General features: G+C 39.1%; 2 protein-coding genes across 4 annotated transcripts; both read right to left on the minus strand.

The window, feature by feature from the left end:
* Positions 1 to 3,806: 3,806 nt before the first annotated feature.
* On the minus strand, positions 3,807 to 8,225 carry LOC149751089 (uncharacterized). The gene is made up of 2 exons (XM_089927990.1): positions 7,097 to 8,225; positions 3,807 to 4,182 (listed from the first exon to the last, which is right to left on the minus strand). The coding sequence occupies exons 1-2, from the start codon at positions 8,180 to 8,182 to the stop codon at positions 4,168 to 4,170; spliced, it is 1,101 nt and encodes a 366-aa protein (XP_089784116.1). The 5' UTR covers positions 8,183 to 8,225; the 3' UTR covers positions 3,807 to 4,167.
* Positions 8,226 to 22,032: 13,807 nt separating this feature from the next.
* LOC103697552 (putative CCDC90 family protein C3H1.08c, mitochondrial) lies at positions 22,033 to 47,429 on the minus strand. 3 transcript variants are annotated; one of them, XM_039118809.3, is made up of 7 exons: positions 46,692 to 47,429; positions 46,463 to 46,594; positions 46,316 to 46,375; positions 23,161 to 23,237; positions 22,998 to 23,054; positions 22,457 to 22,523; positions 22,033 to 22,367 (listed from the first exon to the last, which is right to left on the minus strand). In XM_039118809.3, the coding sequence occupies exons 1-7, from the start codon at positions 46,905 to 46,907 to the stop codon at positions 22,248 to 22,250; spliced, it is 729 nt and encodes a 242-aa protein (XP_038974737.2). In that variant the 5' UTR covers positions 46,908 to 47,429; the 3' UTR covers positions 22,033 to 22,247. The 3 variants fall into 3 exon arrangements, with proteins under 3 accessions (XP_038974737.2, XP_038974738.1, XP_088569223.1); XM_039118810.3 differs by having other exon boundaries at positions 46,463 to 46,589; positions 46,692 to 47,428; XM_088713097.2 differs by having other exon boundaries at positions 46,463 to 46,612; positions 46,692 to 46,831.
* Positions 47,430 to 72,089: the final 24,660 nt, after the last annotated feature.

Genomic DNA, 72,089 nt, shown 5'->3' on the forward strand with positions numbered 1-72,089 from the left:
TAATTTTATGTAGTGACTTATTTATTGCTAACTAGTCAACTAATCTTATGCGTATTGGATTCTTCATAGTATTTGTATGTAGTTTAACAATTATTTTTTATGCAACATAATTATTTATCATGGTAACATTGTTATAATAAAATTAAGAATGTCACTGTTCATATGTTTTGTGGCTCATCTTTCGGTCATTCTTTACTTGAAGAAAAGGGAAAAATAAATGAAATAAAACTTAAAGTCAATTGGGCCTAATAAGTTAACTCAAATTTCTTTAATTTCATTCAAAAAAGGGTTAAATTTGAATAATGTCAAGTTTCAATCTAGCCTAATCCATGCCACCGAAATCATAGGATGGAATTACTAAGCTAACCTCATTAGGTCAATATTCTTTAGAGCCAAACACTCATGCAGCACCTCAACATATATACCACATTCTAAGGTTAGTCCTAAATCTCTCCCTCGAACATATATATATATATATATATATATATATATATATATATATATATATATATATATATATATATATATATATATATATATATATATATATATATATATATAAACACAGTGGTCCAATCTCATAGTGAGGCATGCTCCTATATGCCCCCGTCCAGCAATTCTATCCAACCATAAGCATATGCGACACCCCCGACTACCATAGTATAAACTCTTCCTAAGTAGAGTTCAGGTATGTTTTGTCAACCCTAAAGGATGAATTTTGATGATTACAAAACACTTGAGATAATGTTGTGTACTAATAATATTGGTTTAATTGTGAAGTTTTATAAGTGAAGAGAGCTCTAAGATATATCAAAAATTGCATGAATCCAAATTTTGGTATTTGTGCCCCAATGCTCTTATTATCATTAAAGAACTTTGAAGTCATTAAGAATTAATGATCCAACATGATGATATATTTTTCAAGTATATAAGTTTTGATCTTATACTCTGAAAATTAATTAAATTGCTCTCATGTTGATAAAATACTTAATATATTGGGCAAAAGATCTTAAATGAACAAGCTTTCATACTTATTATTGAAGAGAGGTTAGATTTCCATTCGTGCTTTCTTTGAATATCATTCGTGGTACTTCTTGAATTAACTTAAGAAAGATTCCATCTACACTTGAGTTGAAAACTATCCTTGGAATCACATTCGATGTGTTCTGCTCTGAAATTATCTTAATTGACTCTGATCTATGCTCATTAATCTTATTCTAATATTATTGCCTTGAGTTATATGATTCACATCCTTGCAATAATTTGACATGCAAATCAGAGTACAATCAGAAAAAGAAATATTTGAGTATTCTTATCTTTGTGCTTAATGTTTCACTATCTTTTTGATGTTGTCAAAAAGGGGGAGAAATATCTAACTATATGCTCATAATGCTTTATGTGTTGATTATGTTAAGTTGATTAAATCTAAAGCATTATCATGAAGTATATGTTAAAGATATATATTTTCTACTTTAAACAACTTAGCTATGCACTACTTCTAGAACACAATATATTTTATATTGCATATACTCCAAATTTTGTCATCATCAAAAAGGGAGAGACTGATGACCCAAAGATTGATTTAAAGATTGATTTTGATGATCACAAAAACCTTGAAGTATAAATACTAATGTTTGTGTTGCAAGGAGAAAAATATTCATTTTGCAAGGAACATAGCAAGCTGGAAGAACACAAGAAGGCCTCCAAAGCTCTCAAGAAAAGTTGGAAGAAAGTTACACTTCATTGGCCCAAGTTTCAAGTTCAAAGGACTCAAGTTGGAAGAGCAAATTCAAAGGAAAATCCAAAAGAATAGTCCTCGAGTCGACTCCTGGATAGTACGAGTCGACTCCAGGGAGTAACAAGGCAGAAACACAGAGAAGCTATTTTGGACCCTGAGAGCCTAGTCGACTCCTGAGGAACTCGAGTCGACTCCAATAGTTGGCAGGTCGACTCCTAAGGAAGCAAGAGTCGACTCCCAGAGAAATACAAGGCAAAAAGTCAGAGAGCCAATTTCAGACACTGAGTGCCGAGTCGACTCCCGCAAAGCCCGAGTCGACTCCGAGACAGCGCTACACCAAAAGACAGAAGACAGTGTTTTTGTCTCTGAGACTCGAGTCGACTCCAAGACAGTTCGAGTCGACTCCAAGGCAGCGCTACTCCAAAAAGACAGAAGACTGTTTTTCGGATACTGAGAGCCGAGTCGACTCCGGAACAGTTCGAGTCGACTCCAAGACTGAACGAGCCAAAAGACAGAAGATCGGGAGTTCGGCCTCTGAGCGCCGAGTCGACTCCCAGAATTCACGAGTCGACTCGAGTGAGCCAAGTTGAAGAATACATCTATGGATTCCTTGGGATGAGCCGACTCCAAAAGTGCAAGGTCAGCTCCAGATTTTGGCGAGTCGACTCCGGGTTAAGTCGAGTCGACTCCCAGTCGAGAAGACCACTTTAATTCAAATCTGGAACAGTTGCCGAGCCGACTCCAGAAAAGCATGAGTCGACTCCTGCTACAGCCGAGTCGACTCCAGATCGCGCGAGTCGACTCCGATCCCAACGGGAACTTTGTCAGGAGTTGCAGACTGTGCACAACGGCTCTATTTTTCTCTCTAACGGCTAGATTTCTGGTTCCACGACATGTAAAGCTATAAAATCAAGAGGAGAGCTAGGGGAGACGGCATGGAAGTGGGAGAGAACATTTAGGAAAGAGATTTAGAAGAGATTACAAGGAAAATCTTCCTAAAGCACAAAAGGGCCATTCAAAGCAAAATAGAGAGAAGAAGAGCATCCAAGTGAATCCCAAAGCTTCCTCTTCAACTGTGTGCTGCCTCGGTGATCCTCTACTTCGTGCAAAATCAGAAGAGGGTCAAGTGAAGAAGAAGCTGAGTTCCTCCATCTACGAATTAGTTTGAGGGCTTCTTCTCTTTACCTTACTTATTTATATTTGCTATATCTGCTTAAGTGAGAAGCTTGTATTTGTCTTTAAACCTTTGTTTTAATATCTTGTAACTTGATTCAATCAAGGGATTGAATCAAGGGGTTAAGGTTTGTTGGTGAGCCAAAGGGAAAACCAACGGTGTTAGGTTGTGGTTGGTGAGCCTTTGGAAAAACCAACTGGGTTGATTGTGAACCCGGAAAACAATCGTTGTAAGGTTGTGGTTGGTGAGCCTGTGGGGAAAACCAACTGGGTTTGATTGTGAACCCGGAAAAACAATCGGTTGGTTCTAGTCGGTGAGCCTGTGAAAACCGACCGAGTTCGTTGTTATCTCGCAAAACAACAAGTTGGGTTGTGAGCTTGTAAAACAACCGGCTGTAATCTGTAGGATTATAGTGAAATTCCCAAGAGGTCTTGGGGAGTGGATGTAGGTGCTGGGGTGCACCGAACCACTATATGTTTGTTGTGTTTGTAATGATTCTTGTCATTGTCTAACTTACTCACTTACTTACTTAGATAAATTGCTTGCTTAACTTTTATCCGCACATCCTTTAGTTGCAAGCATATTCAATCTAGTCACATTCTATACATCAAACTGTTGCTAAGTTTAAATTTCACTGTGCATCTATATAACTTAGCATAATTAATTGAAAAGTTTTAGAAGTAGTCTAAAAGTTTAAAAAGACCCAATTCACCCCCCCTCTTGGGTTGTATCTACTGGGCAACACATGAGATTAAATTTTCTTCTAGGAATTGACATGACCCGCTGGTGCTTTTTCTATCAAGTTTACAACCAGCAAAGTCTGAATCTGTGTATCCTATTAAATTCAGGCTAGATTCTTTAGAATACCATAAACCTATACTTTTTATTCCTATTAGGTATTTAAAGATTCTCTTTACTGCAATTAGATGAGATTCCTTAGGATTAGACTGATATCTAGCACACATGCATACACTAAACATGATATCAGGTCTACTTGCAGTGAGATACAATAAAGATCCTATCATACCTCTATACATCTTTTGATCTACAGATTTACCTGATTCATCTTGGTCTAGTTTGCATGATGAGTTCATGGGTGTGCTGATTGACTTGTTTCCCTCCATATCAAACTTCTTAAGCATCTCCTTGATGTATTTAGCTTGATTGATGAAGATCCCTTCTTCAGATTGTTTGATTTGAAGCCCGAGGAAATAGTTCAGCTCTCCCATCATGCTCATTTCAAACTCACTCTGCATCAAGTCAGCAAATTCTTCGCAGAGGTGATTGTTAGTAGCACCGAAAATAATATCATCAACATAAATCTGCACTACTAACATATCTTTGTTTTTCTTCTTTAAAAACAGTGTTGTATCTACATTTTCCCTAGTGAACTCATTGTCTAATAGAAATTTGCTAAGTCTTTCATACCATACTCTAGGTGCTTGTTTCAAACCATAAAGTGCTTTGTTCAATTTATACACATAATTAGGGTATTGATGATTTTTAAAACCAGGAGGTTGTTCTACATACACCTCCTCATTAATATACCCATTTAAAAATGCACTTTTTACATCCATTTGAAATAATTTGAAATCCTTAGAGCATGCAAAGGCTAGTAATAATCTAATTGCCTCAAGTCTAGCTACAGGAGCAAAGGTTTCATCAAAATCTATACCTTCTTCTTGATTATAGCCCTTTGCTACTAGTCTAGCCTTATTCCTAATTACAATTCCATTTTCATCAAGTTTATTTTTATATATCCATTTGGTACCTATAATTGAATATTCAGAGGGTCGTTCAACTAGGTTCCATACCTTGTTTCTAGTAAATTGGTTTAGTTCTTCTTGCATTGCATTTATCCAATTTACATCTTTTTCAGCTTCTTCTATGTGTTTGGGTTCAAAATGTGAGACAAAAGCTAGATGGTTATTTAAGTTCCTAAGAGATGCTCTAGTCCTAACAGGTTGAGATGGATCATCTAAAATTAATTCCTTAGGATGCCCATGAGCATACCTCCAAGCCTTAGTCAGCCCATGATCCACAATAGCCTCTTGGCTTGATGATGCATTTTCAATTAATTTTTGTTCATCATCTTGTAATGTCATCTCATCAATCTTTTCTTCAAGAATTTCAGCATCATCATCAAGATCAACTCTCTTGCTAGAAGAGATATCACTAGAATCATCAAAAATAACATGTATAGATTCTTCTATAACTAGGGTTCTTTTATTAAAAACTCTATAGGCTTTACTAGTTGTAGAATACCCTAAAAATATACCTTCATCAGATTTAGAGTCAAATTTACCTAGATTGTCTTTTCCATTATTATGAACAAAATACCTACATCCAAAGACATGAAAATAGTTTACTTTTGGTTTTCTGTTTTTCCAAAGTTCATAAGGTGTTTTCTTTATAATGGATCTCAATAGAACTCTATTTAATATATGACATGAGGTATTAATGGCTTCCCCCCAAAAGTACTTAGGGAGGTTACTTTCACATAGCATGGTTCTAGCCATTTCCTCTAAGGTTCTATTTTTCCTTTCTACAACTCCATTTTGTTGTGGTGTCCTAGGTGCAGAAAAATTATGAGTTATTCCCTTTTTACTACAAAACTCATCAAATAAATGATTTTCAAATTCGGTTCCATGGTCACTTCTAATGGCTATGACTGAAGTATCTCTAGCATTTGTTACTTCCTTATGAAATTTCTTAAAAACTGAAAATGCTTGATCTTTATGAGCTAAGAACATGACCCAAGTATATCTAAAAAAGTCATCTACAATAACTAGACCATATTTATTTCCTCCTAGACTTGTGGTTCTAGTTGGTCCAAATAGATCCATGTGTAGTAGTTCTAGAGGTCTAGAGGTAGAGACACAATTTATGGAATTAAAGGAGTTCCTTGATTGTTTGCCATATTGACAGGCTTCACATATTTTATTCTTTTCAAACTTTAGTTTTGGCAAACCTATCACAGAATCTCTTTAACTAGTTTTGATATTGTGTCCATACTTGCATGACCTAACTTACGGTGCCATAACCAACTAGCATCATTATCCTTAGTTTCATTAACAACTAAACATGGGTTATGTTTGGCAAGATCCTCAAGATCTACTACATATACATTCACACATCTTATTCCTTTAAAAACTAAACTATTGTCATTTGAGTTGGTTATGATGCATAAGGATGGTTTGAACATAACATCAAAACCTCTATCACACAATTGACTAATGCTAAGTAGATTATGTTTAAGACCATCAACATATCGAACATTATCAATAAAGGTTGAAGGGGTAATTTGTACTTTACCTATACCAATGATGTGACCTTGGTTATTGTCTCCAAATGTCACAGCACCTCCCTTCTTAGCTTCAAGGGTGAAGAATTGATTCTTGTCACCCGTCATGTGTCTTGAGCAACCACTATCCAAGTACCAACAATTTTTGTCGACCTTGGCTGCAAGACACTCCTACACAAGCAAATCATACAATTTTAGGTACCCAAGTTTTCTTTGGTCCTTCATGGTTAGTAATATTGGTTCCTTTTGGAATCCAAACCCTTTTAATTTTTCTTTTAGTTTTTCCTTTTCTATAATCACACACATTTGCTTTATGTCCTAATGTTCCACAGCAAAAACATGTTATTTTCTTAGTTTTACTTTCTCCTGCTTTAACAAAGAAATTACTAAGGAGTTTTTGCTTATTTTTAGATTTATACCCTAAACCAGCCCTATTGAATACAGCTCGTTGACTATTAAGTATCATCTCTAATTTTTCTGAGCTATATGTAAATTTTTCTACAAAAGGCTTGTACTTTTCAAGTTCTAGTGTCAATTTTTGTTTTTCTGTTTTTAGTTCATTTAGGTCTTTTGTGAGACTCTCTTTTAAGATATGTTTATTGTTTTTAAGTTCTAATATTTCTTTGTTCAGCCTTTCGTTATCTTTAGTTAAGGTATTAGTCTTTTGAATTAAGATTTGGTTGCTTGTCTTAAGTTCTGAATTTTCTTTAATAAAAACATCTTTATCCTTAACTAATGTATCATACTTACGGAGGTGAGTTTGGTTAGTTAGTTTTAATTCTTTATTTTTAAGGTTTATTGTCTTGTACTCATCCATTAACTCATTGAAGGCATCATATAATTCATCAAAAGTAAAATCTAAATGTGTTCTGGATGTTACCTCATTGTCGTTAGCCATAAAACAAAGGTTGGCCTTTTCTTCTTGTTCCTCATCTGATGATGATGATAATGTGTCAGAGTCCGATAGGGTGGAGACAAGGACTTTCTTTTTCTTGTACTTGCTCCCCTTCTTCAGCAAAGGACACTCAGCTCTGAAGTGCCCCGGCTTCTTACACTCATAACATCCGATCCCCTCATTTTTCCTTTTCTTACCTTTATCCTTGTGATAGGAACTTGAGGAGCCTCTCCTTTGATGTGAGGACTTCTTCCGGTTGATGAATCTTCTGAATTTTCTTACAAGGAGTGCCTCATCATCATCTCCCTCATTGTCTTCTTCTTCACTACTACTGCTGCAAGACACATCTTTGTTAGTGGAAACCGATTTTAGTGCTATTACCTTTTTCTTGTGAGAAGATTCTTCTTCATGGTGTTGTTTCATTGTTAGCTCATGCGTCATGAGGGATCCAAGTAGCTCCTCGAGTGGCAGCTTGTTTAAATCCTTAGCCTCTTGGATTGCCGTCACCTTGGCTTCCCATGACCTTGGTAAACACCAAAGAATCTCCCTGACAAGCTCACTGTTAGTATAATTTTTGCCAAGGCTTTTTAAGCCATTGACAATATCAGTAAATCTAGTGAACATGCAAGTGATTGTTTCATTAGAGTCCATTTTAAATAATTCATACTTATGAACTAATATATTTATTTTGGATTCTTTCACTTGATTTGTGCCCTCGTGGGTCACTTCAAGTCTATCCCAAATCTCTTTTGCAGAATTGCAAGTAGAGACTCTATTGAATTCATTTCTATCTAAAGCACAATAAAGCACATTCATTGCTTTGGCATTTAGTTGTGCCTTCCTAATGTCATTGTCATCCCAATCTTTTTCAAGTTTGGGTACAGTGACACCCTCTACATAAATGGATGGGATGTATGGTCCATTTAGTATAATGGTCCACATCTCATAGTCTTGGGCTTGGATAAATATTCTCATCCTAGCCTTCCAATATGAGTAGTCGGATCCATTAAAGAATGGGGGTCTTTGGGTGGACTGGCCCTCAATGTGGGAAGATCCAAATGGGGTTGTCATTTTGATCTTTTACTCTTTGGGTAAAAGAGTTCCGGCTCTGATACCACTTGTTGCCCAGATAGACAACCCAAGAGGGAGGATGAATTGGGTTTTAAAATAATTATTACAATTAAATGGTTTGTGAAATACTAATTAATACTTTTTGTAAGTTGATTAATTAGATGCTATGTGCAGTGAATGAAATGAAAGTAAGAGACACAAAGGCAATCACAAACACAATGATTTTATAGTGGTTCGGAGCTAACCCTTGCTCCTACGTCCACTCCCTAAGCCTCACTTGGGAATTCACTATAACCCCTCGGATTACAGCCGGTTGTTTTACAAGCTCACAACCCAACTTGTTGTTTTACGAGGTCACAACGAACTCGGTCGGTTTTCCCAGGCTCACCGACTAGAACCGCCCGATTATTTTTTCGGGATCACAATCAAACCCTTCACACGTTGGTTTCAACCTAGGCTCACCAACAAACCTTTACACCCTTGATTCAATCCCCTGATTGAATCAAGTAAAGATCAAATGGATAGAAGGAAGAAAGAGAAAAAATACAGCTTCTAAGAAAGCAGATATTCAGCAATATAAACAATAGAGAAGTTAAGAGCCCTCAAACTAGTTTATGACGATGTAGAGGAGGGCTTCTCGAACTCTGAGTCTCCTCTGAAATGTCTTGAAGACTTGAAGGCTGAAGGAGACTTCTTTAATGCTGGGAAGAGTTAGTTGAATGGAGTTAATGGCCCTCTTCCTTCTTTTCCGTTGAAATCACTTTGCAGATGAAGATTTCTTGTTATCTTAGAGTGGAATGTTACTTCTCTACCTTGCTACAGTCCTCTGTGGCTATTTATGCCATTCCCCACGGAAACTAGCCGTTAGACACAATTTTCTAGCCGTTCTGCACATTCTGCACATCCTGACAATATTTTCGTTGGGATCGGAGTCGACTCGCGCGATCTGGAGTCGACTCGGCTGCAGCAGGAGTCGACTCATGCTTTTCTGGAGTCGGCTCGGCAACTGTTCCGGATTTTGAATTAAAGTGCTCTTCTCGACTGGGAGTCGACTCGACTTAACCCGGAGTCGACTCCCCAAAGTCTGGAGCTGACCTAGCACTTTTGGAGTCGGCTCATTCCAAGAAATCCACAGATGTATTCTTCAACTTTGCTCACTCGAGTCGACTCGGAAATTCTGGGAGTCGACTCGGCGCTCAGAGTCCGAACTCCCGAGCTTCTGTCTTTTGGCTCGTGCTGTCTTGGAGTCGACTCGGACTGTTTTGGAGTCGACTCGGCTATCAGTATCCGAAAAGCAGTCTTCTGTCTTTTTGGGGTAGCGCTGCCTTGGAGTCGACTCGAACTGTCTTGGAGTCGACTCGCCTCTCAGAGACAAAAATATTGTCTTCTGTCTTTTTGGGGTCGCGCTGTCTCGGAGTCGACTCGGCCTTTGCGGGAGTCGACTCGGCTCTCTGTGTCCGAAAGTTGCTCTCTGACTTTTGCCTTGTATTACACTGAGAGTCGACTCTCGCTTCCTTTGGAGTCGACCTGCCAACCATCGGAGTCGACTCGAGTTCCTCAGGAGTCGACTCGGCTCTCAGGGTCCAAAATAACTTCTCTGTCTTTCTGTCTGTAACTCCCTGGAGTCGACTCATACTACTCTGGAGTCGACTCGGCAAGCATCGAAGTCGACTCGCGCTCTTCAGGAGTCGACTCGCTGACAGGTTTTGAGTTGGATCTTTCTGTTCGTCTGTCTGTTCTCAGTCGGAGTCGACTCGTAATGTACAGGAGCCGACTCGAGCTTGTGCCAGTGCTTCTGATACGCTTGGAGTCGACTCGTAATATCCCGGAGTCGACTCGAGTCTCAGACTTTGGTTCAAATTGACTTCTTAACTTATCCAAAATGTCTTGAACCAAATCTAGAGACACTTAACCATAAATATACAAGAATTTCACTGAAACACTAGATTGAATTCATTAGTAAACATAAGATTACTCAAATGCTTTGAGCTCATCAAAATCAAATAGGGTTATAATCAATCACTCCACATGAAGTATAATTACTAATGTTTGTGTTGTAAGGAGAAAGATATTTATTTTGCAAGGAACATAGCAAGTTGGAAGAATACAAGAAGGCCTCCGAAGCTCTCAAGAAAAATTGGAAGAAAGCCACACCTCATTGGCCCAAGGTTCAAGTTCAAAGGCTTCAATTTATAAGAGCAAATTTCAAGAAAAAATCAAAGGAACGGCGCTCGAGTCGACTCCTACAGTTCCGAGTCGATTCCAAGGAGTAACAGACTGAAAGACAGAGAGTTATTTTCTGGACCCTGTTACCGAGTCGACTCCAGAAGAATTCGAGTCGACTCCAACGTTTGGCGAGTCGACTCCTAACCAAGCAAGAGTCGACTCTCAGAGGAAAGCAGACTGAAAGGCAGAAAATCAAACAAAGTGACTCTGAGAGCCGAGTCGACTCCAAGATAATCCGAGTCGACTCCGAGGCAGTTCAACTCCAAAGACAGAGGATCAGTTTTCGGGCTCTGAGAGCCGAGTCGACTCCAAGAGAATCCGAGTGGACTCAAGGAAGAAAATCAGAAAATATGTCCTCTGGATTCCTGAGAATGAGCCGACCCCCAAGTGCCCGAGTCGTCTCCAGCTATTGGCGAGTCGACTTCAGTTTGGTCCGAGTCGACCCTAGGACAAGGCACGCACATTAATTCAAATTTGGAACAGTGGCCGAGTCGTCTCCAGTCAAGCACGAGTCGACTCCAGTAACAGCCGAGTCATCTCCAGATCGCGCGAGTCGACTCCGATCCCAACGGATACATTGTCAGAATGTGCAGACGGGTCATAACGGCTCTATTTTTGTCTCTAACGGCTAGATTTTTGTTCCCATGCCATCCAAAGCTATAAAAACAAGGAAAGAGCTAGGGAAGAAGTCATGGAAGTGGGAGAGAATACTTAGAAAAGAGATTTCAAGAGAAATCTCCCAAAAAGCACAAAAAGGCCATTCAAAGCAAAAGAGAGAGAAGAAGAGCATCCGAGTGAATCCCAAAGCTTCCTCTCCAACTGTGTGCTACCTCAGTGATCCTCTACCTCGTGCCAAATCAGAAGGGGGTCAAGAAAAGAAGAAGCCGAGTTCCTTCATCTTCACAACTCGTTTGAGAGCTTCTTTTACTCTACTTGTTTATATTTGCTATATTTGCTTAGTTAAGAAGCTTGTATTTGCTTTAAATTCTTAGTCTAATATCTTGTAACTTGATTCAATCAAGAGATTGAATCAAGGGGTTAAGGTTTGTTGGTGAGCCAAAGGAAAAACCAACGGTGTTAAGGTTTGTTGGTGAGCCAAAGGAAAAACCAACGGTGTTAAGGTTTGTTGGTGAGCCAAAGGAAAAAACCAACGGTGTAAGGTTGTGGTTGGTGAACCGAAAAAAACCAACTGGGTTGGATTGTGAGCCCGTGGAAACAATCGGTTGGTTCTAGTCGGTGAGCCTGTGAAAACCAACCGAGTTCATTGTGATCTCGCAAAACAACAAGTTGGGTTGTGAGCTTGTAAAACAACCGGCTGTAATCTGAGAGATTATAGTGAAATTCCCAAGAGGTCTTGGGGAGTGGATGTAGGTGCTGGGGTGCACCGAACCACTATACATCTTTGTGTTTGTGATGCCTTATCTCTTGTGTTTCATGCCTTACATTCATACTTGATTGTGTAATATCTCTAGCTTTGTTTCCTATTGATTTATAAGTGATTATTTAGAACTTGCTTAGCTTCCACTCCATCCTTACCATTCTCATAGATTATAATTGCTCTAGCTTAATCTTCCACTACTTTACGTGTAATCGCCTAAAACTTAAGTAAATAACATCTTATTATTCCGCTGCATTCAATTCAAAGTAAAAATTAGGAAACATAATTTTTAGAAAACCCAATTTACCCCCCCTCTTGGGTTGTCATCTTGGGCAACAGGATTCTTGGTTTGATTCCTCCTCTGATTTCTCTTCTTCTTTGATTTGTTTTTTTTTTAATCTATATATAATATTATTTGATCGTGCTTTTAATAATAATTAAGCTTTGAAAAAGCCTCTTTATTTTGAGGAAATTGAAACGAATAAAATTTTTGTCAATGTTTTTGAGTGAGAAAACTTGTTCGTAGAAATCTTTATCATGTTTGTCCTCGAGCTCGGGCTCGACTCGTAATTGAAACGCGCTTTACGAGCTCAAGGCCGAGCTTTTGCTATGCCAAGCATGTCCGAGCTCGATCCCAATACCGAGCTCGGCTCGTTAACAGGCCTAGACAAAGGGTGTTATGGAAAATATGAATAAATCTTAGCAACTTACTCGAAAATATAATAATAGAAAAGAATATGGATAACAAATTTCAGAGCCACTTTTTCATGCATAAAAGAATATGAAAAAAATATTTTGCTATCTAAATATTGTCTGAAAAATATTTATCTAAACAAATACAGATTCTCAGGTAAGCTTTTTACGCTTCAAACAATAGGCCCCGTTGGCAAAAAGAATACTGTACAAAATGATTACAACAAAAAGATGTTAGATTTCTGGTAGTGACACATGTGACGAGAGATTGCAAGAATAAGCAAAAAGATATGATTGGGCGAGACCAACAAATGGTGAAAAAGAGAAGGATTATGATATGGAACTACAATCTTTTAGTACAGAATCACGAGCACTGCTAGAAGATCTATCGATATCCCATAGTAACGATAAAAGACAATCCTTAAGGAAAATATGGGGTCAGAGCACTGCTAGAAGATCTATCGATATCCCACAATAGCGTTAAAAGAAAATCCTTAAGGAAAATATGGGGTCACGTGTGCAATTATCTAATTAAAAGGAAATGCAAAAATAATTATCAAAAAAATGACAACTGAAAACATAGACATAATGACACCTGTGATAATTCACAATAACTGTGACCCTAAAAAATTTGGTAATTTTATTTGAATCTTGAACTATTAGTTAAATAACTAGTTATGATCCAGGAGCTGAGTATTGGACAGTGGTAAAGCATACCCGCAAGTATCTAAAAAGAACTAAACACTGTTTTTTGGTGTTTGGAGATGAGGATCCACTAGCTATCAGAGATTATACTGATTCAGATTTTCAATTCGACATTGATGATATGATATAAAATCTACATCATGATATGTGTTTACACTGGGTAAAGGGGTAATAAGTTGGAGAAGCATCAAGCAAGATACCACTGCAAACTCTGCCACTGAGGCAGAATATATAGCTGCAAGTGAAGCTGCAAAGAAAATTGTGTGGATTCGCAAATTCATTCAGGAACTTGAGGTCGTCCCATCGATTGAGTCTCCTTTCGCCATTTATTGTAACAACAATGGTGCAATTGTACTAGCGGTGGAACCAAGGGCTAACAGGAAAATGAAGCACATAGAGAGGATATTCCTTCTCAAATGCGGCATCGTGAACCGGGCGATGTGATGATATTAAAGATAACATCAAAGATCCATTCACAAAGACATTGACATGGAAGATGTTTGAGAACAATCTTGAGTCAATGGGAATCAAATATGTGTATAAGTGGTTTTGAGTACAAGTGGAAGATTGTTAGAATTATGCCCTCAGAAACCAATTTGTAAAATAATTTTAATAATTATTGAATTATTCATTTCTCCTTTCTACATATATGTTTATTTATTTATTGGGTATTTGATTGTGACATGAGATGTTCACATGGTATATATGTTAAGTAACATTGTAGAAGGAACACACCTATGATTAATGAATCATAGGCGTGGAGTAGTGGTTTTTCGGTTCCTTGTTAACTCATGTTGTTCTAGGCTGAGTTACATATTTTAGGCCTACACTCGTTATGCCACTATATAAATAGGATGATAGGCTCCGTCATTGAGGTAGAGATCTTAAGCAAATGAGTAGGTGCAGTGCAAGAGTACATGCACTAAATGGGATCCAAATATGAATACTTTTTATAAGTGATCACTGATGTTGAGAAGAGTATTCGGCACAATTAGTTTATATGTCTTTTGACCTGAAAAGTCTATGCAAATATATTTGGTGTGCTCTTGTGCTTTGACTAAGTTAATTATTGATTGTCTTCTCAAGATCAAATATACGGATAATGTTGGGTCTTGAGTGCACTAGATAGATTTGTATAGATGCTCAATAACGAATCCATCAGCCTCAATTTGAGGTAGTATATTCAGTATGTCTGTATGAGGTTGGACCAAAAGAAAAACTGGCCAATAAGATTTAAAAAAATTGTTTTTATTGTATTTTATTATTATTATTATAAATAAAATATTTATTTGTGAAATTGTAAGCAAAAGGGATTCACTAATTTAATCTCTTTTCTTTGAAGGTCAATTGAAAAGTGTTGATGGACATTCTTGCAATTTGTAGAAGTCCAAAAATCAGAATTAAAAGAATATAAGGATTGATCGGGAGCAAAATGGATCGTCCTGCTCAGGATAGGAGACCACCTCGTTCCAGCCAAGCAGACCTCAGCGCCAACCAGACCAAACCTCGGTCCCGCCGAGAGCCAGTCCTACCTCGGACCTCGCCGAAAGCCAAGCCAGCCTCGGCCAGATCTCTCCGTTGCTACGACCTGCAACAACCTCTTTTGGTGCTTATAATGACGTCCCGGGCTCGAGCTCGGAGCACCCTACTGTGTCGCCTACAAGCCAGAGAGCGCCCTTGACTATAGAGATAAACGACGACGCGCCCCAGCTCAAACTCAGGGCGCCCCATACGACGACGTGCCTTGGTCAAGTTTAGGGTGCCTTATACGACGACACGCCCCGACCCGAGCTCGGGGCGCCCTGCTGAGCAGACTTCAAAGTCAAGTAGGCTAGGCCAATCTCAGAACCCGCCAAGCCGACCTCAACGAATATTTGTCGTGGCCCCCATGTCGGTCCGACCTCAGCCCCCTGCTAAGCAGGCGAGGCCGACCTCGGCCCCCGTCGAAGGCCGAGCTGACCCCGATCCCTGCCAAAGGCCGAGCTAATCTCGCCCAATACGTATTGCGGCCATGCCCTGTGGCAACCTCACCGCACCATGCTTCACTTGGTGGCTTCGCTTGATGGCCACACTAAGATACATCGACAAAGGACTATGCTTTGCTGCCCCAGCCAAGCCTCCTGACAAGGGCCATACCCTGCAGCACACGCTAGCGCCATACCGCGCACTAGGACAGCTCAAACTGTGTGCCTCAAGCATGCCATGGTCGTGTGCCACCTGACCAGCGCCATCTCCTCTTATGATGAGGACAGGCTATACCTCCGCCACCTAGGCATCTCTGCGGAAACTATAAATAGCTCCATCAGGTAACGCCTGACGACCTTTTGGCCAACAAAAACTCCATGCTAACTTAAGTATCGGAGGGCTCTTACCAAAATCGCCTATGAGGTTTTGTGCATGTACATCGACGCACGGAAGGTGGCGTCCTTTCAACGTCTCGACCGGCAGTTCCCCCGGCTCCTTCGGCGTGGTCACCCTCGGGCCAAATTTGAACCACAATAAGGGATTTTATGATTATTTTTCAGTTATCTACGACCGAGAATAGAGATTCTTAAGGAGCCCACGCATATCATTGCCCAAGGTTTTATGTGGTGGCTATAAATAGCCAGAGTTGGCCATCGGAACCATAAGTTACACACAAAAGTTGTGAGAGCCACAAAAATTTAGGAAGAGACAGTGAGCATGGATCTCTTGGGAGGCAACACGCTTGGGTTGCTAGTGGTGAGATCTGTATTTTTTTCATCCTGTTCGTTGTTTTGCGAGATTTTTTTCTTGATTTTCTTCCGCTGTTGGGAAAGGATCCTGGTTTTCAGAAAAATCATCCTTCACAAGGTTGGCAGTGAGATCTGTAGTTCCAGCATTTTGCTTGGCCACACCATGTATGCGCCTGCATTTTACGAATAAAGTGGCAACTGTTAATTCTTAACTGGGAAGGCATTGCCTATACATAAAATGATACTCAACGAAGGCCAACCTAATTAAAAAGCCTGTGGCTAGAACCCACATGAGTAAACCGGATCAAACAAGTCAGATGTGGATCTAAAACTAGATTTTTTTCTTAACTAGGTTCCTGTAGCAAAAGTATTGTGCGTTGAGTCATATTGAAACTGATCAAAAATATTAACCTTTTGATTCGAAAATGATGAAAATTTTGATTTGATTTTTTCTAGCATAGGAGTGTTTTATTAACAAAGGAGAAGATTGTTTCTTAGACTAATCTGGATGTGGCCGTGTCACTCTCCTATGGACCCTCTTATTATAGGTTGTACTAAGGAAATTTTGGGCATCTCTAGTTTAAAGTTAACAGATTATTGGTTCTTTAACTCGGACTTGGACTGCTTTGGCATAGGTCTCTCTTCGTCTAGTTCTAGGTTGTTATTCCTTCAACATACAATACTCTATATGATTGAATGAATTTTTAATTATCCAATCATAAAGAGTTTAGAAGTAAAATCATGGAGGAGGTTAAGCGGAGAAAGAATCTTATAAATCATATAGAGTGTCCCATGCTTAAGCATTCATGTGCTTCCGTTGGTAATAGATTGGGTCGATTATAATTTCTGTATAGATCAATTAATCAAAAGCAATTAATATTATCGACAAAAAACTGTGATATTAATATTTAGGTTTCAGATGAGGTGTTCTTTTACAAAAGACCAAGAGCATCTGATTCAGATTATGGACAAGAAGAATCAAGTCTTGAGACATCAAAGTTTTCCTTATATTAAGATTCAATGATACAATCAGAACAAGAGGGAAACTACTTTAGAGCTCGGGGATGAGATGAGGATAAGCATCCACGAATGTTGGAGTACCAGCCATGTAAATTTTAAGGACTAAATTTTTATGATGGGGGAGAATGTGAGGCCTAACCTGGTCCATCCATCAACTGACTTTGCTTTGAGGTTCAGCCCTTGGGCTCGACCTAGTGCGAGAGCAAGGCTTGAAGGGTTGTTCCGAATCCAAGCCTCTATTCTACGTAGACAAGGGGGTAGACTTTGTCTCCTCCTCAGACTCTGATAAGGAGGAGAATTTTATGACTATTAAATCCTTGCCCTTCCCTGTGATGCATTGCACCCCTACCTCTAGTGAGCACCTCATTTTTTTTCTTTTATCTTTTCGGTTGCCTATGCCACTGCTGCATGCTACCCAGACCTCCGTCTTGATAGAATGGTGGAGCTTGGGCCACTGGCGAGCGAGACAGAATCGAAATCGATGAATCATCACTCCATCCATAATTTCCCCATCTGACCTATTTTTCTCATTTTTTCTGCAGTCAACCACTATCGTTGCCTGCTGCCAACCACCTAGCCGTGCTTGTCGTCCCGCCATAGAACCACACCATGCCTTCCTCTTCATCTTCTCCTTAAGAAGACCACTAGCTTTCCATAGATAAAAATAAGGAAGATGGAAACCATGTCCCTTGTTTTTTTGATTTTTCCTCATGCTCTATCTCTTTCTCTCTCTTTAATCTCTTTTCTCTCTTCATACAACTTGAGCAGGCCTCGGTAGTAGATTCTTATCTTCCTCTATTGTGACTGGTGGACTCTTGCAGCTGGTCACTCTCGATTTTCTGTCTCCTTCTCTTGTGATCTTGGTCGACTTCAGTAAAAGGATCTTGAATCGTTCTTATGGCTATGCAGCATGTCAGCCCCACTCTGGGTCTCGCCAGGCACCAACGGACCTTAGCATCATCAACCTATATTATTTTATCAAAACCCTGACTTATCCTCATTTCGTGATTTGACTAGTTGGACTACCTAATTAGACCAATCTAGGCCATCGAACACCCCCACCTAATCAGCCCAATTACCTTCCTCCTATTTTTCTAAAATTTTCCATACCTTTTCTAATTATTAGACTTGATTCTATATATAGGTGCAATCATTTGGATAAGAAGTCTGGCCAAAAGGTACTTATTATAGTCATTAAATCAAAGTTCTTGAGAGGAAATTTCCAAGAATTAATTAGGTTTGGTGATATACTTGCAGGGATAAGTAATGATCCATCTTTTCTAGATTTTCATTCAAATATTATTATTTTTGACATCAAATAAATTGTAAATTAATTTGTATGTGATTTATGAATTTATAAAACATTAGTTTAATGGAAAATGAAATTTTGAAGTAATATTTTTCATAATATTATTATATTATTTATTGATCTTATATGATATATGCCTACTTTGATTGGATTTAATTATTATAATATATATCAGATTTGGACTCATGAACTAACTATGTTTTGGACCTTATCAATTAGGGATTATGTATTAGCTCTAACTATATCTGAGCTTATTATTCTAGCCTAGATGCAAGATATAAGTATGGTATTCTGGCCTACTCCACAAGGTATAAATACGATATTCTAGCATAGTCCATGGGATATAAATGTGGTTTTCTAGCCTAGCCATAAGGTATAAGTATGATTATAGCTAAAGACTGTTGACTTTCCGAGGACTCGTGCTCTCCTGAATATATCCTCTTTCTAGAAGCTCAATGATTTACCTGGACAATTCTGCATACTCTGTAGGGCCTATTCGATAGTGAGCTCGATTTGGAAGACTAGCTTATGGAATCAAGTCAATATTATGTTGGATATCTTGAAGTAGGGGTAATCCGAATGGCAGCTCCTCAAGAAAGATATCAACAAACTTCTGAACAATAGGTTGAGCCATCTTCGGAATGCCACTATTTTTCACAGCTTCCTTTTCCAACAAAATCTCGATCATGCCAAACACTGAAGCAGCCACAGTAAATTATGATTGAGAAAGAAAACTGCTACTCTCCTTGGGTTCACCCAATGCTACATAATCTTTCTTACGAATAATCAATCCTAAATACTAAAAATGATCACCTTTTGGAATTTCATGATCCTCAAATTTCACACCATCTTTATTTTATTTTATTTCCAATTTTGCTAAAATTATATTTTCTGTATCCTATTTTGTTCTTACTTAACCTAAAGCTCTAAGAATCTAATGCACTATCCCATAATTCTAACTTACAATTTGCTTCCACCTTAGTTTCATCTCCTAAAACTATATCATCCATAAATAGCACACACCAAGAAATATTATTCTAATTATTCCTAGTAAGCTCATTCATAACTAGCACAAAAAAGTCAAGACTTAGAGTAGATCCTTAATGTAAGCCTATTGTGATTGGAAACTCAATAGTATTATTACTAGTAGTTCTCACATTAGTAAATTCTCCATTATACTTTTCTTTAATCATATTAATATAACTAGGCTAGCTTTCTTTTCTAATACCTACCATAAGTCTTCTCTAGAGACCATTAATGCTTTATATAAATCAATAAAAATCACATAAAAACTTTTCTTTGTATCTCTTCATTAACCTATGAAAGAGAAAAATAGCTTCTATAGTCAACCTTCATGCTATAAAACCAAATTAGTCCTCTAATTTTTTATATCATGCCTCAGTCTGTGGCTTCTCAATCATCCTCTAAGTTTCATAGCATGGATCAAGATTTTAATACCATGATAGTTACATTAATTTTGAATATCATCTTTACTCACATAAAAAAGTGCTATATTGCTCTTCCCCATTCATTAGCTATTTAATTAATCTTTAAAATTTTACTAAATAAATTAGTCGACCAAGTTACTCCTACAGCATCTAAACACTACTAAATTTCAATAGGAATTCTATTAGGTCGTCCACTTTTTCTATTTTTATTTTTTCATAGCTTACTTTACCTTAGATACTCTAATTCGATGTGTATACTTAATATTTCTATCATTAATAGAACTAGCAAGGCATTCTAAACCGTTTACATGACTTTCATTAAATAGCTTATCAAAAATGCTCCTTCATCTTTCTTTGATCTCATTTTCTTTAACTATTTTTTTTTATTTATTTTCAAAACTTGAGTTAAGTTTCTAGTTTTCCTTTCTCTAAGTTTTTACAATCTTATAGATCTCTTTTTCCATTCCTAGTTTCTAACTTGCAATATAACTTTTCATATGCATTTAATCTAACCTCTCATACTGCATACTTAAATTTCTTCTTAGCCACCTTATAGATTTCATACGTTTTTCTTTTTCTATATTTTGATAATCTTCTATAGCACCCTGTTTTAGCCTTAACCATCAAATGAACTTACTCATTCTACTCCCAAGTTTTCATACCAAATGGCCTCCTCTTTCCTTTGAGTCTTCTAACACCTTTGTAGCCACTTCTTAGTGCTATTAGCCTTCTTTTACAACATGGTATTGATTTTTCCATCTGTATCTCATTTTTCGTTAACATTCTATCCTTAAAAGCTATTTATTTGTCTTTTCGCAAATTCCACCGTCTAGTCCTTAGATTCCTAATTTTTTTTAGTATTTTTTTTATTTTCTAATATACACATCCAATTTAGCTACCAATCTATGTTCGCTAGTTAAATCACTGGGTATAACTTTACACTATGTATACAAAACTTGAACAGTCTTTAGTAAGTAAAAAAGTAATTTGACTAATATTATTCCAACTTTTAAAAGTTATTAAGTGTCAAAGAAAGTATTAACTAATACTAGGTCACAACTCTAAAATATTTTCTTCCTCTTTTTTATCTCCAAAACTATAATATTCATGCACCTTTGCAAAACCTATATTGTATTTTCCCATATGCTTATTCAAATCTCCTCCATTAAATATCTTTTCTCTATTAGGACTCTCTTGAATTAGTCTATCTATGTCCTCTCATAAATATTGCTTTTTAACATCACCCAACCTACTTGAGGAGTATAAGCACTAAAGATGTTAATATACTCCTTTCTTAACATTGATTTTGTCAAGATGATTATATCTCCTACTCTCTTAATAGCTACAACTTCATCTTTTGGACTCTTATCTACAATAATTTCTACTCCATTTTTACTCTTTATCTTTCCTCATATATAAAAGTTTATAACACATCTTACCAACTTTCTTTGCTTTTCTTCTATCCACTTAGTCTCCCGCAAACAAGCTATGTTAATTCTCTTCTTAGTATTTATTAATTCCATCAATTTCCATATGAACGACCCTATATTCCAAGTTGCTAAGCATATCAAAACTTTGTGGACTAACTATTTTACTCATTTTAGTCCATTAAAGTGCAAGAACCCTTATCTACTTCCCACTATATCTAAGTTGTGGTGTAGCACATTGCTTCTGAAAAATGCCTTAGTTAACCTTAGCTCACTTTCCACCATACATGGGATCCAATACAGTGCATTGCTAGTAGAAAGTGCCCTAAAGGTTTTCTTACATAGGTTTATGTTTATAAGATGTGACAATAGTTTGTCAATCTAGCGCAACCCTCCTTTATCCAGGGACCAACTATGTATAAAACATTGGCAAAGTCCCAATGCACCCTGTTAAAAAAAACAAAAAACCATATACAATTTTATTATATTAAAGATATTTTTGAATTAATATAAAATACTATTTTGCATGTATTTTGATGGTGAAGTGATAAAAAGTGCCAGCTTAATAATTGTTAAAGTCCTTGACATGTGGATCAAGTGACCTAAGATTGAATCCAGTCTTTATGGAAATTTAAGGATTAGGGCCATTTGAGTAGAGCTACTCTCCATGTAAAGCGGCAAATAACCTGGATAGTGCGCATGTAGCAGCAGGCTATCAGAGCCCAAATAAGGCTGTTCTTGTTTCATTTTTTATTTTATGCTCAGAATAATGGTAGTATCACCAGCAAACAGAATTACCTGGATTGGACACAGGACTCACACCACAGGAATTCCAATCCAGAACCTATATGTGGGAGATTATCCACATATATGTTGGAGATTATCCACATTAGGGGCAACATATTCCCTTAAAATAGAAGTGCACAAACATTTGCAAATTAAATCCAAAGTAATTATGATAAGTGGTAACCACATTGAACGAATATTGCAAACTAAATTCAATGAACTGCTTCTTCAAGGCACATCTTGTAAGAACATTGAGAAGTTTCTAGAAAATGTTACAGCCTTTTGGCAACCATATTGTCAGAAACAAAAAAACATTTCGTGTCGTTTCATTGGCTATGGTTAAAAAAAAAAAAAAGGTTTTACATCAGAATGCGGACAATGGCCAGACCAACTGCAGATATTGACACAAGGGTACCTATGCAGTATTTTATAACATCATATTTTGCTGCCTCCAACCGGGCCCTCAATGCATGGATTTCCTGCAAGAAATACCAGAATACTCAAGTTAAAACAACCGACCATAAAAGACATAAACCTTCCATGTTCCTTCCTATCTAGCAAACCTCACCCGAATAAGCTTGCTCGTGAGATGAGTAGTTTCAGCATTTTGCTTGGCCAATTCATCACGCATGCGCCTGCATTTATTAGTTCAGTTAAGAATAAAGGAGTCATGCTTATACTACAATTTGAGGTAAACAAACTGTTAATTCTAAATGGGAAGGCATTGACTATATATATAAAATCATATACGACCAGGGCCAACCTAAATAAAAGAAGAATTCTAGCTAGACCCCACCTGAGTCAACCAGATCCAACAAGTCAGATCTGGCTCTAAAACTAGAATGTTGCTTATGGTTGGATCCAGATGCTCTACCCGGACTAGACATTTGCTATCCTGAATGGAAAACTTGAGACATTTGCCATTTCCTTGTTTATTTTTTTTCTTTTAGAAAGCCTCTTCTCGATTGACAGAACAGTTTTCATTGAAGGGCCCAAGATATAGCAATACATTAATCACCAAATAAAATGTATCATCAAAACTATACAGGAAATCAAGACTCAAATAACAGCAATTAAGCTAGATATAAGAAGCTTTTAGATTCCCTTACCCTCTTTCAAGGTTTAGATCCAAGCGTTGCCCTGCAGTAACTTTCTCGATCTCATACCTGTCCCAGAATAATGAATTTTAGACTTAACCAGCACTCAAAAAAAAAATGCAGTTAATCATACATCCATGATATGAAACTGGCCGTAATATGAAGAAAACTAGACCTAAGCTCACTCCGCATTTTCTCGATATCGCCCTTAAGTTTTTCTGTCTCGCGTTGCAACAAAGAAAAATGGTGCTCCTGCAACCAGATGACAATAGCTTTAGAAAATGATTAAAGAAATAAACAGTGCATGCAATAATGCAGAAACAGATAACTTGTTAACATACAATATGCTATATCTTGAAATTTCTAATATGTTCAAGTAGATACAATGTATAACAAACAGTCTGACAAGCTATGCAGATCGTACAAGTTTGATTACAATTTGTGCAATCAAAGAAATGATTGAAACCCAAAAGCAATTTTGTCCAATCAAAGATGTCGCCGTTAATGGAAATTACTTATTAGCCCCAGGATATTGTATGTCACCAGAAAGAACTACAAGCAGCAGAATGCATTTTCCAATCAACAAAAAGTAGAGCATAATCCTTGATCTGAGATTAGTCAACCAGCCAAAACATTGATATAAAGAATCAGAGCAAGAGAAAGCTTGACTAAAAGCTAAAGCCGTGCTGCAGCTCAATCATTTGATAAGAATTTGCAACTCTAAGCCAGTTCGCTTGTCAAACTATTCAAGATACAAGTTGATTTGAATCACATACAACTCAGAAACTCTAGAGATCAGAAAGTTCAGGAAACTTGATACCTAATAAAAAATTAAAGACCAAATAGAAAGTATCTTCTAAGTCCCACATGGAGTCCCTAAATTTTTCTACTGCCACACGGGCCACTAAATCCCTGTGCGGTTTGGGAACAATTTTCCAGCATCAGTGGAGTAAGTGGTATAACTCTGGGGAAAAAGAGGGATAAACAAGAACAAATCTACGAAGTATTTTGCATGAACAGCTTTATCCAGGTTAAAAGAAATGAGTAAATTGTACTTACCAAATGCCGAACTAGAGAGGTGCTTCTCTTCAGAGCACTTCCATGGGAGTTTCATGAAAAGCCCCTTTTAGAAGAGCAGCAGTGTCAATCATGTTCTGAATATGATCACGACTAACAAAAGGTGAGGCCACTTACCTCTAGAACTCTAAACTGGGTTTAAGTAACAAATTAGGTATGGTGCAATGAAGAGATGATCTTGAAATAATTTGGAACTTCAGATCTGCTGTGGTTCATACCTGAATAAATGACTGTTTACTGTTTCAGATCTGCAGCAATATGAATTTTGTAACAGAACCTAGTCCTTCAGTTCAGCAGATATTGTAAGCAAAGTTGAATTGAGCCCTGAACCTAAATACAGAACTAGTAGAGGAGAGATCTATAGAAGTATTGTTCAGATATGATGTTCAGCAAAATACAGCAGTAACGTCCTGTATTCCGTTACAACAGTACAGCAAACTAAATAAGAGAAGGGAAAAGATGGAAACATACAACAAGAAAAAGAAATGAATTAAGAGAAAAAAGAAGAGTAAAGAGCAAAGAGAAAAGAATCCAGAATGATAGAAATATAAGAAAGAGGAAGAAAGGAAGGAGGCCCACAGCCTTTCTTTCTTAAAGTAAAGATCTCTTTGTACAATTTCAGGACCAGCCTAAAAGTATAGAGCCTATTAACAGGATAAACTGGACAATGTTCCTATTTCCACCAGACTCTCTAAGTGGATGATACAATAGACCAAGCTAATCCCATGACTAAACCACTCAATAAATAGGAGCTCTAGAACTCCTCATTTTAAAAGAATTGGCAGCCATAAAACTCTGAATTGAAGGACTGGCTGGACACATAATTAAGCCCCATTTTGAGGTTAAGGACTGCAAACAAACAACTAATATGAGACCTAACAGGCACCCAGTAATGACTTTGTACGAGCATCCCTTACATCCCATTTACGAACTTTACAAAAAATACAAAAAAAATACAGAAGCCCTCATTTAAAGAATTGGCAGCCGTAAAACTCTGAATTGAAGGACTGGCTGGACACATAATTAAGCCCCATTTTGAGGTTAAGGACTGCAAATAAGCAACTAATATGAGACCTAACAGGCACCCAGTAATGACTTTGTACGAGCATCCTTTACATCCCATTTATGAACTTTACAAAAAATACAAAAAAAACACAGAAGCCCTCATAGTTTGGCACCAGTAGATCCTTAATAGACTCCTAACAATCTGATAAAAAGATAGAGAGCAGACTAATTTTGGAGTGATATTTAGATCACTAAGTCCAATAAAAGGCAAATAGTTGTTCTTTTTTCCTCTCTGTTTTCCAAAACGGAAAAAAGAACACCTATATGGTGATTGTCATCTTAAGAGCCACATGATCATATATAATTACTGAAACATGATATATGGAACCTAAATGCTATAACTTCAACTTAACCAAGATCATTCTAGATTGAATATGATAACACTAAAGAACCGAAAGCATAGAAAGAAGGCATATAGGAGTAGAATTTCAAAAGCCATATCACCCTAAGAAGGAAAGTCTAGTGTTGAATAATTAGAGCTAGTTGTTTCTTTGATAAAACAGGTTTGTGATTGTATGCTGGGAAAAATTTTTAAAGCACTTACTGTCAAGGGATATTTCATGATAAAAACTGAAAAACCAAAATCATACTAGCCTAAATCCTTTCTTAGGCACAATTCTATGTTCATAATCTAGTTCACACACCTTTATCAGGTAATATAGGTTTCATCCCAAGGCTTTCTTGCAAATATAGAGGACCATGACCCAATTCTAGAGCACAAAAACAACAATGTCGTGCAATCCTTTATTATGATCATTTTATCACCCTTTTCTTTTTAATACACATCATGGTTCCTTTATTTGCATTGCATGATTCAGTTCAAAAGATCAAAATACCACTATCAAATGCAGTATTCAACGCAAATAATAATGTCAGAAACGACCCGCAATTTGGTCTACAATACCAATATAGAACCATTTTATTGACTTTGTACGAGCATCCCTTACATCCCATTTACGAACTTTACAAAAAATACAAAAAAAATACAGAAGCCCTCATTTAAAGAATTGGCAGCCGTAAAACTCTGAATTGAAGGACTGGCTGGACACATAATTAAGCCCCATTTTGAGGTTAAGGACTGCAAATAAGCAACTAATATGAGACCTAACAGGCACCCAGTAATGACTTTGTACGAGCACCTTTACATCCCATTTATGAACTTTACAAAAAATACAAAAAAAACACAGAAGCCCTCATAGTTTGGCACCAGTAGATCCTTAATAGACTCCTAACAATCTGATAAAAAGATAGAGAGCAGACTAATTTTGGAGTGATATTTAGATCACTAAGTCCAATAAAAGGCAAATAGTTGTTCTTTTTTCCTTTCTGTTTTCCAAAACGGAAAAAAGAACACCTATATGGTGATTGTCATCTTAAGAGCCACATGATCATATATAATTACTGAAACATGATATATGGAACCTAAATGCTATAACTTCAACTTAACCAAGATCATTCTAGATTGAATATGATAACACTAAAGAACCGAAAGCATAGAAAGAAGGCATATAGGAGTAGAATTTCAAAAGCCATATCACCCTAAGAAGGAAAGTCTAGTGTTGAATAATTAGAGCTAGTTGTTTCTTTGATAAAACAGGTTTGTGATTGTATGCTGGGAAAAATTTTTAAAGCACTTACTGTCAAGGGATATTTCATGATAAAAACTGAAAAACCAAAATCATACTAGCCTAAATCCTTTCTTAGGCACAATTCTATGTTCATAATCTAGTTCACACACCTTTATCAGGTAATATAGGTTTCATCCCAAGGCTTTCTTGCAAATATAGAGGACCATGACCCAATTCTAGAGCACAAAAACAACAATGTCGTGCAGTCCTTTATTATGATCATTTTATCACCCTTTTCTTTTTAATACACATCATGGTTCCTTTATTTGCATTGCATGATTCAGTTCAAAAGATCAAAATACCACTATCAAATGCAGTATTCAACGCAAATAATAATGTCAGAAACGACCCGCAATTTGGTCTACAATACCAATATAGAACCATTTTATTGGATTAGAGAAAAAAGATATGTAAGAGCAATATCAATCATCATGTTGAACTCCTCCATATGTACATGTGGTGTAGTGTTTCCCATAAAATGCAAATATGTTGTCAAAAATTATATCTCATTTTCAATATTCACCTTTACTGGTTTTAAACAGGTCTTTTTGTTTGGCAATGTTAAACCATTTACAGATAGGGTGTTCTTTTGTTCATCCTTATCAGCTGCAAAATTAATTACTGTTTCTGCCTAACGTTTAAAAAAAATTGATTGGCATGTTATGCACTTTAGGAGCAGGAAAGGTAGTCAAATATTCTTATCCCCTTAGGTTGTGTTTGGTGCTGCATAAGTGCAGGGATAACCCAAACAACATTTTGGGCCAACAGGATAGGATTATTCCATCCTTATGATGCCTCAGAGGATATCCCTCCCACTTGCATCATAAGCCAATTCCACAGGACTACCATTCCACCGTATCGCCCAAATACCATATTATCCCTCCCCTGTTTCTATCCACTCTCTTAAATATACAAAAGCGGGAGGTCAATTTTGTCCATGTCATTAAATCCATATCACGACCAAATCTGAAGCGTATTAAAAGCAATCTACTCCATCCCTTTATCGCTTCTGTTGACCCCCTAATGGATTTTGATGAATACAAAACACTAGAGTATAATTCCATTTATCTTAACAATTTAATTGAGGAATTCATGTGATTAATTGAGAATATTGTTAAGAAATGTCTAGGCAAGTTCCCATAATTTTTATGAATTTATTGAAGAATATTTTGAGTTAAAGAAAACAGATCAGGGACAGCCGAGACGTCTCCGGATAGTTTCAGAGACGTCTCTGGCACAAACAGGAAGAACTGGGACACTTGGAGACGTCCCCGGCACCTGCCGAGTCGTCCCCGCGCTAGCGGAGTCGACTCTCTCAGTAGCGGAGTCGACTCTCTCAGTGGCGGCAGAAAGGCAATTTTCAAGAGATATGCGCGAGACGTCCCCACTGTACGCGGAGTCGTCCCCGCAAGTAAAAAGGAGACTTCCCGAGTCGTCCCCAAGATAGCGGAGACGGCTCTCTCAGGGTTTTCCAGAAAATGGTTTTTTCGGTGATAAGGAAGCGGAGTCGACCCTGAGACAGCGGAGTCGTCCCCATGCATAAAGTGCAAACAAGCCGAGACGTCCCCTGAAGGAGCGGAGTCGACTCTCTCAGGGAATTCCAGAGGACATGTTTTTCAGAGATAAAGAAGCGGAGTCGTCCCCAAAGCAGCGGAGTCGTCCCTATTCAAAAAGTACAAACAAGCCGAGACGTCCCCTTAAAGTGCCGAGTCGACCCCAGACAACGTAAAAAGTAAAATCTTGTAGCCGAGACGTCTCTCATTGAAGCGGAGACGTCCCCGGAGCGCCTGGGACGCGACTGACAGCTTTTCAGGTTTGGTTTGAATTTCAAATCCTTTTTACTTTGTCTCTAACGGCTATATTTGCTTTTTTGGGCTATAAAAGGGACCTCTTAAGTGCTTCTCAACAACTCTTCACCAACCCAAAGTTAGATCATTCAAGAGAAAAGTAAGAAAGAAAAGTTCAAGGGAGTGAGTGCATTCAAGTGAAGAAATCAAGTGTTTTCAAGCTTCCCAAGTGATTTCAAGCTCAACCTCTCTCGTACGCTCGGGATTCAAAGCTCACACTCAACCCTACGCGGTCCACATCGGAAGAATCAACATTTCTCACGCTTCCAACGGCAAAAGGATTCTTCCGGGTTCTATTGTTCATAATTGTCATATTTGCTTTTTAGAGCTTTACTTTTCCTTTGTAAACTCTTTCATTGTGGTGCTTGTTCCAGTCAAGGGACTTGGAACAAGGGAAAGGCGTCCCAAGCCTAAGTGAAATTGGGGGTTTTAGGGTTTGTTGTGAGCCCGGTGTAAAACAACGAGTTGGGTAGTGAACTCGCAAAACTACCGTACTGTAATCTTGGATTATAGTGGAAATTCCCAAAGGTGATTTGGGGAGTGGATGTAGGAGCAGTGGAAGCTCCGAACCACTATAAAACCTTGTGTTTGCGATTGACCTTTCTTATTCCTCCTTCTTTACTTTAGTGCATATATTCGTGTGTTTTATTTTTAATTAGTCAAAAGCTTTTAAAACACCCAATTCACCCTCCTCTTGGGTGACCATCTCTGGGCAACAAGTGGTATCAGAGCAGGTGCTCTGTGTATTTCTTGAAAGACCTAACCGTCTTAGCCAAAGATCTAGATGGCAACACCCTTTAACAATGTTCCTGCCGAGGGGCAAGCAACCAATAGACCTCCACTCTTCAATGGGACAAATTATACCTATTGGAAGACTAGAATGAGAATCTTCATTCAAGCACAAGACTATGCCTTGTGGAGGGTTATAGTCAAGGGACCACAAGAACCATCACACATGGTTAATGGCATTCGAGTTCCCAAACCTGAGGAGGATTGGGATGAGAATGATGATAGGATGGCTCAACTTAATTCTAGAGCCATGAACTCATTATTTTGTTCTCTAGATGTAAATGAGTTCAATAGAGTCTCCACATGTATTTCCGCTAAGGAAATATGGGATAGGCTTGAAGTTACCCACGAGGGTACAAATCAAGTCAAAGAGTCTAAAGTGAACATTCTAGTTCACAAGTATGAGTTGTTTAAGATGGAACCCAATGAAACCATCACATGCATGTTTACTCGCTTTACCGATATAATTAATGGTCTAAAGAGTTTGGGTAAATCTTATACTAACCCAGAACTTGTGAGTAAAATTCTCAGGTCTTTGCCGAAAGCATGGGAAGCAAAGGTCACGGCGATCGTAGAAGCCAAAGACCTCAACACTTTGGGATTAGAACAACTACTGGGCTCATTGATGACGCATGAGCTCACAATGAAGCAACATGAAGAAGAGTTGCCGAAGAAAAGGACAATCGCACTCAAGGCTACCTCAAGTGTGTGTGAAGAAGAGAGTAGTGAGAGTGAAGAAGAAAGCCAAGATGAGGACTTGGGTTTGATAGTAAGGAAGTTTAAGAAATTCATGAGAAGAAAGAAACCTTTCCCAAGAAAGAAATTTGGAGGGAGAAATGATTGGAAAAAAGAAAAGGAAAAAGAAAGAGATCCAATCATATGCTATGATTGCAAGAGACCGGGACACGTTCGTTCCAAATGCCCTCAACAAAAGAAGAATTTTGGAAAGGAGAAGAAGAAGGCATTGAAGGCAACATGGGATGATAGTGACACATCATCCTCCGAGGAAGAGAAGGAAGAGACCGCCAATTTGTGCTTCATGGCGTTCGAAGACGACGAGGTATGTCAAAACCCAACTATAAATTTTACTTTAGAAGAATTATATGAAGCTTTTCAAGAACTTATGGGTGATTGTAGTATGTTAGGAGCAAAGAATAAAGAGTTAAAAGCCTCCAATCAAAAACTAAAGGAAGATTTTGAAAACATATTAATTGAAAAGGAGAACGTTAAAAATATTAACACTACTAACCTAGAAATCAAAAATTCAAAACTTAGCATTGAAAATGAAAAGGCAAAAACACTAATTAAGGAATTAAATCTAAAAGTAAAATCCCTACTCGATAATAATACCTCACTTGCACAAAATGTTGAATCCCTTAAAAAAGATAAGGAAGAACTAGTTAAAGAAAATTTGAATCTTAAGAATGAGGTACATAAGTACAAACCAATTGTTGAAAAATTCACACAAAGCTCTGAAAAATTAAATCTTATTCTTTCAAATCAAAGAGCTGTTTTCAATAAAGCCGGATTAGGATATAAAACTAACACACAACAAAAATACCTAAAAAATTTCTTTGTAAAAGCAAAAAATGTAAAAACTGAAAAACCTACATGCTTTCATTGTGGGAAGAATGGACATAAAGCCTACTCTTGTATTCAAAGAAAGATCCAAACTAACAAGAGTACATTTGTGAAAGCTAAAAACATAACTAAAGTATGGGTGCCTAAGGGAACCAACCACACTAACCACGAAGGACCCAAGAAAACTTGGGTACCTAAGAGCTTCACATGATCATTTTGCAGGTATGCCTTGCAGCCGGAAACAAAAAGAGAATGTGGTATCTTGATAGTGGTTGCTCAAGGCATATGACCGGTGACAAGAGTCTCTTCGTCACCTTGGAATCAAAAGAAGGAGGAGTAGTCACATTCGGAGACAATGCCAAAGGTCAAATCATTGGTGTTGGTAAAATCTCCATATCACCCTCCTCATTTATTGATAATGTATTGTTAGTCAATGGACTAAAACATAATTTATTAAGTATAAGTCAATTTTGTGACAAGGAATTTAAAGTATCATTTGAATCATCACTATGCATAATTAGTAGTCCAATTGATAATGAGATCATACTCACAGGACATAGGCATGGAAATGTTTACATGGTAGATCTTGATGATCTCACCATGAAGGATGGCCAATGTCTTGTAGCCATGAATCCCAAAGTCAATGAGACTAGTTGGTTATGGCATCGTAGGTTAGGGCATGCTAGCATGGATTTAATCTCAAAATTAATTACAAAGGATCTAGTCAAAGGACTACCAAAAATAGACTTTGAAAAGAATAAAATTTGTGCTGCATGTCAATTAGGGAAACAAACAAGAAGTTCTTTCAAGTCTAAGAACATAGTCTCAACATCAAAACCCTTAGAACTAATTCACATGGATTTGTTTGGACCCACTAGAACTGCTAGTCTAGGGGGTAAGAAATTTGGTCTTGTAATTGTTGATGATTTTTCACGTTTTACATGGGTTTCATTTCTTGCACACAAAGATGAGTCCTTTCCCGCTTTTATCAAGTTTCATAATAGGGTTTCAAATGAACTCAATCTTAAACTAAAAGCAATTAGGAGTGATCATGGTACCGAGTTTGAAAATCAGTATTTTGAAAAATTTTGTGAAGAAAATGGTATCAATCACAACTTCTCGGCACCTAGGACACCCCAACAAAATGGGGTGGTAGAAAGGAAGAATCGCACACTAGCAGATATGGCTCGTACCATGTTGTGCGAATCGGATCTACCAAAGTATTTTTGGGCTGAAGCAATAAATACTTCATGTTATATCTTAAATCGTGCTTTAGTTAGATCCATCTTAAAGAAAACACCTTATGAGTTGATAAAAAGTAAGAAACCTAATATAAGTTATTTTCATGTTTTCGGTTGTCGATGCTTTATTTTGAACAATGGAAAGGACAATCTAAGTAAATTTAGTGCTAAATCAGATGAGGGGATCTTCTTAGGTTATTCCTCATCTAGTAGAGCATACAGGGTCTTCAACAAGAGAACTCTCGTTGTTGAAGAATCCATTCATGTTGTCTTTGATGAAACTAATGGAGATTCTTCTAGAAAAGAAGAAGATGGTGATGTAGGTATACTTGAAGACCAAATGAAGGAACTCTCCACTCAAGACAAACAACATGAGGATGAGATCAAAGAAGATACAAATCAGCGAGATGAAGAAGATCAACCTCCATCAAGAAATCAAGATCTTCCCAAAGAATGGAGGTATGCACATGGTCATCCAAAGGATCTAATCCTTGGTGATCCTTCACAAGGTATAAGAACTAGATCCTCTTTAAGAAACACTAGTAATTATCTTGCTTTCGTTTCACAAATAGAGCCTAAATCACTAGAAGAAGCTGAAAAAGATGATAATTGGATGAATGCTATGCAAGAGGAATTAAACCAATTCGAAAGAAATGAAGTTTGGACTCTAATGAAAAGACCCCCTAATGTTTCAATCATAGGCACCAAGTGGGTATATAGAAATAAACTAGATGAAGATGGAATAGTAATAAGAAACAAAGCTAGGCTAGTGGCCAAAGGATATAATCAGGAGGAAGGAATAGATTTTGATGAAACTTTTGCTCATGTTGCTAGGTTAGAGGCTATTAGACTACTTTTAGCATATGCATGCTTCATGAATTTTAAACTCTATCAAATGGATGTAAAAAGTGCATTTTTAAATGGTTATATAATGGAGGAAGTTTATGTAGGACAACCTCCAGGTTTTGAAAATCACTTACATCCAGATTATGTGTATAAATTGCATAAAGCATTGTATGGCCTTAAGCAAGCCCCTAGGGCATGGTATGAAAGATTAAGTAATTTCCTAATTGAAAACAAATTTAAGAGAGGAAATGTAGACAAAACCCTCTTTATTAAAAGAAAAGGAAATGACTTATTGCTTGTACAAATTTATGTGGATGATATAATTTTTGGTGCTACTAATGACAGTCTTTGTCAAGAGTTTGCCAAGCTTATGCAGGGAGAATTTGAAATGAGCATGATGGGTGAGCTCAACTTCTTCCTTGGGCTACAAATAAAACAATCAGAGGAGGGCATCTTCATCAGTCAGTCCAAATACATCAAGAAAATGTTGGAAAAATTCAAGATGAAGGATGCAAAGGAAATCAGCACACCAATGGGCTCAAGTTGCAAGCTTGACAAAGATGAAAAAGGTAAAAGTATAGACTGCAAATTGTACAGAGGTATGATAGGCTCTCTACTTTACCTTACTGCTAGTAGACCAGATATATTATTCAGTGTTTGTATGTGTGCTAGATACCAAGCATGTCCTAAGGAATCACACTTGCAAGCTGTTAAGAGAATTTTTAGATATCTAGTAGGGACATCTAATGTAGGCTTATGGTATTCTAAACAATCTGACATAAATTTAATTGCTTATTCCGATGCTGATTTTGCTGGGTGCAAACTCGACAGAAAAAGCACAAGTGGCACATGTCAATTCTTGGGTGCCAATTTGGTTTCTTGGTTTAGCAAGAAACAAAATTCAGTTGCCTTGTCCACAGCTGAGGCTGAGTACATTGCAGCTGGAAGCTGTTGTGCCCAAGTTCTTTGGATTAAGCAACAACTTGAAGATTTCGGTATCAAAATGGATAATATACCAATTAAATGTGATAATACAAGTGCAATTAATTTAACAAAAAATCATGTCCAACACTCTAAGTCAAAGCATATAGAGATTAGGCATCACTTTATTAGGGATCATGTGCTGAAAAAATGATGTGATGATTGAATATGTATGTACTGAAAATCAATTGGCTGATATCTTTACAAAGCCCCTTTGTAAAGAAAGATTCAACTTCTTAAGGAATGCTTTGAGCTTGTATGATCCTAGCAAATGAATTGAACTTGTATTGCATTGTTTTGTTGCGCAAACTAGTAATCAACCTCAAGGTAAACATAAGTGAAAACATGAATTCATGTAAGCTAAATGACGAACTGTTTGACTTTCCGGAGGATGGTTACCCTCCCTTGGACTCTTCATGGAGATATTTTCAGAGCCTATTTCATAGGTATTCGAAATTTGGTCAAACATTCCTCATTTCAATATTAATAATTCAAAAATTATTATCAAATTATTATAGGATGTATCATTAAGGGGGAGGATCACAAACAAATTCACTCTAAGTTTATCAAAAGAGATCATGTTGATTAGGGTGATTAAACAAAAATTGGGAGAAGATAGAATTTAGTCTGAAATTTTTCAGTGCCGGAGACGTCTCTGGCAAATCGCAGAGACGTCCCCCCAGGGGAGACGTCTCGCCTTAGTCGTGGAGACGTCTCGGAGACCAAATGAGGGCTTTTAAAATAGGTCGAAATAGCTCGAGCCGACCCGAGCTTTCTCCTTCATCCCCGACCAAAACGAAAAACCCTAGCCTCCGTTTGCTCTCCATCACAAACCCTAGCATCCATGGCACCAAAGAAGGCTAGGACGACCCGTGGAAGGTGACCTAGGGCAGCGGCCGACAGTGAGGAACGGCGGGAAGAACCCTCCGCGCCGTCTCCTCCGGTTGCTCCGCCAACCACGACTATTTCCTGTGCAAATCGCACAGTCACGACCAGAAGGTACATAGATTTCTCATTTTTAGATCATGAGGGGTTCTCTATTGGAGAGAGACTCCGAGCCCAAGGGTGGGAGCACTTTTGTACCCTCAATACCTCGACCTACCCCGGCCTAGTTAGAGAACTTTTTAGCAATATGGCCTTAGGGGACATAGGGTACACTGCATATGTCCGAGGGACATTAGTAGAAGTCAATGAAGATGTCCTATCCACTGTCTTACAAATCCCTAAGGACGGTGAGGCTCCAACCTCACATCCCCAAAGGGAATCAGCCCTAAATCTACTTTTAGGAAGAGAGGACTGCGGCCCTCTTGATGTTGTCAATTCCCAGGACCTAAATGCAGAGATGAGACTTCTTTTAAGTATTGTCAACCGGGTCCTATTTCCCAAAACCGGTCGCTTCGATTTTGTTTCGGAGCGAGATTTAGTTATAATGCACCATATCCTACTAGGGATACCCCTAAACCTCCCTAGACTTATGCTAAACTACATTGCCCTATGTCATAGGTATTCTAGGTTTAGTTTACCCTACGGCATGATCTTTACCTTAGTTTTCAAACACTTCAAAGTTCCCATTCCAACAAATGAACCTGTAAAGCCCTTGAGAAACACCGACTATTATAATGAGGGCACAATGAGAAGAATGGAATTTCATAAGATAGATGGGTCGTGGGTGAAGGTACCAAAGAGAAAAGCCCAAATCCTAGAGCCCGAGAACCCACATCATGAGTCTGACCATCACTCTCCTCCGCCTAGCCACTTGGATATCCCTGATATACCCTCCAGCTCAGCTGGACCTTCCACATCCATGCCACCACCTCCTCCAGTTAGTGGGCCCACCTTCCTGTCAGAGGATCAGATGCGCACCTTAGCATCTGCCATTTGCCAGCAGATGAGGGAGGAGATGAGATCCATGATTTCTACAGAGTTGGCCCCCATCAGAGCTTCACATGAAGGGCTTCTACAAGAGATGAAGGATATTAGAAGTCAAATTGAAGCTACAACACAAGAAATAATGGGTGTGGGTGCCACCCAAACCATCAGATCAATAGAGCTCAAGGACAGCTTGAGGAGCATTTCCAAGAGTCTCAAAGAGCTGACAAAACCAGATGGCAACGTGGGCACCTTGGTTGCCCAACTCAGAGGAAGAATTGAAATGGCAACCATAGAGTTTGAAGCACTTGTGGCAGGTTTCCACAAGTCACAGGGAGATCAATTTAAGACCCTCATGGATTCCATCAATGCATTCATAGATGCAGCTTGTAAGGTTTATGAACAAAATACAGCTGGTAGGGCCCATGAGCAACGTCGCCGATGAGGGACATTTTGCAGGCTCTTCTTTTTGTAAATCCTAGGCTGTTTTGAAACACTTTTTGTATTAGAAATCAATACTTGTAATGATTTCTTCTTTTGACTATGTACTGACTTCGAAGATTTACAGTGACATATGAATGACATACAATTTCTTTTGCAACCCTGTGTACATTTCCAACTCTGTCTATGTAAATATGAATGTGCCTCTTGATGTGTCATAAGAATCTCATAATATACATTATGTATTCAAATTTGGCACAACTTATCAAAGCATATGAAACAGGGGGAGCACAACCTGAATATCAAAGGGGGAGTAAAATGAATGCTGAACTCTTTAATAAAGATAACTTGAATATCCTTGTGTGGTTAATTATATTATACTATGAATTGAGTTTTAAGCACCTAATGATAATTTGTCCCCTTCATTGTTGATGACAAAAAGGGGGAGTAGATATTGAATATGGAGATATTGAAAGGGGGAGTAGATATAATTGAAAGGGGGAGTAGATATATAGAAAGAACCAGGAGTAGATATATAGAAAGAACCAATATGGATATTGAATATGGAATGCAAAATTTATAATCATACTCCAAAGTTGATTTAGAAAAGATAAATTTGAAGAATATTGACTTGATTCAAATTCAGCATCAATATTTCATTTTAACTTGATTCAAATTCAGTTGATATGCTAAAATTGCTTAAGAGCTATAAAGTTCAATCCCATGCAATTATGCACACTGTATCTAGCTCTAATCAAAACATTATACTTGTACATCTAATCAAATACTGTGTATATGTTTAAACTTCAAATTTTTGCATATACTCAGTGTTTTGTCATCATCAAAAAGGGGGAGATTGTTGACCCCCTAATGGATTTTGATGAATACAAAACACTAGAGTATAATTCCATTTATCTTAACAATTTAATTGAGGAATTCATGTGATTAATTGAGAATATTGTTAAGAAATGTCTAGGCAAGTTCCCATAATTTTTATGAATTTATTGAAGAATATTTTGAGTTAAAGAAAACAGATCAGGGACAGCCGAGACGTCTCCGGATAGTTTCAGAGACGTCTCTGGCACAAACAGGAAGAACTGGGACACTTGGAGACGTCCCCGGCACCTGCCGAGTCGTCCCCGCGCTAGCGGAGTCGACTCTCTCAGTAGCGGAGTCGACTCTCTCAGTGGCGGCAGAAAGGCAATTTTCAAGAGATATGCGCGAGACGTCCCCACTGTACGCGGAGTCGTCCCCGCAAGTAAAAAGGAGACTTCCCGAGTCGTCCCCAAGATAGCGGAGACGGCTCTCTCAGGGTTTTCCAGAGAATGGTTTTTTCGGTGATAAGGAAGCGGAGTCGACCCTGAGACAGCGGAGTCGTCCCCATGCATAAAGTGCAAACAAGCCGAGACGTCCCCTGAAGGAGCGGAGTCGACTCTCTCAGGGAATTCCAGAGGACATGTTTTTCAGAGATAAAGAAGCGGAGTCGTCCCCAAAGCAGCGGAGTCGTCCCTATTCAAAAAGTACAAACAAGCCGAGACGTCCCCTTAAAGTGCCGAGTCGACCCCAGACAACGTAAAAAGTAAAATCTTGTAGCCGAGACGTCTCTCATTGAAGCGGAGACGTCCCCGGAGCGCCTGGGACGCGACTGACAGCTTTTCAGGTTTGGTTTGAATTTCAAATCCTTTTTACTTTGTCTCTAACGGCTATATTTGCTTTTTTGGGCTATAAAAGGGACCTCTTAAGTGCTTCTCAACAACTCTTCACCAACCCAAAGTTAGATCATTCAAGAGAAAAGTAAGAAAGAAAAGTTCAAGGGAGTGAGTGCATTCAAGTGAAGAAATCAAGTGTTTTCAAGCTTCCCAAGTGATTTCAAGCTCAACCTCTCTCGTACGCTCGGGATTCAAAGCTCACACTCAACCCTACGCGGTCCACATCGGAAGAATCAACATTTCTCACGCTTCCAACGGCAAAAGGATTCTTCCGGGTTCTATTGTTCATAATTGTCATATTTGCTTTTTAGAGCTTTACTTTTCCTTTGTAAACTCTTTCATTGTGGTGCTTGTTCCAGTCAAGGGACTTGGAACAAGGGAAAGGCGTCCCAAGCCTAAGTGAAATTGGGGGTTTTAGGGTTTGTTGTGAGCCCGGTGTAAAACAACGAGTTGGGTAGTGAACTCGCAAAACTACCGTACTGTAATCTTGGATTATAGTGGAAATTCCCAAAGGTGATTTGGGGAGTGGATGTAGGAGCAGTGGAAGCTCCGAACCACTATAAAACCTTGTGTTTGCGATTGACCTTTCTTATTCCTCCTTCTTTACTTTAGTGCATATATTCGTGTGTTTTATTTTTAATTAGTCAAAAGCTTTTAAAACACCCAATTCACCCCCCTCTTGGGTGACCATCTCTGGGCAACAGCTTCCCACTTATTCGTCCAACCAAACATCAAAAAGACCCTTATCTCGTAGAATAGGCCCATCCCTTCTACAATACTTGGATAGTTTTTTTCTTATCACATCCAAATTTATTCCGAAACCAAATGCAGCTTAAGGGGTTTTGATGCAGCCCCACAAAGAATAGCTGGATTCAGAATTTTCTAAGACTAATTTCAGATTAGCCAGTTTGGGTTAATTGCAGATAATTCTCATGAGAGTTATAAAAAAAAAAAAGATAGAGAAAAACGAGAGCATTAAGAGAAAAAAATAGACAAAAGGGAGCACCAAAGCAGCCCAGGATTAGGTGAGTAAAAAGAAAGGGGAATGCATACAACACCTACAGTATGTTGTCTGTAAAAATAATTGTGCATTGTTAATTTGCATGATAAATTAATGATATTGTGTTAATCATCAATCAGCCCTGTATCAAGAATGATTAAATGATTAAAAATGATTAGCTGAAGAGAAACATAAGAAGAAATCTGAAATGAAGTTCTGATCCAAAAATGAAACTTCACATATGAAATAAAATGTAAATGGTTGATAGGATGTAACAAGTTAGCAACATTCAATACTTCTTCAATACTAATTCACAAATCAATCTCGTCCTCCAAGCTCAAATATGATGCAAAAAATTAACTCAGATACCTAGGTGGTTGTTTCTAGAAACAATGGGATGACTGATGATCCAATTTTTGTATGTATTAACCAAAATAAATTGTGTAAAACATGTCTTTACGTAAATAAAATACAGTTCAAATCAGTTTATGTTAAAAAGATATACAATAATATAGTGTATCTTCATGTGCTAATTATGAATATTTTGACACCCAAAAATAAAAATCTCTCGGTGTTGATAACTGCCAAGTGTTGGCATGGTATCCCATATCCATTTGTCAGCCCTTGATTAGCACAAGCATGATTAATGACACATTGATCTTCAAAATGGTGATCCCTTGAGTCATGATGATTAGAACCAAGGTTTATCGTACTAGTACCGAACTCCGTACCAATGCCACACTAGCATAGTGTCGGTACAGTATAGTACAGAATTTTTTTGGCGTACCGATGGTCGGTACGCCACCGATATGGGTACCAAACTGGTACGGTACGGTATGTCTGGTACCGTCCGATTTGGTATGGTACGTGTTACGGGGGAACTTAGCCACCATGCCCCACGTGACCGGCACGCGCGCCCAGGAAGACTACGGCTGCCCCTTGATCCAGCAATCCGACCTCAAGTCGGATATCTTCAGCTCCGCAGCCCGACCCCGAGTCGGCTGCCCCTTGATCCAGCAATCCGACTTCGGGTCGAATATCTTCGGCTCCGCAGCCCGACCCCGAGTCGGCTGCCCCTTGATCCAGCAATCGACCTCGGGTCGGATATCTTCGGCTCCGCAGCCCGACCCCGAGTCGGCTGCCCCTTGATCCAGCAATCCGACCCCGAGTCGGCAATCTCTCGACAACAACAGACTGTTCCTCTGAGGCACGCCGCGGCCCCCTGCTCCACTACTCCCTGCAACGGCCGTATCCGGCGCTGCCCCACGATCCCCTGTAACAGCCGTACAAAGCGGAGCTCCACTATGTCCTGCCATGGCTGTACCCAGCGCTGCCCCACGACGCCCTGTAACGGCCATGTCAGTGGCAGCCCCATCGTGCCACACGATGACGAATCCCCGGAAAAACCCCCCAGCCTGATATATATGAGGCTGGAGGGGAAGGGGGAGGGTAAGATATATCTTCCAGAGTATCATCTCACCTGCTACCTTCTCCTTCTCCTTCTCCTTCGATCTCCTCTGACTTGATCGTTGGAGGGCCCCCACTACCCCGGTGGTGGTGCGAGGCTTGCTTGCAGGTTTCACGGCGGAGGGCGGAGCGTAACCAAAGCAACTCAAAGGGAACCCCGTTCACACCGCTGTGCCAATCGTTCTCGGTTTGGACCACCAGCAACAGTACGCATACCATGATTAGAACCAAGATTGGCTATATTGCCCGGAACCACCCGATTCAGGGCATATCAACTCGTACCAAGGGTGGACCGGTACGGTTCTACCCCTCAATTTGAGAAATCACGAGGGAGGGAGAGAGGGAGAGGAAAAGGGCAGCAAAAAGAGAGAGGCGGAGAGAGAGGGTTTCGAAAGCGCTTTCTCACCTTCTCTCTGCCTCTCTCTCCGCCACCCTCTTCCTCTCCCTCTCACTCTTCCTCCCTCTCCCTCTCCCTCCTTCCCCTCTCTCTTCTTCTCTCTCCTTCTCCCTCTCCCGCTCCTTCACCGGTTTTTCTTATTGATACACACCGAAACGGCACAGCATGGTACTATACTGTCGGCCTACCGCCATGGATGCTAATTATGGTACTGCGGACCTTGATTAGAACTCATGGAGTTCTTAAAGGATGGCATATGATTAGAGCTTCAAATAAATGCAAATTGTCATCTATATGAAAAAACAACACATTGTTATCCCATATTTTCAAATTCCAACCTTGTATTCAAAATCAGCAATCTATAACTTAACCAGCTCCATGATGCCATAAAACATCAATCAAACCATAAACCATTTATCTTGATTTGTTAGGTCAATAGAAAATTTCAAACCAGAATTTTGCTTTCCTTGAAATTTCGAAACTATAGCTTCCTAATCGAATGCCCTATTTTGTTGGTTTTTTAAGTATTTTAAGCCCTTCATTGCATGCAAGTTATGTAATTTATTCTTCAAAATCATAGGCCATTGTTTTCTTCTTATATAAATGAAATAAAATTTCAGATATACGTATACTACAGAGATGAACAGTATGTCAGGAAGTTAAAATATGCAATTCAGATCATACAATATGGATCAAAATCAAGGTCCGCCGTACCGGTACGGCATTCCATGATCAAAATAGTCTTCAGCAGACCCCTGGATGAGGATTGACTTGGAACATAAGATCTGGATCATAAAATATATGATCCATCAGATTTGTAAGAACCAAATCCATGATCCATCAGATTGTGAGATCCAAATCCAGGTCATGTCATTACATATGAAAGCAATTAGATCATCCACCAATTTTAGGGTCCTTTTTCTGACTTCTATGATAACCAGATCATCATCAATAAGCTTTGAAAACATAGTATTAGCAAACTCTTTAGAGTTTTCAACTTAAAAAGAAAAGTGATCTAGTTGTTTCAGATCTAAGACCTAAAATTGATTTCACATCTCTTCTGCCATCCTCTATAATTTTCCACCTCAAAGTTGAATTGGGTTGATGCATTTTGTTGCCTTGTTCATGTTTATATTAGCATCCCGTTTATTTGTAAGTTCAATTGATGGATAGGGGAAAAACTTCGCTCATCAGGAAACCAAAGAAATGGCAATTTTGCATATCAAATATCTCAACAAATGATGGTGGTGATGACAAATTTTATATATTTTTTCAGTCCTAAGTAAGTCCATGTCTACAGACATATTAGGTCAAATTTAGAAATCCTATGGACTTATATGATGGCATTTAACTACGTTCAATAATCAAACATGGTGTTTGAGGGCACTTAACAATACTCAATAACTAACAAACATGGTGCCTATTTCTTGGACATGATATATAATGTATGTACATACATACGTACATACATATGTATGCACGTATGTATGCATGCATGTGTGCATGGATGTGTGTACATATGGAGAGGTTGGAATTGAGTGCCAGCCGCAAGTTATGTAGAGGTTGGATTTTTCTTATTCCCAAATATTAAAATACAGGGACTCAAGTGAAAATAATATAAAACTGGCAACAAGTACATGGGTCCACATTGTTTTAACCATGTTTTGTTTAGCTTTTAGTACATGTTGCATAGGCACTTGCTGTATACACAGCTATGCACATTTTGTACAAACTTAGTCCTTGTTTTATACACAAGCAAGGACAGAAAATAAATTGCAATTAGAAAAAAAAAGGCTTGGAGAGGATATTCGAATCAACAACCTATGAATAATGAGTTATATGTGAAATAGTGACTAGCACTCAATCTATCCAATTAAATGAATGCAATCACAATAAGCCATAATGCCTCCTTCGAGCTCATGCGAGTTATATCTTCTTATTAAACCAAACTCTAATCTTATGTCTTTCCCTATTCCCCTATCTCGTCTCTTTCAAACCATACCATGGCCTCTTATCTTCACTCAAGCGAATTCATCAATTATAGATCTCCTCTATCCACTGTCAACATTGTCAACCTAATCAAGACACAAACAGCCCAACTCATCCAGGTGGGTGCCCCACAACCCCTTCTCTTGGTCTCTCTCCTACCTCTATCTCAGGTTTATTCAAGAAATCCACCTACATTCTCTCTCCTTCTCCATCTCTACCCTCAGTTTCTAAGACAACTAGTTTAATGGTATTGGTGATATGTTAGATTCATATCGCATACAGATACCTGCGCCTTGTCGTGTCGACACAAGTACGTCGAGATAGGGTGGAAAGTCTAATTATGCTAGTATCTAACCCATTAATTATTCAAACTACAATTGAATCATGCTTCTTGCTTTTCATATTATTGTAAGGAAGTTTGAAATATTTCGCTATGGGCCATGTAGGTCATGTACTAGTACAATATACAGAACATTGCATGCAACAAATCTACTCAGTTCACTGGCACGGAGGATACACCCATGTCAATACAGGTTGATACAAGGCAACATGGCGTGCAGTACCACTCCCTCTCTAATGCTTAGCGGAAACTTGCATTCATTTATAGTTGGATGATTGTGTTCAGCATTATATGGCATTTCAAACCTTCCTTCTTTAGTATTCTTTATTTAACGCAAAACAGAAATATGAAAGAATATGACAATCTGCAATCTGATCACAATCCAATTCAATTGACTCCCTTAATTGTTCAAATTGTGCTCTCAATCTTAAAAATGTTGGAGATGAACTATACGAATTGTCAACCTCTTCACTATGAACGTTATCTATTAACGTTATCTATTTGTCATGTTAGATAGTTCAACATTTTCAAATTTGAAAGTGCCTCTTCATATCTTATTCCTAATGTTATAGTGATTTAAACCTCTTCTTATGAAATTGAAGCATCTGTTTGTGATTAGTTGATGCCATGTTGCTGGATATAAAATAAAGATGCTCATTAAGGAAAGAATTAGTGCTTTATTACTAATCTAATGTATGATTAAATTCGATAAAATTTTTCCCAAATGCACAGGTTCAAAAAAGGTCATTTCTGATAATCTATTCAGTATTAGAATTTTTACCTAAATTAGAAAGGAAGTAGTGAAAAAAGAATTAAAGAAACTTGAATTAACACAATAGGTAACTCTAGTTGGAATGACTGGCTAATAGGAATTCATGGAACTAAACCCATATGATGGGAGCTAGGTTTTGGCTCTTAGATCTCATCTTCATCAATCAAAACAGCTTAAATGCTTAAGTAAGGAATTAGTGTGATGTTGCACCCTTACTTTTTAAGAAAAAAATCCTAGTGGTGGGGTGGAGATTATGGTTAATGCATATGTAACCAAATTAAGACATTATGATTGGCATGGGCACCTTTTTATGTGCCATAAAACAATAGAAACTCTTGCAGCAGAATCTAGTCCTCCCTTCACAAAAGCTTGCTTAACCTCGCTCAGTTAAAATTCAAAACTCTAAATAATGAACTTCACTAAGTCACGGGAGAATGCACATAACAATAGAATATCCAGAGAAAAAAAAAACCAATATTCCCAAATTAAAAACTATTTCTCTTTATTTTCTCTCCATTGTCTTCAACATATCATCTCAATCAAGTGATATGTTGTTCCACTCACATCATTGTCTTTCCTTTGTTAAACTAATGCCACGCTCGAACGCTACATAAGCAATGAAAATGACCTTTAGTTTTTCAAAAAGAAAGCCAATTAAGTATCCACATAGAGATACTCACCCTACAGCATGATCATTCATGCCTTTTCACATAAATGCAGGACTAGCTTCGCAGCATAACTGAAATCAAAAAGACTAAATAGAACAATTGTGTTGACTTTTATAATCAAAATCTAACAATTGATACTCCATACATGGCCAAGGTAAGTTCAAGCAAGATAAGATCCCACTATGATACCTAGACTTGCAAGTTGATAGGTATAGGTACTTGCTCTATTGGTCGAAGAATAACTTGGGAAGTGTATACTTCGGAAGGACAATGACATAGCTCGTTGGGGAAAGTCTGTTAAACCTTTGAGCAAAGATTTTAATTCAAAGAGTTAAATTTTACATGCTCACCCTCTAATGAATAAAAAACTAATAAGTATAATTGTGTACTATATCATGTTCTCACATGTATTGTTGTTGAGGGAAGAAGGGAAGCACATTACTTCAGGAACTAGAAGACTTGCCAAATCATACCTAAGTTCTGACCCTCCCCGCCGCCCCCTGCCCTCGCAAATTAGTTAAGCCACCATAGAACTTAAAAGTTTGAAGATACCTAGAAATATTTGTTTCTTTTAAACTTATTATAGGTGCAAATGTGCAAGGAGGCTAACTGACTAAGTTTACCAATAACAACAAAGCTGTGGTTAAAGGGAACGCTTGCTCTCAAAGATGGATCAAGTTAATGGCAGTTGGTTTCCTCCTGAGCTTGGTTAGCTTGAGTTAACTTTTGGAATAATTTCATCGAAGACTCTTAGCCTTCCCATGTTGTTTGGCATCCTAACAGATTTTAGCAATGATGTATACCGGTGTGAAAAATCAAAACTTTATTTCTTTGAACACTCTTGTCCTTCTAGTATTGTTTGGCATCCTAATAGACTTTAGCAATGATGTTATATTAGTGTGAAAATCAAAACTTTATTTCAATGAAGATTTCTTGCCATCTTCCTCTCTTCCATAGAACATAAAGCGAGAGTCTTCACTACTAACTTTTGGGATATGGCAAGCAAATAAGCAGGTAGGCACCTAGCCTACTTAATTAATGAAGTTTTATATCTATCATATGTCATGTTATATTTTTCCTTATGTTCCAATAAAGGTTGCTGTGTTGCAGATCTTTTTTAAAAGAGTTGATACTAATATGGAATACGTTTGTATTAACTCCATTCTTAAACTTAGCACTATCTTTTTCATTTGATATTTTCAGCCTGTGGAAATTTATTAATTAATCAAAATGTACTCTCCATCACACCTTATTATAAGAAGGCCTAAATTAATCTCCACTTGCAATATCAAGTCTATACTAGTTTAGTGCTCCTGCTCTCCTCAATATAGAACTTAAAACAGAAGTATCAATCACCAAACTCTTTTATTTTTCCTTCATTTACGTTGCAATATTAGTGATAACTGGGTAGAGTGTCAAAAATTTAATATGTGTATTAAGAGGTTCTGCCATATTTGCTCATTTTCATCAAAACAATAAATGATAGATCATTGCAAAACTCAAAATTGACATAATATCGATCTAGAACTAGTTCCATTCATACAAGGCTAATAATATTGCTTAAATAAAATACATACAAGATCTTAAAGAAAGCACACTCAAAGAAAGGAAAGGTTATCATACTTGGGAACTCTGCACCTGGGACTTGAATTTCGAGAGATTGGAATCCTGAGTCATCTCACTCTGCACAAAAGGTTAATTAACCACAATAATAAATAAGAATTTGCCAAACCCAAGATACCACCACCCAAAAAACATCAAATCTCAAACCTTCTGCATCTCTCCCTTGGATACGAAGGTCTGGGCCACATTATCCAAGCTATCATTCAAAACTTGAGTAATAGTAGATGTGATTGCCTCCGCATGCTTTGATAGGACTCCCTGCGCCTCCAATCTTCTAAACTACAAAACATTAAACACCTTGAGTGCATCTAAAAACCATTCCTCTCATACTATTACCCAAAAAAATTGAAGATCATTGGGCAAACTGATAAACTACCAGCGCCAAAGTATCAAGAAGGAAGGCCCTCTTTCCCTTGACGAGTTGAGAGATGCAACGCTGTGAATCCCCGGAGGAAGAAACGCTGGGGAATGAAAAACGATCGGACGGCAAGAGGCTGTGGGGACTCCCGCCCGTCAATGCTGCCCACCCGGACCTCGAATGGAATCCCAACGCAGCCCTGCCTCTCTTGCAAACAATTCCAGCAGCCGACATTGGATTCAGCCCGCAAGAAAGGGGAAAATTGTTAAAAAGACAGACAAGAATTCAGAATCTTTTGATATCCTCTCGATCAAGAAAATCCAACTCAAACCAGTCCAATCCACGATTCCTGGATGGATCTTTATTGAAGGTGGAGGTCAGAGGAGGCGAGGGGAAATGGGAGAAGAAATGGGCTCCGTTGCGCCCACCGCCCTCGACTAGAGGTGGGAGGGGTGGTGTGGCAAGAAAAAGGAAAGGGTATCGCCGAACCCTCGTCTCCCTCTCTTTTTCTTCTCTGTATTTCGCTCTATCTCTCCTTGTGCCTTTCTTCTAAATTTGTATCTTCTCCTTTTCTTTCTTTTTGGATTCGGAAGTGGAGGGGAGATGGAGGGAGCGATGAACGCGGTGATTCCAGAGGCGCGATCATTTTGGCACTTTATATACGTGGGTGGAGTGTTTGATGGACGGTATGGTCTGCCTCTCTAGTCTCCGCTTCGGCTTCCCCGGTTCTTTCGTTTACTTTTTGTTGGTTTTTTATCGATGCACGGAAGAAGGTGACCAGGACCGGGAAGGGAAGCCTGACCGAGACCGAGGAAATTTCCGAGCGTCTGGTCTCCGCCAATCTGGCCCAGTCTTGAAAGCATGAATTACGTACGTTTGACATGTCGTGTACGCATGTTTAAAAATATAGTGGGATGTGATATATAAAAACTGAAGAGCGATGTTATGCGGTAGGATGAGTCCCGGTGTGGCGGAAAATAAAATAAAAGAGGTGATTGTATCAATGAGATCAATACGCAAATAGAACAAAATTAAATCAAAAAAAAAATTTACTTAGTAAATAATTTTTTTGAAAAAAATATTAATATCTCAAAGACTATCTCTTATAATGTATTGCGTGCATATTTATAGAATATGATATCCTAATTCTAATTCGAACATTAAATCCGATATAGAATCGCTCAAAATAGGACTTGACTATAAGAAAATATAATAGAATTATTCTATTACAAATGTAGAAATGTAATTAAAATTTGATATTATCTCAAATAAAAATGTATGAGAAACTCTAGCGAAACCGTAAATTCGCTGGCTCCTTCAAGACTTGACATGGTCTAATTGATCATTATACATGTTGGCTGCATCTTATGCTGGATCAATCCTTCTCCCTTTTCCTAACAACAAAATAAAAATCTACATCACATTATAGGCAAGTTGAATGACTTGTGTGATATGGATGTGTGTATGTGTGGGATACAGCCCAACGCCCCTTTTGGAAGGGGCAGAACAGGGGATCGCAGACGCGATCCCCTCCGACTTCTTCGGGCACAAGGACGCCGCGGACACTCCGCGGCTACACCGCGGTGGTTTCCCGTCCACCCCGCGGCCACTGATCTCGCCCCACCGCCGCGAAAATCGCGGCGGATAGCTGTTGAAATGGGGCGATAAAACCCCCATTCTTCCACCTCTGGAGATCACCCGAGCCCTCCTCCCTCTCCTTCGTCTCCTCATCCTCCTCTCCTCCCTCTCCTCTCCCTCTCGTTTCTCTGCTCTTGCCTCCCAAGTGGCTGGCGTGCCGCCGGATCCACCACCATCACCATCCATGCCTTCCCCTGTTTTGGGATCTACTTCCCTTTCGGGAAACGTCGTCGCCGCCACCACTTGATCGCCGGATTGAGCACCCGCTTTGCTGAGATCCCTCCTCTCCACCGCCTCCGTTGCCCGCCGGTGAGTCTCCCTCCTCCTTGTCTTCATTCTTGATTTCTTCCTCTATTTGACCCTAAATCGAGACCACTTTTGGTCTCTTCTTCACGCACGTCGCCGCAGCGGCCGACTAGCCGTCGACCGAACGACGGCCTTCGCCACCCAGGCTAGCCGCCTAGACCCCCCCCCCCCCCCCGATCCTTTCTTCCTCTTCTTCTTCTTCTTCCCTTGTCCGTGGAGGTTTGGGGAAGAAGAAGGGCCCTGTTCACGGGCTCTATTCACGGCGGGCCCAACTTGGGCCCGGTTCGAACCCGAAACCCGAACCCATTTGGCCAATAAATGAAATTTTGCGGTTAGCCTTGGCGGTATATTATTTCAAAAAAAAGGGCCTTCTGTAATTTGTATGTAATCCCTATAGAAAAGATTTATTACATAAAGGTCCTCAACTATATTTATTTAGTCCCTTCACTCAAGTTTTATTATAGAACAGTACCCTGTAATTAAGTATTAGTCCCTGCAATAAATTTTATTGCATAAATGAACCAATTAGAAGCCAACCTTGGGGGCCCTATTGGGCCGAGTCTATGCGGGCCCATTGGGCCGTATCCGATATGGACCCTATCGGGTCATACCCATTATAGGCCAACTCTGGGCCCTGTTGGGCCATGTACAATAGTATTATTTTTTTAGTTCTGCTAGCTCTGAAAGTAACAAAGATTTAACTAAATTGAAACAGGTGAACCTGATCCGCCTATCTGAAGTAGGGGCTAAGCGAGAAGAGGCAAGTTTTGACATATGTTTTGTATTCAGTAAAATGGTCAAGCATGTTAAAATTTTATTTGAAAATTATATTGTATGCTCTGAAATCCGTAAAATATGACTGGATAATTTATGAAATCTATTTTTCTATATATATGCATTCTCAGCATGGCTATGATCTGTTCTATTCTGTTCTGGCCCCGCCAATGGGGATTATACGTTGGACCTGTCGACTTGTAATCTATGAGGAACTGATTTCGACACCGTACCACCGGTGATTAGAATAGTGGTATTTGGACACCGTACCATCGGTGCTTAATAATAGTGGTGTTTGGCACCTTGTGCAACCCATACCACTGGGTTACGTGGCCGTAGCCTATTATATTGAGATTCTGGTATCAGAATTTTTAGAAAAATAATAATAAGTTTTGAAAATAGTAAAACGATGTTATTTATGATTTATTCCAGACATTATCCTGTATTTTGATTTGATATGCTCTGACCCCACTTTGGGGTATTTTGTTGCTTACTGGGCTAGTGTAGCTCATTATTTTATTTTATCCGTTTTTCAGATCCAGAAGCTTGATCGCACGAGATTGGGGAGTGCGTTAGATTTTCCGATGATTTCATTAGTTATTGGCATTTTAGTTAGATTGATTAGAGTATTTGACTTATGATAGCATATGTTATTTTGAAATTTCTGAAAGAACTATTTGAACATTTGAATTATGTTGGCATATGCTATTTTGAAATTTTGTAAGACTGTTTTTGAATAAATTTAAAAATAATTTATGTCATCCTTAAGCATCTGCATTTGCTCCGATATGTTTCGATGCCTTGCACGCCTGTGCGGCCCGCCGTGTAGGCGTGCGGCGTCTGCCGCGCCTCGGGCTCGGGGCGTGACAGATTTGGTGGTATCAGAGCTCAGGTTTCAGATTTCTTGGGATTGTGTTTGAAATAGTCAGATGGAGCTTAACTTTTAGGATCTTTAGGATTCGTCGGAAAGTTTGAGAGATGGGTAGACATTAGGCCATTAGACGAAGGCATTTATTTGCTTTTGTTATTGATAAATTTGAGTTATTTTATCATAATTTTGAAATGCTAAAATTAGAATGCAACCTAAATATGGTCGTAACCGAAGTGTGAATGAGCTATTCTGAGAGTTTTCTTGGTGGAGGAATTTGTATTTCAAATTATGATTAATTAGATTTTGACTAAATTAAGTGAAGGAATATTAGTCTTGGGATATTATCATGCAACGTAATTATTTTAAAAGTTTAACTTGATATCAAGCACTGTGGATATTGCCTCTAGTTCAAGTTAATTATTTTGGTGGCAAGTTAAGGTTCATTTATAAAAAGTTGTTTAAAGTTTGGATTAGAAAATATTTTATAATATTCATTGAAATATTCTTCGAGGATTGAAATATGTATGTGGATCATGTATAAAACTCTTGTGTAGATAGAAATTATATTTGGGATGAAATTCTAGAATTTTTCTTTAGCTTTACCTAGAATTTGAAATTTTAGATCTTTTCAAATTACAATGCAGATTGGTATTTTAATTGGAAGTGATTTAGTAAATTATGAGAATATTGGTTGTTTAAATTATTTTAAGCTGGTCAACGATATTAACTCTGTGATTTGGAAATAGTTTATGATGGTTTTTCTTATTAAGTAGAACTTCAATATCAAAGAAAAGAATCGTGTTTTTGATTTTGACTGGTATGGATATCATTGCGTTATTAGTAGATTCTCTAAGATTTACAAGATCTCGAAATATTTGCAGTATTGCAAATAAAAATATTTTACTTATTTGAGGAATTGATCTCAATGTAAAATCATAAAGCTTATATCTTGGTGGAATTTCTTGTAAATCTTTAAACCAGATTATTAGATTCTTGTGAGTTAAATATTTATAAATCATGGCCATGAGTTGATTATGGATTTTGTATCACCACATGTGAAATGCAAGTGGGATATCATGAGAGGCCCAAATGAGTTTAGCCTAAAAGAAAAGATTCGGGATGATTGAGTAAGCTCCTGAGTAAGTTAATCTAGAATCTTTTAATTATCGAAGCTTGGAATAAATATCAACTTATATAATGGAATTGTCAAGGGAAACTAGAATTGGCTTAGTTCAAATTTGGATCTAGAATATGATTACTTGATTATATGATGGTACAAATACGACAACTATCTCAAGGGTTAATCATGACCTAGTGTACTTGGAAAGCAAGGATAAAATTTTGCTTGGATATTATAAAAAAAAAATGTTGATGATCTGGGATCATTAAGAAATTTTGGAGAATATTGATCAGAGTTGAGCAGCGAAAGTATGATGGACTGAGTCAATTTAAACTGGTCAAAAATATTGACTATGTTTTGGTAACATGTTATTATGAAAGACTATGTTGTTCAATAATGAAAGATTTTGTTAATAAGGGAAGATGAATACTATTGATTCTCAAGTCAATCATGATATGATTATGTTATCTCTTGAATAGACTCTGCTATTTTTGGGTATGCTAAGAAAATAATAATAACAATAATTGAGCGTACCATGACTCGGGTTAGTTGATTGTTGACCAAATATGGTCTAATTTGTTAAGTATTTGAACAAACCATGCATTATCTGCTCCCATCTTTTGATTTATAAGTTTAAGTTAAAAGCTTTGTGGCATATTGAATCATGGTATCAATACTTTGCCTTCTCAGACTTGCTCTTATAATTTGATGCAAATCATTTTTGAGATAGACCGTTGCTATCTAATGATCATCAGTACATGTTCATTTTGTGAATTACATTTCTAGCCATTTAATGATTTGACTCTAAGGTTGGTCATTATCCTTTGAGGGATCAGCCCACTACCATGATAAGTGTATGAGATCTATTTCATTTCAAGTTCTATCCCAAACACAACTAATTTTAATCAATCCTGTTGTGAATCGATCATGATCCAATCTCGAGTGAACATACATTAAGATGATAATTTCAATCTGAGATTTTAGTTAGTCACTTATGAAATTTTTGATAATTGATCTAAAGCTATCTATCATACTGATATTAATCGAGGAGAATGAGATCTTGGATTTATATTACTCAATGGGCTGAGCGTTTTTGAATTTGAAAGGCCTAGATCTCTCAAATTTCGAGGACGAAATTTTCTTAAGGGGAAGAGAATGTGAGATACAGCCCAACGCCCCTTTTGGAAGGGGCAGAACAGGGGATTGCAGACGCGATCCCCTCCAACTTCTCCGGGCACAAGGATGCTGTGGACACTCCGCGGCTACACCGCGGTGGTTTCGCGTCCACCCCGCGGCCGCTGATCTCGCCCCACCGCCGCGAAAATCGCGGCGGAGTGCTGTTGAAATGGGACGATAAAACCCCCATTCTTCCACCTCCGGAGATCACCCGAGCCCTCCTCCCTCTCCTCCATCTCCTCGTCCTCCTCTCCTCCCTCTCCTCTCCCTCTCGTTCCTCTACTCTTGCCTTCCAAGTGGCTGGCGTGCCGCCGGATCCACCACCATCACCATCCGTGCCTTCCTCTATTTTGGGATCTACTTCCCTTTCGGAAAGCGTCGTCGCCGCCACCATCCTTTCTTCCTCTTCTTCTTCTTCTTCCCTTGTCCGTGGAGGTTTGGGGAAGAAGAAGGGCCCTATTCACGACGGGCCCAACTTGGGCCCGGTTCGAACCCGAAATCCAAAACCAAAAAAAAAATAATCCGAAACCCGAAACCCAGTTCAGATCCGAGCCCGGAATCCGAAACCCGAAACTCGAACCCATTTGGCTAATAAATGGAATTTTGCAGTTAAGCCCTTGGTGGTATATTATTTCAAAAAAAAGGGCCTTCTGTAATTTGTATTTGATCCCTATAAGAAAGATTTATTACATAAAGGTCCTCAACTATATTTATTTAGTCTCTTCACTCAAGTTTTATTATAGAACAGTACCCTATAATTAAGTATTAGTCCCTGCAATAAATTTTATTGCATAAATGAACCAATTAGAAGCCAACCTTGGGGGCCCTATTGGGCCGAGTCTATGCGGGCCCATTGGGCCGTGTCCGATATGGACCCTATCAGGTCATGCCCATTATGGGCCAACTCTGGGCCCTGTTGGGCCATGTATAATAGTATTATTTTTTTAGTTCTGCTTAGCTCTGAAAGTAACAAAGATTTAACTAAATTGAAACAGGTGAACCTGATCCGCCTATCTGAAGTAGGGGCTAAGCGAGAAGAGGTAAGTAACTTAATACTTCATGTGTGATTTTCAAATTATTTGTTAAACTGATTAAGTTTTGACATATGTTTTGTATTCAGTAAAATGGTCAAGCATGTTAAAATTTTATTTGAAAATTATGTTGTATGCTCTGAAACCGTAAAATATGACTGGATAATTTATGAAATCTATTTTTTTATATATATGCATTCTCAGCATGGCTATGATCTGTTCTGTTCGGTTCTGGCCCTGCCAATGAGGATTATACATTGGACCTGTCAACTTGTAATCTGTGAGGAACCGGTTTCGACACCGTACCACCGGTGATTAGAATAGTGGTATTTGGACACCGTACCACCGGTGCTTAATAATAGTGGTGTTTGGCACCTTGTGCAACCTATGCCACTGGGTTACGTGGCCGTAGCCTATTATGTTGAGATTCTGGTATCAGAATTTTTAGAAAAATGATAATAAGTTTTGAAAACAGTAAAACGATGTTATTTATGATTTATTCCAGATATTATCCTGTATTTTGATCTGATATGCTCTGACCCCACTTTGGGGTATTTTGTTGCTTACTGGGCTAGTGTAGCTCATTATTTTATTTTTTCTGTTTTTCAGATCCAGAGGCTTGATCGCACGGGATTGGAGAGTGCGTTAGATTTTTCGATAATTCCATCAGTTATTGGCATTTTAGTTAGATTGATTAGAGTATTTGACTTATGATAGCATATGTTATTTTGAAATTTCTGAAAGAACTATTTGAACATTTGAATTATGTTGGCATATGCTATTTTGAAATTTTGTAAGACTGTTTTTGAATAAATTTAATAATAATTTATGTCATCCTTAAGCATCTGCATTTGCTCCGATATGTTTCGATGCCTTGCACGCCAGTGCGGCCCGCCGTGCAGGCGTGCGGCGTCTGCCACGCCTCGGGCTCGGGGCGTGACAGTATGTACTTTAGAATTCGTACACATGCTGATATAAGGAGATTTTACAAGAACAATGTCAAAACAAAGAACGAAACAATGAACAAACAATGTTACGTGGTTCGGCTTGAAAGCCTACGTCCACGGGAGACGAAAGATAGGATCTTTTTATTCACTATATTAACCAAGAATACACCAGCATAGACCCATATAAAGGCCAAAGGCAACAATAGAAGGCGGGTCCAAACAAGCAAACAATCGTAGGAGAAAAACTCTCCATAACAACCGCATCTAATTCAAACACATCTGCTAATTAGGAGCCTTACCAAATCTCTGTTAGTGAATCCACCATAAATCACTCCCAAATCCCTCTCTTCTCGCCAACACTCCCCCTCAAGTTGGTGCGAAGATATCAATAGCACCCAACTTGGACAAGATCTCTTGGAACCGGGCTGCTGGTAAACCTTTTATGAAAATATCAGCTAGTTGTTGATTACTGCGAATATAGGGAGTACAGATAATTTCGGCTTGAACATTTTCTCGAACAAAATGGCAATCAACTCAATATGTTTTGTTTGCTCATGAAACACAGGATTTGAAGCAATATGAATTGCAGCTTGATTATCGCAAAACATCTTCGTTGGTTGCGATGAGTCAAATCCCAAATCTTGCAACAAAGCATGAAGCCAAATAATTTCACTCGTAGTGGATGCCATGGCTCTATATTCTACTTCAGCACTTGAACGTGCTACAACATTCTGTTTTTTACTTTTCCATGTCACCAAGTTAACACCCACAAATGTACAATATCCTGTTGTGGATCTTCTATATATTTGACAACCTGCCCAATCAGCATCCGTATAGGCACTAATATAACTGTGTCTGTTCCTTTGCGTCCATATACCTCTTCCAGGTGATCCTTTTAAGTATTGCAGTATTCTATTAACCGTCATCATTTGATTAACTCGTGGAGCATGCATAAAGCGACTAACCAAGCTCACTGCATAAGAAATATCAGGGCGAGTAATTGTGAGATAGATTAGTTTACCAACTAATCGCTGAAATTGACCAACATCAGACAGCAGTTTACCATCCACATAAAAATTGCCTCCACTCTCAATAGGAGTGTCAATAGGTTTCACTCCTGTTTTTCCTGTTTCATATAATAAATCCAACACATACTTTCTTCGATTAAGAAAGATGCCTTTATTTGAATAAGCAACTTCTAATCCCAAAAAATATTTTAGAACACCCAAATCTTTAATGGCAAATTTTTTATGAAGAAGAGCCTTGAGTTTTGAAATTTCACCTTGATCATCTCCAGTGATTACTATGTCATCTACATAAGCAAGAACAATAGTGGTGCCAAAAAAACCTTTCTTGACAAACAGGGAAGGATCTGCACTGCTTCTTTTAAGCCCAATATTTATTAGCACATGACTGTGCTTAGCGTACCAAGCTCGTGGAGATTTTTTGAGACCGTAGATAGCTTTATTTAACTTGCATACCAGATCTAGCATGTTCACTAGATGATGTCCTGGTGGAATACTCATATAAACTTCCTCTTCTAGATCGCCATGTAAGAAGGCATTCTTTACATCCATCTGAAAAAGTTTCCAACCATAATTGACAGCAAGAGATAGGAGAACCCGAAAAGTATTCATCTTAGCCACTGGAGCAAAAGTTTCTGTGTAGTCTACTCCATATGTCTGAGTAAATCCCTTAGCAACAAGTCTTGCTTTATATCGTTCTATGGTACCGTTACTGTTATACTTGATCTTGTATACCCAACGACATCCCACATATTTCTTTCCCAATGGCAGCTTGACAATAGTCCAAGTTTTATTCTCATCCAGAGCTTGGAGTTCTTCTTTCATAGCTTGTTTCCAAACAGGCTTGGAGTTGGCTTCTTGAAAGTTTGTTGGTTCATTCTTAATAGATATAGCACTTAAGAATGCAACATGAGAACGAGCAACTTTATCATATGTCACATAGTCTTGTATTAGATAAGATACTGCATGATAAGTAAAGAAGTCTTTCATTGCAGCTGAAGGGCACGACTCTCTACTTGACCGCCGTGGGATAATTTCGGTAGGAAAAATATTAGATTGAGTAGAGTCCTCTAGTCCCAAAGATCCAGGCTCCGCGTCAGCCATAGTTTGCACCTGTTCTGGTTCTTGTTCCTCAGTCACCATAGGATTTACGCTCGCTGTTGGAAGTGGTACCAAATCAGACAAGTACTCCCCCTGCGGCAAATTTCCATCCTCCTTTTTGGCTTGAAAGAAAGGCTTAGACTCATCAAATCGAACATCACGAGAAATAACTAACTTTAGTGATATTGGATCATAACACTTGTACCCTTTCTTTGTAGAAGAATACCCGAGAAATACACAACAAGTGGCACGAGCATCTAGCTTATCACGATGAATTGCCTATTGATGAACATAACATACACAGCCAAAAATCTGCAAGTGTGAGAAATCAAGCTTGCGGTTTAAAAGAATTTCCAAAGGTGACTTGAAATCGAGAACAGGACTAGTAAGTCGATTGATTAGATAGACTGCAGTGAAAACTCCATGTGACCAATACTTTTTTGGAACATTCATTTGAAACAAAAGAGCTCGGGTGATCTCTAGTATATGGCGGTTTTTTCTTTCAGAAACACCATTTTGTTGTGGAGTACCGACACAGGTTGTTTGATGAATGATTTCTTGGCTGCATAAATAATCAGGTAAAGTACCTTTGACAAACTCAGAACCATTGTCAGAACGAAAAATTTTTACTTTAGCACCAAATTGATTCATCACCATACTATGAAATTCTTTGAAAACAGAGCACACATCCGTTTTAGATTTCAATAAGTATATCCAGATAGCACGAGATCGATCATCAATAAACAACATAAAGTATTTATAGCCATCACAAGAATCAATAGGTGTAGGACCCCATGAATATGAATGAATTAATTCAAAGAAGTCAGCGGTCAAAGACTTTGAATTATCAAAAGGTAAATGTGTCTGCTTAGATAACTGACAAACATCACAAGTAGAGGACTCAATGAGTAATGAAGGAAAAAGACAGGACAGAATATGGTTGGATGGATGTCTAAGCCGTTGATGCAAAATATGACTTTCTGTCAAACTACTAGTGTGACATGCTCTGTCAGCTGGTTTGATCAAGTAGAGACCATGAGAATAAACTCCCTCATCAATCTTCCTCCCTGATGTTCGATCCTGAAAGGTAACGACAGTGGGGGAAAAAATAACATTGCAATTTAGTGAGCGTGTAATTTTTCCAACTGAAAGAAGTTGTGAAGGAAATGAAGGAACAAATAGAGCATTTGAACTCGAAGAGCCAGAGAATAAGTTATTTTTTCCAGATCCCAAAACTGGAACTGTGGTCCCATTAGCAACAGAAACAACATGTTTGTTGGAACTATCAGAAAAATCAAGCAAATAAGTAGAATCGTTAGCCATATGATCTGTTGCTCTAGAATCAACGATCCAAGTATTGACACTGGAAGAACTAAAGAGAGCTTGAAGGTTACCTGACACATGAGTGGAGGAATCTGGTTCAGACGTGACAGACTTACTGAGTTGTTGAAGAAGATGACTTAAATGTTGTATTGAGATCGATGTATCTACAGCCGCTGCTTGCTCCTTTTTATCAATGCTACCAGGATTAGGCCTGAGATGAGGATGAAGATCCCAACAACGGTCCTTGGTGTGCCATTTTTTTCCACAATGTTCGCAAGAAAAAAATTCCTTCCTAGTTTTATTCTTGTAATTCTTTTCTTTTGCATTGCCGGAGACCTTCTTCTTTTCATATTTCTCAGACAGAAAGGCACTGAATTCAGTTCTATCAGATGTTGATTTCGTATCACTACTTATAGTCTTTTTCCGAGTCTCTTCTCTTTGAATAGTAGAGCACACACTAGACAATGATGGAAGTGAGGGATTCATGAGTATGTTACTTCTGAGATTCTCATATTCTGGTTTCAAGCTACTCAATAGTAAAAAAATTTTGTCCTCTTTCGCTCGTTTCAGAAGAGTCTTCGCATCAATAGTAGGTGGGCGATACATGTCAAGCTCATCCCACATTTTCTTAAGACCTCCGAGATGTTCGATGAAGGTTTTGTCACCTTGGTCTGCTACAGCAATCTCCCGCTTTAATTCAAAGATGCGAGCAGCATTATTTTGATTACCATACAAATCTAAAACTGAATCCCATAATTCTTTTGCAGAGTCAAAAAAGGTAAAGATATCAGCAATTTGTGGCTCCATAGAATTGAGAAGCCATGATCTAATGAGTTGATCATTACATATCCACTCTTCAAATTTCGGATCAGTTTTTTCAGGATAGGGAGTTTTACCATCAATAAAACCCAACTTTCTCTTGCCCCCAAGAGACAGCGTCACAGCACGAGACCAAGATATATAGTTAATACCATTCAATGGAACAGTTGATAACTTCCAACTAGGATTAATATCAGATTCTCCCATTGATAAGGAGAGGAAACACAGTCAAATTAGAAGAAAAAATGATCTAAAAGAAACACTTACTCGGATAACCTTTGGTGCAAAAACTAGATCGACAAACAACTCAAACCAATGGCGTCGACCTCGCATTCTTCCTGCTCTGATACCATGTCAAAACAAAGAACGAAATAGAGAACAAACAATTTTACGTGGTTCGGCTTGAAAGCCTACGTCCTTGGGAGAAGAGAGATGGGATCTTTTTATTCACTATATTAACCAAGAATACACCAGCATAGACCCATATAAAGGCCAAAGGCAACAATAGAAGGCGGGTCCAAACAGGCAAACAATCGTAGGAGAAAAACTCTCTATAACAACCGCATCTAATTCAAACACATCTTCCAATTAGGAGCCTTACCAAATCTCTGTTAGTGAATCCACCATAAATCACTCCCAAATCCCTCTCTTCTCGCCAACAAACAAGCATTACATTTTTTACTTGTCTAGTATTAACCTATCACCTCAGGTTTTTCATATTCGTAGAAAAACCTATTTTTATTTTTCCCATGACAAAATGCCCCCCACCACATCAACCCACTTTACCCTCAAAATAGATAAGGAATGGGATGAAAAAATATAGCTTATATGAAATAAAATATAGAGAAAAAAGAAAGCTTAAGAGAGCAAAAAAAGGAGAGAGAAAGAGAACCCTCCTCCTCTCTCACCATCACCGTCACCCACCATGAACAATGGTGTCTACCATCGCTCGTCACTGCCTCCGACCTCCATCACCACCTATTGATGATCCAAAGATTGATTTAAAGATTGATTTTGATGATCACAAAACTTTGAAGTATAAATACTAATGTTTGTGTTGCAAGAAGAAAGATAATTTATTTTGCAAGAAACATAGCAAGTTGGAAAAATACAAGAAGGCCTCAAAAGCTCTCAAGAAAAGTTGGAAGAAACCTACACTTCATTGGCCCAAGTTTCAAGTTCAAAGAATTCAAGTTGGAGGAGCAAATTTAAAGAAAGATTCAAAAAAATAGTCCTCGAGTCGACTCCTGGAAGTTTAGAGTCGACTCTGGCACTCTGGAGTTTCAAGGAACAGTGCTCGAGTCGACTCCGGGACTCTACGAGTCGACTCCGACTAAGAACAGGTAAAAAGACAGAGAGTTGTTTTTCAGCGCTACAGTGCTCGAGTCGACTCTAACTTCAGCGCTACAGTGCGGAGTCGACTCCCAGCTACAGTGCCGGCAGACTACTATTCACGAGTCGACTCCTATTTCAGCCGAGTCGACTCCTGCTTCAGCCGAGTCGACTCCTGCTTCAGCCGAGTCGACTCTAGCACGCTGGGAGGCATAACAGCTAGTTTTTTCTTGACTCCAACTGTTGCCCAGATAGACAACCCAAGAGGGGGGGTGAATTGGGTTTTAAAATAATTTAGCTATTTAAAACGTTGTGAAGGACTAATTAAAACTATTGCAAGTTGTTTATTTAATTGCTATGTGCTGTGAGTGATATGAGAGGAAGAAGAAGAGAGACAATCAATCACAAACACCAAGTTTTATAGTGGTTCGGAGCTAACCCTTGCTCGTACGTCCACTCCCCAAGTCTCACTTGGGAATTCACTATAACTCCCTTGGATTACAGTCGGTTGTTTTCCAAGCTCACAACCAAACTTGTTGTTTTACGAGCTCACAACGAACTCGGTCGGTTTTCCCAGGCTCACCGACTAGAACCACCCCGATTGTTTTTCCGGGATCACAATCGAACCCTTACACACGTTGGTTTTACACTCGGCTCACCAACCAACCTCAATACCCTTGATTCAATCCTCCGATTGAACCAAGCAGATACAAGTTGTAAATAAAATAGACAAACAGAAAACTAAGCTTCTCAAAAGCAGATGGAAAACAATATAATCTGAAAAGAGTTTAGAAGCCCTCAAACGCTTTTATGTTGGAGAAGAGGAATGGCTTCTTAAACTTCGAGTCTCCTCTTGAATGTGTAGTCGACTTGAATGCAGGAGGAGGATTCTTTAATTGCTGGGAAGATGTAGGTGGATGCAGTTAATGCAGCTCTTCCCTCTTTTTTCGTTGAAGAACAGGTTGCAGAGATTGAATGCTTGAATACTTGGAGTGGAATGGTTGTTCTCTACTTTGCTATAGTCTTCTGTGGCTATTTAAACCAACCCCCACGGAAACTAGCCGTTAGACATCTTTTTCTGCCCGTTCTGCACACTCTGCACAGCCTGACAATGTGTCCGTTGGTGGGTTGGAGTCGACTCGCGCGATCAGGAGTCGACTCGTCTGTAGCGGGAGTCGACTCATACTTTTCCGGAGTCGACTCGGCAACTGTTCCAGATTTGAATTAAAGTTGCCTTCGCGACTGGGAGTCGACTCGTCTTGACCCAGAGTCGACTCGCCAACTTCTGGAGCTGACTTGGCTTTCTCGGAGTCGGCTCATCCCATGGAGTCCGTGGATTTATTTTTGAATTTGGTCCACTCGAGTCGACTCGTCAATCCTGGGAGTCGACTCGGCGCTCAGAGCCCGAACTCCCTATCTTCTGTCTTTTTGGCTCGTCCAGTCTTGGAGTCGACTCGAACTTCCTCGGAGTCGACTCGGCTCTCAGTTTCCGAAACTTGGTCTTCTGCCTTTTTGATGTGAAGCTGCCTTGGAGTCGACTCTAGCTGTCTGGGAGTCGACTCGAATCTCAGAGACAGTAACTTGGTCTTCTGTCTTCTTTGTGGTCGCGGAGTCTCGGAGTCGACTCGCGTATTGCGGGAGTCGACTCGAATCTCAGAGTCCGAAAAATGCTTTCTGTCTTTTTCCTTGTGTTCCTCTGAGAGTCGACTCTTACTTTTTTTGGAGTCGACTTGCCAACCATCGGAGTCGACTCGCGTTCCACTGGAGTCGACTCGAATCTCAGACCCGAAAACTGCTCTCTGACTTTTCTGCCTGTGGCTCCTTGGAGTCGACTCTTGCTACCCTGGAGTCGACTCGGTGAACATCGGAGTCGACTCGCGCACTTCAGGAGTCGACTCGCTGATAGGTTTTGAGTTGATGCTTTCTGTTCGTCTGTCTGTTCTAAGTCGGAGTCGACTCGTACTTATCCGGAGTCGACTCGAGCTCGTGCCAGTGAACTTGATACGCTTGGAGTCGACTCGTGATACTCTGGAGTCGACTCGAGTCTCAGACTTTGGTTCAGGCTGACTTCTTAACTTATCCAAAATATTATGAACCAAGTCTAGAGACACTTAGACAAGATTTTCACTGAAACACTTAATTGAATTCATTAGTAAGCAAGAGATATACTCAAATGCTTTGAGCTCATCAAAATCAAATAGGGTTTTAATCAATCACTCCACAATCTCCCCCTTTTTGATGATGACAAAACATTGAGTATATGTAAAGTGAATTGCTCAATAAACAATGAAATAAAATTCATAATTGAATTCAAATGTCTGGTAATTCAATTTATCCAAGCTTGAAAGGAGTGAAACAATAAATTTCGGAGTTAAAGCTCCCCCTTTCATTTGGAATTATATAAGCCTTCATATTATACAATCAATTGTTTGGCTTATATATCTTTAATGATTTAGCTTGATTAATATTCAGATTCTCCCCCTCAACATATGCATTCTACTTTGTTTTGATTCTTTGAATTTTCTTTTAATGCTTTGAAGTTTTTAAACTGAAATTTTGGTTTTTAGAGGGAAAATCTGTCAATTTGTTCTTGAGTAGGATTCAGCTAATCTCCGAATATCCCTTGAATAGATTCTGGAGATTACTCCATTAGGAGCCCCAAAAGAGAGATAATGAGCCTCGAGGTACCGAATCCACTTAGAACAAATTTGTGTGTTTTAAGAGTTTATCTTTTTATTGATTTCCATTAATTCCTTTTACATATTTTATGCATATTTCTCCCCCTTTTACATATTTTATACATATTTCTCCCCCTTTTTGTCATCATATCAAAAAGGAGGTAATCAGAACACACAATCAAACATAGATCAAAAGGCACAGTATTGAAGAAAAATGCGGCTACTCATTGTATTAATTTGTATGTAAGTACATTTCAGAATACAATAAGTAAAGCAAAACAATACATGTCAAAACAAAACACAAAAAGTAGCTATGGTCTCCTCGAGGATGTAGCTCCTCCTCTCGAGGATGTATCTCCTCCTCTCGAGGATGTGGCTCCTCCTCTCGAGGATGTGGCTCCTCCTCTCGAGGATGTGTCTCCTCGAGGCATGCGCTCCACGAGTGATTGGACCGCATTGGTGACGTTCTCGAGCTGGCGAATGATGGCCTGGATGGCCCTGCTCTGTGTCGTATCCAGCTCGAGCACCGACTTCTGCAGTCCGTCCAGCTTGTCGATGAGCACATTCGACAAGCGCTCGGCCCCCGCGGTAGTGGTGGACATGTCACGGCCGATGTCATCCCGCATCTGTCGAGTGGTGCTCGTGACCTCACCCATGCTATGGAACTGGGCCTGCATCAAGGTCCTCATGTTGTATATCTCTTGCCGCACCTCAGCCGTCATGTCAGTCACGGCTGTCAGGGAAGGAACCAACGCAGAAGATGTGGGCCCAGGAGAGGGAGTAGGCATCGAACCTCGGAGCTCCCGAAGCAACTCATCCCTCAGATCTCGGACTATCTCCTGCCGCAGCTCCCGGAGCTGCTCAGGATCAATGCGGACCTCCATGGGTGGTGGAGCCGAGGAGGAGGGTCCGGCGGAAGTGGTAGGAGCAGAAGTGGGTGGAAAGTCTGGTACGTCAGGAAAGTCAGAATCGGGCTCAGGACTGGGGGAAGGTCTGGTGGTCTGTGTGGTGATGGATGACTTCCTAACCCAAATCCCCTCTTTCTTCCGAAACCCCATCCTGTGTAGGGTCCCTGCACGCGTGCGATCAGTCCATCGCAATGCGCGAAAGGGTTCCCCCTCAGGGATAGGAATGTCGTACTCCCTAAATAATAATGTGAAGACCATGCCGTAGGGTAGGGTGAGCCTAGGTCTGTCTAGTGGCTCACACATGTATCGATATATGAGTTTGGGAAAGTTGATTGGGGTGTCATGAAGCATATAGAACATGAGAGCTAGGTCTCTCTCAGATACAAAGTCAAATCTCCCGGTCTTAGGGAAGATGGACCTAGACAATATACTCAAGAGGATCCGCATCTCAATCGGTAGTGAGCTAGCGGATACCTCGTCTATGGGTGACTGGGGTGGATGCCCTAGAACGGCCGTAAGGGCCTCAACCCTGTCCTCAGGGTGTGTGGGAGCCACCCCTACTAGTGGAAGGTGGAGGATGTGGGCAATAAGATCCTCCGTAACGAACAGAGGGACACCGGCTACTGTGCCCTCGATACCCCCATCTCTCCGATGGACGGTACCGTAGAACTCTCTAATGAGCCCTGGATATGTGGGGAGATCTAAGGTGAGGAAGTACTCTAAGCCCTGGGCCCTGAGTCTATCACCTATAGTGAACCCTTCTCGGGAGAGATAGTCGAAGTCGACATATCTCCCGGTGGTGACGGCCTTCCCGGCTAATGGCCTCGCGGGAACCGCCCTAGGCGGGGAACGAGTCGGAGGTTGTGGCCTCGCGAGATCGTGCCGAGCCTTGGAGCGCCGCTCGGGACCGGCCTCGGGTCGGGACCTCTTCCGGACTACGGTCTTACGCGGCATAATGACCTAAAATGGGAGGAAAACCTAATGAACGGTGAAGAACCGACGGAAAAGTCTTGGGGACGACCGGGGACGACCTAGAAAGGAAGGAAAACCCTAGGGGACGGTGAAGGGTCGACGGAAAAAGCCTTGGGGACGACCTAGGAGTCGGCTCTAGGGCTTGTGAACAGTGGCGGCTTGAGAAAGAAGTGTTTTCGAAACGACAAAGTTAGGGTTAAAAAGTCGGATCCCGACTGCGAGTCGACTCCACTGAGTCGCGAGTCGACTCGACCTCGAGTCGACTCCAGAATATGCGCGAGTCGACTCTCCTTATGCGCCTGTAGACCTCGAGTCGACTCCCGACTATATGTGAGTCGACTCCCCCTCAGCTGTCATCTCTGCGAGTCGACTCCCGCAAATGCGCGAGTCGACTCTCCCTCAGGAGCCGACTCTGAAACTTACTCGAGTCGTCTCTAACTTTGGCACGCACCTAAAAATCATGCTACATTCGTGCCAAATGAGGGAAAAACACTAAAGTATGATCTGATTTGATGATCAGTGAAAAGAAACTCTATTTTAACCACAATCTAATCATCAAAATCAATGAATCTAGTGGAAACTACCACTAGGATGGATCAATCACTCCTAATCCCCTCCTAAGCACACTAAACCTCTCTTCACTTAGGGGTTTTGTAAAAATATCTGCTAATTGATCATCAGTACAAACAAATTGTAGTGTCACATCACCATTCAGTACATGATCTCTTATGAAGTGATGTCTTATCTCAATGTGTTTAGTTCTTGAATGCTGAATTGGATTTTTAGTTAGATTAATGGCACTTGTATTATCACAGTTAATAGGTATTTTATCTTGTTTAATGCCATAATCTTCTAATTGTTGTTTGATCCACAAGATTTGAGCACAACAACTCCCGGCTGCAACATATTCAGCTTCAGCAGTAGATAATGCAACCGAGTTTTATTTCTTGCTAAACCATGAGATTAGGTTTTCTCCTAGAAATTGACAAGACCCGCTGGTACTTTTTCTATCAAGCTTACATCCAGCGAAGTCTGAATCTGTGTATCCTATTAAGTTTAGGCTAGATTCTTTAGAGTACCATAATCCTATATTCTTAGTTCCTATTAAGTATTTAAAAATTCTCTTAACTGCAACTAGATGTGATTCTTTAGGATTAGCCTGATATCTAGCACACATGCAAACGCTAAACATAATATCAGGTCTACTTGCAGTAAGATACAATAAGGATCCTATCATACCTCTATACAGTTTCTGATCTACAGATTTACCTGATTCATCTTGGTCTAATTTGCATGATGAGCTCATGGGGGTGCTGATTGACTTGTTTCCCTCCATATCAAACTTCTTGAGCATCTCCTTGATATATTTGGCTTGATTGATGAAGATGCCTCCTTCAGACTGTTTGATTTGAAGCCCGAGGAAGTAGTTCAGCTCTCCCATCATGCTCATCTCAAATTCACTCTGCATTAAATCAGCAAATTCTTCGCAGAGGCGATTGTTAGTAGCACCGAAAATGATATCATCAACATAAATCTGTACTAATAACATATCTTTGTTTTGCTTTTTCAGAAACAGTGTTGTATCTACATTTCCCCTAGAGAATTTATGTTCTAATAGGAATTTGCTAGGCCTCTCATACCATGCTCTAGGTGCTTGTTTTAAACCATAAAGTGCTTTGTTCAGTTTATATACATGATTAGGGTATTGATGATTTTCAAAACCAGGAGGTTGTTCTACATATACCTCCTCATTAATATACCCATTTAAAAATGCACTTTTTACATCCATTTGAAATAGTTTGAAGTCCTTAGAGCATGCATACGCTAATAATAATCTAATGGCCTCAAGTCTAGCAACTGGAGCAAAGATTTCATCAAAATCTATACCTTCTTCTTGATTATAACCCTTTGTTACTAGTCTAGCCTTATTCCTTATAACAATTTCATTTTCATCAAGTTTATTTTTATAAATCCATTTAGTACCTATAATTGGATATTCAGAAGGTCTCTCTACTAGATTCCATACCTTATTTCTAGTAAATTGGTTTAATTCTTCTTGCATTGCATTTATCCAATTTACATCATTTTCGGCTTCTTCTCTATGTTTGGGCTCAAAGTGTGAGACAAAAGCTAGATGGTTATTTAAATTTCTAAGGGATGCTCTAGTCCTAACCGGTTGAGATGGATCATCTAGAATTAGTTCCTTAGGATGCCTGTGAGCATACCTCCAAGCTTTAGTTAGCCCATGATCCACAATAGCCTCTTGGCTTGATGATGCTCCTTCACTCAACTTTTGATTATCATCTTGTAATGCCATTCATCTATCTTTTCTTCAAGAATTTCAACATCATCATCAAAATTAACTTTCTTACTAGAGGAAAAATCACTAGAGTCATCAAATACAACATGTATAGATTCTTCTATAACTAACGTTCTTTTATTAAAGACTCTATAGGCTTTACTAGTTGTAGAGTAACCTAAGAATATTCCCTCATCAGATTTAGAGTCAAATTTACCTAGATTATCTTTCCCATTATTATGAACAAAACACCTACATCCAAAAACATGAAAGTAATTGACTTTTGGTTTTCTGTTTTTCCAAAGTTCATAAGGTGTTTTCTTTATGATGGGTCTCAATAGAACTCTATTTAATATATGACAAGAGGTATTAATGGCTTCTCCCCAAAAGTACTTAGGGAGGTTACTTTCACATAACATAGTTCTAGCCATTTCCTCTAGAGTTCTATTTTTCCTCTCCACAACTCCATTTTGTTGTGGTGTCCTAGGTGCAGAAAAATTATGGGTTATCCCCTTTTTACTACAAAACTCATCAAATGACAGATTTTCGAATTCGGTACCATGGTCACTTCTAATAGCTATTACAGAGGTATCTCTAGCATTGGTTACTTCTTTATGGAATTTCTTAAAAACAGAAAATGCTTGATCCTTATGTGCTAGGAACATGACCCATGTGTACCTAGAATAATCATCTACAATAACTAGACCATATTTATTTCCACCTAGGCTTGTTGTTCTAGTTGGTCCGAATAGGTCCATGTGTAATAATTCTAGAGGCCTAGAGGTAGAGACACATTTTATGGATTTAAATGAGTTCCTAGATTGTTTGCCAAATTGACATGCTTCACATATTTTGTTCTTTTCAAATTTTAATTTTGGCAAACCTATCACAGAATCTCTTTTAACTAGTTTAGATATTGTGTCCATGCTTGCATGACCTAACTTACGGTGCCATAACCAACTAGCATCATTGTCCTTAGTTTCATTAACAACTAAGCATGGGTTGTGTTTGGCAAGATCCTCAAGATCTACAACATACACATTCCCACGTCTTATTCCTTTAAAAACTAAACTATTATCATTTGGGTTTGTTATGATGCATAGTGATGGTTTAAACATAACATTATAGCCTCTATCACATAATTGACTAATGCTTAATAAATTATGCTTAAGACCATCAACATATCGAACATTATCAATAAAAGTAGAAGGGGTAATTTGAACTTTACCAATACCAATGATGTGACCTTGGTTATTGTCTCCAAAAGTCACAGCACCTCCCTTCTTAGCTTCAAGGGTGAAGAATTGATCCTTGTCACCCGTCATGTGTCTTGAGCAGCCACTATCCAAGTACCAGCAATTTTTGTTGACCTTGGCTGCAAGACACTCCTACACAAGCAAATCATGTAATCTTAGGTACCCAAGTTTTCTTGGGTCCTTCATGGTTAGTCATGTTGGTTCCTTTTGGAACCCATACCCTTTTAATTTTTCCTTTTGATTTTTCTTTTCTATAATTACACACATTTGCCTTATGTCCTAATTTTCCACAACAAAAACAGGTTATTTTCTTAGTTTTACTTTCTCCTGCTTTAACAAAGAAGTTACTAAGAAGTTTTTGCTTATTTTTAGGTTTATATCCTAAACCTGCTCTATTGAATACTGCACGTTGACTATTAAGTATCATATTTAATTTTTCAGAACTATAAGTAAATTTCTCAACTAAAGGTTTGTATTTTTCAAGTTCTTTAGTTAGAGTTTGTTTTTCTGTTTTTAGAGTATTCAAGTCTTTTATGAGATTTTCGTTTAAGATTTGTTTATTATTTTTAAGTTCTGAAATTTCCTTAGTTAGTTTTTCATTATCTTTACTTAAGGTGTTAGTTTTTTTAATTAAGAGTTGGTTGCTTGTCTTAAGTTCTAGATTTTCTTTGGTGATACAGTCCTTATCCTTAACTAGTTTATCATATTTATGTATGTAAGTTTGATTAGCTAGTTTTAGCTCTTTATTCTTAATGTTTATAGCCTTATATTCAATCATTAGTTTATTAAATGCATCATAAAGTTCATCAAAAGTAAAATCTAGATGCGTTTCGGATGTTACCTCATTTTCGTTGGCCATGAAGCAGAAATTGGCCTTTTCTTCTTGTTCCTCATCCGATGATGAAGATGATGTGGATTTAAGAGCTATTACCTTTTTCTTATGTGAGGACTCTTCTTCGCAGTGTTGCTTCATGGTTAGCTCGTGAGTCATTAGGGATCCAAGGAGCTCTTCAAGTGGAAGCTTGTTCAAGTCCTTAGCTTCTTGGATTGCCGTCATCTTGGCTTTCCATGACCTTGGTAGACATCGAAGAATCTTCCTGACAAGCTCACTGTTAGTATAGTTTTTGCCAAGGCTTTTTAGGCCATTGACAATGTCAGTGAATCTAGTGAACATGCAAGTGATTGTTTCATTAGAATCCATTTTAAATAGTTCATACTTATGAACCAATATATTTATTTTGGATTCTTTGACTTGATTCGTGCCCTCATGGGTCACTTCAAGTCTCTCCCAAATCTCTTTTGCAGAATTGCAAGTAGAGACTCTATTGAATTCATTCCTATCTAGTGCACAGTAAAGCACATTCATTGCTTTAGAATTGAGTTGTGCCTTTCTCATGTCGTGTTCATCCCAATCCTTTTCGAGTTTGGGTACAGTGACCCCCTCTACATAAATGGATGGGATGTATGGCCCATTTGCTACAATGGTCCACATCTCATAGTCTTGGGCTTGGATGAATATTCTCATCCTAGCCTTCCAATATGAGTAGTCAGATCCATTAAAGAATGGGGGTCTTTGGGTGGACTGACCCTCAATGTGGAAAGATCCAAATGGGGTTGTCATTTTGATCTTTGACTCTTAGGGTAGAAGAGTATAGGCTCTGATACCACTTGTTGCCCAGATAGACAACCCAAGAGGGGGGGTGAATTGGGTTTTAAAATAATTTAGCTATTTAAAACGTTGTGAAGGACTAATTAAAACTATTGCACGTTGTTTATTTAATTGCTATGTGCTGTGAGTGATATGAGAGGAAGAAGAAGAGAGACAATCAATCACAAACACCAAGTTTTATAGTGGTTCGGAGCTAACCCTTGCTCCTACGTCCACTCCCCAAGTCTCACTTGGGAATTCACTATAACCCCCTTGGATTACAGCCGGTTGTTTTCCAAGCTCACAACCAAACTTGTTGTTTTACGAGCTCACAACGAACTCGGTCGGTTTTCCCAGGCTCACCGACTAGAATCACCCCGATTGTTTTCCCGGGATCACAATCGAACCCTTACACACGTTGGTTTTACACTCGGCTCACCAACCAACCTCAATACCCTTGATTCAATCCCCCGATTGAACCAAGCAGATACAAGTTGTAAATAAAATAGACAACAGAAAACTAAGCTTCTCAAAAGCAGATGGAAAACAATATAATCTGAAAAGAGTTTAGAAGCCCTCAAACGCTTTTATGTTGGAGAAGAGGAATGGCTTCTTAAACTTCGGGTCTCCTCTTGAATGTGTAGTCGACTTGAATGCAGGAGGAGGATTCTTTAATTGCTGGAAAGATGTAGGTGGATGCAGTTAATGCAGCTCTTCCCTCTTTTTTCGTTGAAGAACAGGTTGCAGAGATTGAATGCTTGAATACTTGGAGTGGAATGGTTGTTCTCTACTTTGCTACAGTCTTCTGTGGCTATTTAAACCAACCCCCACGGAAACTAGCCGTTAGACACCTTTTTCTGCCCGTTCTGGACACTCTGCACAGCCTGACAATGTGTCCGTTGGTGGGTTGGAGTCAACTCGCGCGATCAGGAGTCGACTCATCTGTAGCAGGAGTCGACTCATACTTTTCCGGAGTCGACTCGGCAACTGTTCCAGATTTGAATTAAAGTTGCCTTCGCGACTGGGAGTCGACTCGTCTTGACCCAGAGTCGACTCGCCAACTTCTGGAGCTGATTTGGCTTTCTCGGAGTCGGCTCATCCCATGGAGTCCGTGGATTTGTTTTTGAATTTGGTCCACTCGAGTCGACTCGTCAATCCTGGGAGTCGACTCGGCGCTCAGAGCCCGAACTCCCTATCTTCTGTCTTTTTGGCTCGTCCAGTCTTGGAGTCGACTCGAACTTCCTCGGAGTCGACTCGGCTCTCAGTTTTCGAAACTTGGTATTCTGCCTTTTTGATGTGAAGCTGCCTTGGAGTCGACGCTAGCTGTCTGGGAGTCGACTCGAATCTCAGAGGCAGTAACTTGGTCTTCTGTCTTCTTTGTGGTCGCGGAGTCTCAGAGTCGACTCGCGTATTGCGGGAGTCGACTCGAATCTCAGAGTCCGAAAAATGCTTTCTGTCTTTTTCCTTGTGTTCCTCTGAGAGTCGACTCTTACTTTTTTTGGAGTCGACTTGCCAACCATCGGAGTCGACTCGCGTTCCACTGGAGTCGACTCGAATCTCAGACCCGAAAACTGCTCTCTGACTTTTCTGCCTGTGGCTCCTTGGAGTCGACTCTTGCTACCCTGGAGTCGACTCGGTGAACATCGGAGTCGACTCGCGCACTTCAGGAGTCGACTCGCTGACAGGTTTTAAGTTGATGCTTTCTGTTCGTCTGTCTGTTCTAAGTCGGAGTCGACTCGTACTTATCCGGAGTCGACTCGAGCCCGTGCCAGTGAACTTGATACGCTTGGAGTCGACTCGTGATACTCTGGAGTCGACTCGAGTCTCAGACTTTGGTTCAGGCTGACTTCTTAACTTATCCAAAATATTGTGAACCAAGTCTAAAGACACTTAGACAAGATTTTCACTGAAACACTTAATTGAATTCATTAGTAAGCAAGAGATATACTCAAATGCTTTGAGCTCATCAAAATCAAATAGGGTTTTAATCAATCACTCCACACCAACGGCTCTATTTTTGTCTCTAACGGCTAGATTTTTGTTTCCATGCCGTCTAAAGCTATAAAATCAAGAGGAGAGCTAGGGGAGAAGTATCGAAGTGGGAGAGAACATTTAGGAAAGAGATTTCAAAGAGATTACAAGAGAAATCTCCCAAAAGCACAAAAGGGCCATTCAAAGTAAAAGAGAGAAGA

The sequence above is a fragment of the Phoenix dactylifera genome, chromosome 16 (genome assembly GCF_051530095.1).
Source record: "Phoenix dactylifera cultivar Ajwa chromosome 16, Ajwa_hap1_PhDact_Kaust_v1.1, whole genome shotgun sequence".
Taxonomy (NCBI): domain Eukaryota; kingdom Viridiplantae; phylum Streptophyta; class Magnoliopsida; order Arecales; family Arecaceae; genus Phoenix; species Phoenix dactylifera.

Excerpts from the sequence above, each read along its gene's own strand:
- LOC149751089 (XM_089927990.1), bottom strand. The coding sequence starts at position 8,182 with ATGACAACCCCATTTGGATCTTCCCACATTGAGGGCCAGTCCACCCAA.
- LOC103697552 (XM_039118809.3), bottom strand. The coding sequence starts at position 46,907 with ATGTCGGCTGCTGGAATTGTTTGCAAGAGAGGCAGGGCTGCGTTGGGA. Across the intron at positions 46,595-46,691 it reads TTCTTGATACTTTGGCGCTG|TTTAGAAGATTGGAGGCGCA; the intron begins GTAGTTTATCAG and ends AATGTTTTGTAG. Across the intron at positions 23,238-46,315 it reads CCCAGGTGCAGAGTTCCCAA|GAGCACCATTTTTCTTTGTT; the intron begins GTATGATAACCT and ends ATCTGGTTGCAG.